A 71600-nucleotide genomic window follows, 5' to 3' on the forward strand; every position below is an offset into this window, starting at 1 on the left:
TTATTAAAATGAACCTGTCTTTTAACAAGTTAGAAGACAGTGCTAGGATGGGGGAAAAAATATAAGTGGGCATGCATAGGGTTACAAACTCTTGTTCGGAAAAAACAACCAAAGGCTGTTTACATGTATTGCTATGCAGATTGTTTACATTTAGTCATGGTTGATACTATGAGCTCTAATACCCTTTCAAAGAATTTTATTGGACTTGTTCAGAACCTGTCTACATTCATCCACATCAGTCATTGCAGCATCGCCTTTAAAAAAAATAGAAAAGGACACCATGACACAGACAGAAGGGACTTCAAGTGTCAGTGGCAATGAATGTGGTGGTAGCGAGAGATCTCGTCAGGCTCTTCACAAGGCACGCTGGCATTCACACTGCCAAGCTTTGCAGGTTATAAATGCAGTTTTCTATTTTTCAGAAACTTTACTCAATATTCTGCAGAATGCCACCACAGTAAGTGTGTCAGCAAAGCAAAGGGGCTTATGACATGTAAGCACAGCTTGATTTCAAATTCACAATCTACCTTTTGGTATTTTTGGATGTTTTAAACTGCATATATTATGCTATCACTTTCCTGCAGTGGGAAAACATTGATTTTGCCTGTGCAGTAAATGTAAGAGAGTTGTTTAAAAGTCTTGCGCAACCTGAGAATGGATGAAAAGTTCCATGAATACTTTGTAAAAGCTGAACAGGGGGCTACTGAACTGAATCTGCAAATGCCAACTTACAGGAAAAGGCGACCAGCAAAAACTCTGGATCATTTTTATGGGAGTCACACAGAATGCTACCATTTTTAATCTTTAGAAAAGAAATATAAATTGGTTTATTTTCCCCTGCACTTGATGCTGCAGTAAGTGAAATGGACAGACGATTGAAGCAGAAAAATACAGTAATACTCAAAGCTGTGTCCTATCTCACTGCAAAAAAATCTGAAAACTGTTAATATACCAAAAGGAAATGAAGCACATGTGCAACCAAATGAAGAATTTCAGTGCAGAGTTCCTGAAATGCAGTACAATTTATTTGTGCACCACCTTGACCCTATTTTAAATGCTCAGGGATCGGAGAGTGCAGTATCTTTTCCGGAACTTATGAAGGTCTGTAAAGATCATGACCTGGAACTTTTGTATCCTGATGTATTTGCCCTAGTGGTGCTTTGGCAACACTACAGTTGCAACTTGAGAAAGATGTTTTAGTGCTAAAAAGCATGGCCTTAGAAGACTTTACAGCAGTCTGACAGAAGCTCACCTTCAGCAACTATTAATTCTTGCAGTAGAGACTAACTTATCCAACAGTGTGAACACAGAAGAGGCTTTGGATACATGTATTCAGATGGCTCCATGGTGCACAGATTTTCATTGAAATGATGAGTGTACTGGTCTTTAGTTCTATGCATATGATGTAGGTGCACATATTGATATGGTTTAAAGTGTATAATGCATGTGTTTAACGTGCCCCTCCAAAAGTAGTCATTTAAATTCCTATGTACGCCCTCGTCTATAAGAAAGCATATTCTTACAAAAAACAAAGATAACTCTATCTTTATCCCTTATACTTGAGCTCACATAAAATCTCTTATTGACTGAATAAACTTGTTTTATTTTTAATCTATACCAACCCAGTGCTTTGATTGAACTGAAGTGATTATCTCCAGTCAAGATAACAAGCTGCTGTTTTTGTCTCTTTGAAGGAGCAATGAACTTTACTTCTGCATGGAAGAGAGGGCTGAACATTTCAGGGAGACAGTTTTGGGGAAAATCAGGATTGGGAGGGTGTTGGGGTCACTCTGCAAACAGTAACTGGGCGGTGGAAGCCAGGGCATGACCTGTAGGCTGCCTGTGGGGGTAAGGGCTGCAAGCCATGGCTGCATTGCATTTAAGGCACCCAGAGCTGCAAGGCAGGAGGTAACAAACCCTAACTGGTCAGGTTTGAACCCCAAACTGTCACACTGGCCTAGTTGGACAGGATTTATACACCACTTCCTACTTTGCCTGAGGTTTATATTTCAAGCACTAATAGAATAGTTTTAAGTGATAAGGCTGGGAATAGTTAAAGAAAGACTCATTCTGTTTATTTTGAGCAAGGGAAATAGAGCAAAGGAAGTTTAAAATGAATGACAGTGAAACAACAGCTAAGCTAGGGCTTGCTAAATTGGAAAAGGAGCAAAAATGGGAAGCAGAACGAGAGAGAGATCATAAATACCAAAAACGGGAAGTGGACAGAAGAGCCAAAGAGCAAGCAGCAGCACACTGGCAGGCCCTGGAAGCAGAAGCAGCTGCCCCCCAAAGAGTCATGGAGCAGAAAGACAAAGAAGCCCTAGAAAAAGAGAAAGAGAGGCTGTATAACCTGTACATAATGGAAGGACATGCATAGATCTCACAACCCACAGCTACTCTCACCCCACGGGACACCCAGCCGGGACAAACTGTGTCCCATGTACAGAGAATTGGACTGCATCAAAGAATATTTATGCAATTCACAAATCTTTTGAAAGGTGGTAAAGTCCCCCCCGCCCCCCACGATTGCAAAACTTGAATGTATTTAATGAAATATGAATTTTGAAAAGACTGTATTGCAAAGGTTTCAAATTATCTCTAATGCGTACATGTTGAAATTCAGAAACCTCAGGAAAAGTGCTAATCTGAGTCATGGGGAATATGTTTATAAAACATGTGACCTGAAGAGGAAATGGGCAAAGGGGGAAAAGGCTGACAATTATGACCAATTATTTGATCTCTTTGCTCAAGAACATTTCCCGAGCACATGCTCTGAGGAGATCAGAGATGTAATCCGGCCTAAATCTTGTTTAACGTGCCCCTGTGCAGGAAGTAGCAGATCTGGCTGATTTCTTTGTGCAGGCCAAAGTGTCTACTGAGTGCAAGATAAAGAAAGAAGGGCAGAAGCACAGGGTAAAGGGGGAACCCATTTCATCTCTGGGGAAAAGGAGGATAGTTGGGAGCACAGGCACAAGACAACAGTGCAAGAAGGTGTTACCTGTGTGATTCCACTGAGCACATAAGAAATAATTGCCCTAAACCAGTGGTTCTCATCCAGGAGTGTGCATCTCTGGGGTACATCAACTCCTCTAGACATTTACCTACTTTTACAACAGGCTACATAAAAAGCACTAGCAAAGTCAGTACAAACTACAATTTCATACAATGAAATGTTTATACTGCTCTATATACTATACACTGAAATGTCACTACAATATTTATATTCCAATCAATTTATAATTATATGGTAAAAATGAGTAAGTCAGCAGTTTTTCAGTAATAGTGTGCTGTGACACTTTTGTATTCTTATGTCTGATTTTGTAAGGAAGTAGTTTTTAAGTGAGGTGAAACTTGAGGTATACAAGGTACACTTGGGGTGCACAAGACAAAATAGAAAGTACTCCTGAAAGGGATACAGTAGTCTGTAAAGGTGGAGAGAGACTGCCCTAAACTAAAAATATAAATGCTCATCCCATCCAACCCAGTTTAACACACCTTTCATTAACTCTACAGGTGCCTGCAGGGCCCCTGATTAAGTTTGAGAGATCTGACCCAGAGGAGGTGGATGTGGAATTTATTAAAGTTGCCACAGTGAATAGCAAAGAATGCATAGGAAGGAGGGACACTGATGCCCAAATTTCTCTGGTCACAGAAAGCATGGCCAAAGAAACAGTGATGTTACCTGGCCAGGAAGTAGAACTCCTGGCACTGGGAAGATATAAAATGCCTGTGCCTTTGGTGAAGGTGCATTTGGAGTGGAAAGGTTCAGAGGTATCTTAAAAGTTGAGGTGCTGGGTTGTATTCCAACAGAAATGCTGTTGGGAAATGTCGTCTTAACTATGTCTAAGGCAGTTAATATTGTAACCTGTAGTAAAATGAAATATTGCTCTTTAATCCCAGAAGGGAGCAGCAAAGACACAGAAAATATGGGAGAGAACACACTTATGTTCACACCCTATACACTACTGTAATAATCTTTGCATAAGATATGCCTTATGAGCAGTGTTCTAATTTTTCCCACACGTGCGGAATGAATTTTGTTATGTGCATCAATATGGAGGTGGTGTGTGACATCTAAGGCCAAAATAAACAGAGCTCCTGTAAATTTCCCAACCCCTAATGGTGTGAATCTCACCATGTGCAGGTCTGTGCACCACAGTCACAGCCCCCAGGATTGGATGGATTGCATTTGGAATCCTTCCGGTCTATGTCGAGAGTCTCATTAAAAATTTATTTTCTTACATTCAAAACCACATCTCAGCCTGTCTTTTTGACATCTCCTCAGGGATGTCCAGCTGTCAACTTAAACATGGCCAAAACTGAGTTTGTGATCACTGTTATCCTCACTCACTCATTTTCACTGGGCTCGCTCAGGGAGCTGGAGTGCAAGAGAGAGTAAGGGCTCCAGCTGGGGCTGTGGGCTCTGGGCTGAGGGGTTTGGAGTGCAGGAGGGGATTGGGGGCTCTGGGCTGGGAAGTGAGGGCCCCAGATAGGGGTGCAGGCTCTGGGGTGGGGCTGAGGAGTTTGGGGTTCAGGAAGGTGCTCCACGCTGAGATCAATGGGTTTGGAGGGCAAGAGGAGGATCAAGGCTGGGGCAGCTCCCGAAAGCAGCACCATGTCCAGCCAATGGGAGCTGTGGGGGCAGCACTCTGGGAAGGCCACTGTGCTGAGCCCCCTGGCTGCCCCTATGCATAGGACCCAGAGGGAGGACATGCCGGCTGCTTCCCAGGAGCTGCACAGCATGGGGTTATCAGGAAGCCTGCGCGTCCCGCTGCGTGGTGCTGCAAACTGGACAGTCAATGGCCCGGTCAGCAGTGCTGACCATAGCCACCAGGATCCCTTTTCAACTGGGTGTTATGGTTGAAAACCAGACACCTGGTCACCTTAGCTAGGGCTGTCGGAGGGGAGGGGGCTACTTTGGGCAGCTGACTGGGGATTGTCTGGTAGGGTGGCAGGAAGAGGCTGCCTGTGGGAAAGAGCTGGGAGTTGTTTGGTGAGGTGATAGGAAGAGGCTACCTGAAGCAGCTGGCTGAGGGTGGTGTGGTAAGAAGCGACTGCCTGGAGGTTTGGTGATGCAGTAGGAAGGTGGCTGCAGCAGCTGTTTAGGGGTGTGGTAGGTTAGGTGGGTTGGTGGCATGGGGGTGCCCAAGACAGCTGGCTGGGGTCAAGGTAAGTTTGGCTCCATCAAGACCAGGTACAAATGCTCTCTCCCCTCCTCTTGCTTCTATCATCTCCTCCCAACTCTCCCCAACTGCCCTAGGCTAGGAGTCCTCGGGGGAAGCAGGGAGCAGTCACAGAGGAGGCAGCAAGGCAACCTGCAGTGCAGGCACTACAGGGGCCCCTAGCGGACAAGAGGAATTGCTGATCAGGTGAGAGCCGTAGAAGAGCTGTGTAGCTCGGACTCGTTTATTTCACCAACAGACGCCGGTCCAGTAAAAGACACGCCCTCACCCACCTTGTTTCTCTTCTGAGTGACATTCCTATGGAGCAGCAGGGACATGAGGAGGCTGTGAAATGTGTATTATACTTGGCTGCCCTACCAGGAGAGCAGGGTAGGGCCCTAAATCAGCAGCTGGCCAATAAAGGGCACTGCAAGATCCACTGTTATCAGTGGATCTTGACAGAAGGCACTGAGCAGCAGACAGGATATGGCACATAAAAAAAAATTGAGGTAGCAGGGCCTGATGTGTGGCCACAGGATAGCACAGAAGCACTGGCGTCAGAAGCAACCCCAAAGAGCTGGGGGAAGTGGCCAGTAGCTGTCTCAGAGCAAGACTGAGAAAAGGGAAGCACACCCGAAGGAAGGCAGTACAAGCAGTCAGATAATGCTGGTTAGTGCTGGGGAAGGACTAGCTGTAACAGTTGGGTGGGGAGCTGAGCAATCAACAAATGAGGGAGAGCAGGAAAATAAAGTGGATAGGAGGGGAATCAAAAACACACTGGGCAAGGAGACAGAAATATAGTCTGCTACCCACAGCAGCAATGATGGTCCATGTCTCCAACACACAGACTCCCACACTGACCACCAAGTGACACCCACAACACCAGAGGCAGTACTGCCAATACCATGCATTCAAAAAAACACAACCACCCCTCCCCCAAATCATGACCAGCTTTAAAAGAAAAATCACAAAATTAAAATAAGCTGTAAGTAGTGTTATTTGCCTTCTGGTCACATTCCCTGTTTTTCCCCACAATCCTGAGGGCTAAAAAAAAAAAACTTACTTTACAAAAAAATAAAATTAAGATTCTCCTGTAGTCACATGAATCCAGGAACTGGAGCTTTAAGAAAAATACCAAATATCATAAGACTTGTGATAAAATCGTAAGAGTTAGCAACCTTTAAGAGGTGGCACCAAGCCCAGCCCTGTGAGTCTGAGAGACTAAAATTGCCTTCTCGCCCAAGAGGTTTAGACTGAAGGGGCATACTGAGTATCTGATGAACTCTGGAAAGCAGATACCTTTGCGCCCTCTTGCTGGACTGCTCTCCTAGGGGCTTGGGCTTTTTCTAACTAAACCACTAAGACTTGTACCTAGGGTATTTCCACACTTTCCTCCCTGCCAGTTCTAGTAAAGATTATTAGGAAGTAGCTAAAGATACAGCACTTGTATATCAAGGAGATAAATGCCTGCTTAAAAAGAGAAAGATTCCTCAATTAGAAGGTGTGTGTATGTTGGAAACCCAACTAGGGTTTGAGCCTAGAGGGGCTAGTGTTTGAAAACGTGCTGTGGACACTCCAAAGTCAGGGTACACCATAGTGCACAAATATCTGAAAGCCCTTAGTTACCACAACCTACATATTTTACTAATGCACTGTTTATCCCCCTCAAGTTACTCTGAAACTGCTTTTACCCACATGACAACACACTGATCTCAGGGAGCAGGTCCTAAACATTAGAATGAGGAACTAGGAGTCAGACTTACTAAGTTGTATTCCCAGCTCTGCCACAGGCTTATTATATGACCTTAGACAAGTCATTTCCCCTCTCTGTACCTTGGTGTCCCCTGTTAGAATGGGATCGGAATCTTCACCTACTTCACAGGGCTTAGGGAGGCCTATCAAATCAAGTACAAGGTGTTGGTGCTTATCTTTAAGGTGCTCAATGGCCTAGGGCCAGCATATCTAAAAGATGCCTCTAAAGTTCTGAGATGAAAACCATGGCCAACAACTCCACTCCTCTGACACAATGAAACTCTCTACAATAAGGGTGAAGCTTGTCTGTGCACGAGGCAGCTTTGTCAGGGGCCAGGCCAAGACTGTGGAATAAACTCCCACAGAAAGTAAGGACCACCACAGACCTCATCACCTTCTGCTTGACATGCAAAGCACGTCTTTGACCTGCCTTCTCTAACATACATGTTGCAACATTTATTTTAAAAAACAACAAAAACAAAACAACACTCCACTGCACACCCTGGGCAGAGGATGAAAGAACAAACCACATAATTGATGTTAGTCAGGTCACTTAACAGTGTTTCCTAAATGGTGGGCTCTGGAACTAGTGTGGGGAAGGAGTTGGCAGGAGAGCAAGCCCGCCCTGCACTCATGCTGCAGCAGTGGCTCCTGTCATATGAGGCTAGGCCAGCTTCCTGCTCCAAGTATTGCCAGAGATGGATTAAGGTTTCGGGGGGCATGGGCTAGAGCAAGTGGGGGGGGCCTCTCCACCCCTTCCGCCTGCGATCCCACCCACGTTCCACCCCTTCCACCTATGGCCCCACCCCTGTTCCATCCACGGTCCCACTCCATTCCATCCCACCCCACCCACTGCAACCAGTTTGCTCCTTTCTCCCCACCCCTACAGCCCCAAGACCAGAAGCTCTGTCCCCCACACCATGCCCTGGCACCACAGCTGGGACTGAGAGCTCCCCCAGCCCAGAGGCTGCGGCAGAGAGCAAGAACTCCTCCAGTCCCAGGGCTGCAGCCAGGGTCACCCAGCTCTTCTGCCAGGGCTTCGGGCTTCCGCTCCCCGCAATGGATGTCTGTTGGGGCACCCATTTTTCTGGGGCCCCTGGGCACAGACCCCATTGGCCAATATGCCACTGCGTGTTGTGGCCTGGCACATGTTGGCAGCATCAGAGGGCAACTGGGCCAAACCTGAGTGGCCCTGCAGCCCCATATGCTAAGGTACAACGGCGATCACTCAAATTTGGCCCAGCCACCCTTCTCAGGAATTCCATGAGTTTGGACCCTAGGTGGGTTGCAAAGGAAAAAAAAAAGTGGTTGGACCACCTTAATAAAAAGTTTGAGAACTACTGATTAATGCACTACTGAAAGGTGCTCAGACTGTTTGTCCTTCGAGTTTGACTATGACCATGACATCACTGGTTGGTTTGGTTTCTGTGAACATGCGAGTGGCTGATCAAGCCAATTTGAGCTTTGAACTGTCTGTGGGACACTGAACAAGAGATGTCGCTATGGGTCACTTGATTAATAGTGACATGCTGCTGTTGTGAGATTCACACTGCTTGTGCTTCTGCTCTGCCTCAGCAGGTCTCCTCCACTCACAGACTAGCTTCAGTATGGATGAGGCTTTGCCAGGTAGAACAATCATGAGCGAGATCTTCCCAAAGCTCTGGGTCAATGTTGAAATGCCCCAAGGATAACTTGAGGGAGTCCCTGAAATGTTTCTTCTTGCCTCCCTGAAAGCGATTTCCCTCCTTTAGCTTGCTGTAAAAGATCTTTGGCAGTCACTCATCTGACATTCTGGTAACATGATCTCACCATCTCATCTGTGATTTCATCAGAGTATGGATGCTTGGAATGCCTGTCCGCATGAGAACCTCCGTATCTAGAGCTTTGTCTTGCTGTCTTATCCTCAGTTTCTTCAGACCATGTGAAAGTGATTCAGCTTCACAGACTGGCATATGTACACCATCCAGGTTTTACATCAGAGTTGGCAATGCAAGGTCTTTGTAGACTTTCAGATTTGTTTGTTGACTATTGCCTCTACGCTCCCACACAATTGCACATAGTCTGCCAAAGGCCACACTTGAAACCAATGCCAGAATTGCCAGAGCATCATTGTTGTGAACTGCACATGATCGTGTACTGCTGAGATAGACAGTGGACAAGTTCACCTGAAGGGTTTGGCCAGTCACCTTGATAGTAGGCTCTACATAAGGCTTTCCTGGTGCAGGCCAATACATCACTTCTGGCTTCCTGATAATTGTGAGACCAAACTTGTCACAAGCTGAAGAGAAATAGTCCATACTCCACTGCAGGTCGGACTCAGATTTGGCATTCAGGAAACAGTCATCAGCAAACAGAAGTTCACAAACAGTCACTTCCTCTACATTTGTCTTTGCCTGTAGTCTCCTCAAATTGAATAGCTTGCCATTAGTCTGGTATCTGATGCCAATCTTAGTGTCACAGTCATGAAAGGCATCTGTAAGCAATGGCAGAAAGCATCATACTGAAAACAGCTGAGGCCAACATGCAGCCCTACTTGACTGCATTGATGACTGGGAATGGTTCAGATGACTCACCGTCGTCCACAATGCGAGTGAGAATGCCATCACTGAACTGCCGAACCATTGCAATGAATCTCTGGGCAACCAAGTTTTGCCATGATCTTCCAAAGGCCCTCCCAACTGACTGTATCAAATGCTTTTGTCAGGTCAATGAAAGTCATGTACAGGTTGGAGTTCTGTTCCTGGCATCTCTCCTGAAGTTGACGAGCTAAAAATACCGTATCTATAGTCCTGCATCCTTTCCTGAAGCCATGCTGACTTTCAGGCAGGAGCGCTTGTTCAATGTATTGCACAAGGCAATTCAGCAGAATTCTGATGAGAATTTTGCTGGCTACTAACAGTGAGATGCCCCAATAGTAGTTGTATAAACAGAAAGACAACAGACAATCCTACAAGTGGATGATGGATGCATCCTTGTACTCCTGGGATAAAGTTCTTTGAGTCTACATTGATTGGAAAAAATCAGTCAATTTCAGAGTCATGTGTAAGCCTCTGGCTTTTTAGACTTATGCTGGAATAGCATCTGCTCAAATCACTTTCACAGTTTCAATCGGCACTGGGAGATGAGCAAGAGATATGTTGATACTGATCTGGGGCAGTCGATCAATTGCCTCCTCACTAATATATTATTCTTTATTGAGGATGTGGTTAAAGTGTTCTGCCCACCTTTGCAGTATCTTTTCTTTACCAGTGAGTAGTGTGGTGCCATCAGCTCTCAGTATTGGAGATGTTCCTGATGACCATGGCCTGTAGATTGTCCTCAGAGCACCACAGAAGTATTTCATGTCATTCCTGTCTGTGTAGGATTGAATCTGATCTGCCTTGTTGCTCAGCATGAGTTTTACATCTCTAAGTTTACGTTGGACAGTCCTCTTGATGTTGTTGAAGGCTACCTTCTTAGATGTTAAAGTGCATCTCCTAAACAGGCCTTACGGAGCCAAATGTTTCTCATTCAACAGTCTCACTACATCAGTATCATTTTTATCAAGCCAAGCTTGATGTTTACATGTGATGGAATCAAAGGTATTGGATGCAGCCAAGTACACAGAATCTCTAAAGGATGCCCAATTTTCCTTATTAGTTTGCATCAGTTGTTACAAGTTGTTTGCACAGTTCAAGGAAAGCCTGTTTCACATTCTCCTGTTTCAGTCTGGACGAGACATTAAGCTTTTCGGATGCCTTTTTACCTTGTGGTTGCCTACTAGGATGTAGCTGGATATTCAGCTTGGAGACTATAAGCCTGTGATCAGCCCAGCATTCTGCACTTCTCATGACCTTTGTCACTCAAATATCCTGTCTGTCTCTTCTCCTGATGATAATGTAGTCAATGAGATGCCAGAAGTTGGAGCACAGATGCCTTCAAGATGTCTTGTTACAGGGTGCTCAGATGCTATGGTGATGAACTCAGTGTAAGAACCTGTATAGAACAGAATAGACGCTTAATTCATTAATGTCTGTGAAGGACTCCGTCTCAAATAGAAAGCATGAGACAAGTACTTATTTTAAATTCATATGATTATTTCAATGTATGATATGGTTTTAAAAAGCAAATACAAAGCTGTTAATAGTCAGAGCTGATCATCACCATATTTCTGAGGACATGCAAGATTGCTTAAAGGGCACCATTTGAAATCAAACTAACCAGTAATTACACTATATTTATGACAAGATTGAAGGCTACAAAGGATCTCCTTGTGCAACCACATGCCACAAGGGACTAAAATTAGCTGTTAATTGTTGTCACATGCATGTGACAGTTCAGGCCTCTAGCAACAGAGAATGTCATGGGTTACAGCAACAAGTGAGAATGTAGACTGGGAGGATGGCAGAACATGGAATCTGGTGATACGGGAGGAAGGTAGATCAGAGTTTTCTTGGGTTTTGACTGACTGAGTGGTTGTGCTGGGCTGCAACTTTGTGACAGTCTAAGGCTGAAAGTGTTGTCTCTAGCAATGCAGGATTGGCTGTTGTATCCCTATTCCCTTCCATTCCCCAATCTATTTCTCAAGCTTTGTGCACAATTCTTATATTGTGAGTCAGTGGTGAATGACATCAGCTCATCTTCATTAGATTCCTTTGTAGCCTGTGTGGTACAGGTGAGCACAAGATCATTAGGTTACATTTCTTCTTAACTGACCCCCCAAGGCACATGCCTCACCTGTGTAATCACATGAACTTTTTGCTTCTTCCTTACCCCACATCTTCCTACTATTTGATATATGCACTCATTGCATCACTATTCTTAGGAGCAAGGTCTAGGGCTGTTTTCTACAGCAACGTACCCATTACATTTTGCGGCATGATCAAAATGATTATGATAGAACTTTTTATTTAAAAATTCCCCACATTGTAGCCCAATATATTTTTGCCTGTACTGAAGAGTATAGTCTTTGTCTTTATTTTTGTCCTGTACAGTGCTGAGTACGTTGCTAACTTAAAACAAGTAAAAACTATGTTGTGAGAATGTAACACTTCCCCTGAAATAAGGGAAAGGGAAAACAGTCGTTAATAGCTGAAAAATAAATTGTAGTGAGAATTAAAATGAGACTTAGCACTGCAGCTGCTTCTCTCTGCCCAGTGTAAATGGCAGCTACCAGAGACTGTGCTCAGAAAGGTTTGTATAAAAGCAGAGTTCTCAGCTGGTCAGATAACAAGAAAGGAAAGAGCTCTTAGCAAAAAGAGGACCAAATGTCCACCTCTGAGGGCCAGGGATGAAAGGGGGGGGGAGGGGAAGCTTGAAATCTCCAGAACTGGAAACAGTAAAGGTCCCATATACATTAGTTAATTTAATCCTTTTGTTTTACTATGACATTCTGTTGATATAATATCCAGATCCCTCTTGGACATCACTTGCTTACAACCCAAAAGAATGATGAATGAGTGGCACTACTGGTGGTGAAGACAACTGGTAATTCTAGAAAATTTGCCTCTTAACAATTGCTCAGGAACAAGATGACCACTTGAGGGAAAGCCCAGAAGGATGTAGCAGTCCATCTAAAGGTGCCAATCATAGCAGTGATGGAGAACAAATACAGTGCTATTGGTGGCCTACTAATGAAGTTGGCCCAAACTCCATAGGCAGTGAGTATGATAGAGCGGATGCATGCTAACCAAGACCAAAAGATTCCAAAGAAGGCAGGCACTCTAGAAAGAGGAGAGAAGAAACCTAGAGCATAGGAGGAAACTGAGACACTCCACAAGTAGCAATAGGGGGCAGCAGATGAAAAGTCAATGGCGCTTCTTAAGAATGAGACCCTGACCTAGACGACATCATGTTTAAGGACAGGAGCGCTTCATAAGCACCGATATGTCCACTGCACATCTCATTTGTCACTGGCTGGTATGCTATTTGACAGAGATCCAACAGGGCATATAGGGCAACTGAAGAATCTGAGCAATACCATATGGCAAAGGCAATAATTCTTTGGCATCTCCTATCAACTCCATTTCTCTGAAAATCAATATAAAGCAGATAATACCATGAAGTTGTATTGTTCTGCCTTATAAGCAAGAGAGGCCTGAAGGGAAGATCAGTGTAGAAACAGCAGATCACACCTTAAATCAGTATATACACTTCGTCAGAGCCAAAAAGAGAATTGCTGAGGAAGCACAGGGTGGACACTTTAGCCAAAAGCTTCATTGTGGCAGAAAAATGGAAAGAAGTCAGGTTACCAATGAGGCAGCCACAAATGGAATGAGTGGAACCATCCACCAGAGTAAGATGTTTAGATTCACAATCACATTTCTTGTGGCAAGCTAGAAATCTGCAAAAAAGGACCTCTGCTTACTAACACACTCTGATGCTGCAGAGTTAAATTAGAAAACTGATAGTTTTCATTCTCTTAGACAACACTCAATATCATCAGTACCATGATTTACTTTTATATTAAATTCACCTTGTTTTGGTGGAAATTTTCACTGTGACATAAAATGTTGTTCTTCAAATGAAGAAGTGCATTGTACAAGTTTCTAGGGGAAACCTGGAGGTTTGGGATGGGACATTTGGGGATTTACGCTGCCACAAAGGACAGAAAATGGTTTGGGGTTTTTACGCTCAAGACAATTGAGTATTTTTGGACTAGGGAATAGATTCATCTTTATTAAACTAGGTTCAGATCACACCCTCTTTCTATGGGTAGATATGGCATAAACTCCTCAGCTGCAGAATACCCAGGCTGCAGTTTAGTTCCTGCAAAGTTTAGCATATATGGTTCTAGTACCCTTAGAGTTAGAACTTGGCCAGAGATTCTCAGCTACAAGGAACTACTTCCTTATAAAATACAGTAGAATCTCAAAGTTATGAACACCTCAGAAATAGAGATTGTTCGTAACTCTGAACAAAACGTTATGGTTAGTCTTTCAAAAGTCTGCAACTGAACATTGACTTAATACAGTTTTGAAACTTTACTATGCAGTAGTGCTGTCCATGAATCGCAGTTAACTCAAGTGATTAACTCAAAAAAATTAATTGTGATTAACTGTAGTTTTAATCAGTGTTAAACAATAGAATACCAACTGAAATTTATTAAATATTTTGGATGTTTTACTACAATTTTCATATATATTGCATTCTGTGTTGTAACTGAAATCAAGTACTGTCACTGTAAAAATGAAACAAATGAAATATTTTTCAATTCACCTCATACAAGTACTAGCCTGCAATCAGTTGTGAAAGTGCAACTTACAAATGTATATATTTTTTTGTGTTACATAACTGCACTCAAAACCAAAATAATGTAAAACTTTAGAGCCTACAAATCCACTCAGTAATGCTTCGACCATCATTCCAGAGGACATGCTTCCATTCTGATGACACTCGTTAAAAAAAATAATGTGTTAATTAAATTTGTGACTGAACTCCTTGTAGGAAAGTTGTATATCCCCTGCTGTTTTACCCGCATTCTGCCATACATTTCATGTTATAGCAGTCTCAGATAATGACACAACGCATGTTGTTCATTTTAAGAACACTTTCACTGCAGATTTCACAAAACACAAAAAAAGTACCAATGTGAGATTTCTAAAGATAGTTACAGCACTCAACCCAAGGTTTAAGAATTTGAAGTGCCTTCCAAAATCTGAGAGGGACGAGGTGTAGAGAATGCCTTCAGATGTCTTAAAAGAGCAACACTCCAATGCAGAAACTACAGAACCTAGACCACCAAAAAAGAAAATCTGCTGATGGCATCTGACTCAGATAATGAAAATGAACATGCATCGGTCCGCACTGCTTTGGATTGTTATCCATCAGAACCCGTCATCAGCATGAACACATCTCCCCTGGAATGGTGATTGAAGCATGAAGGGACATATGAATCTTTAATGCATCTGACACGTAAAGTCTCGCAATGCCGGCTACAACAGTGTCATGAGAATGCCTGTTCTCACTTTCAGCTGACTGAAACAAGAAACAGGCAGCATTATCTTCTGCAAATGTAAACAAACTTGTTTGTCTGACCAAATGGCTGAACAAGAAGCAGGACTGAGTGGACTTGCAGGCTCTAAAATTTTACACGGTTTTGTTTTTGAGTGTAGTTTATGCAACAACAACAATCTACATTTGTAAGTTGCACTTTCACAACAGATTGCACAACAGTATTATGAGGTGAATTGAAAAATACTTTATTTTTTTTACAGTGCAAATACTTGTAATTAAAAATATTAAGCGAGCACCATACATTTTGTATTCTGTGTTGTAATTGAAATCAATATATTTGAAAATGTAGAAAACATCCAAAAATATTTAAATAGATGGTATTCTATTTTGTTTAACAGTGCAATTAAGCATGATTAATTTTTGTAATCGATTGACAGCTTTACTGAGCAGAAGAAAATGCTTTTAACTATCTCTATTTATATTAAACAAGCACGTATACAATTTCCTTACCTTGTCAATTTTTTAAGTTTTCTTCTAATTTTTTAGTATGTTTAACACAGTAGGGTACTGTATTCCCCTCCCCCCCTTTTTTTTGGCCTCTGCTGCTGCCTGACTGCAGACTTCCGGTTCTAAATGAGGTGTGTGGTTGGTCAGTTTATAACTCTGAGGTTCTACTGTATATCATTCACCTTCACACAATAATGACTAAAACAAATAGAAAAACAAGCCCCCTGGAAGTTTCAAAAGGAACAAGACCAGCCTGATTAAATCACAGGCCTGACCCATGAGGCAGGACAAACGCCTGTGCCAGCTGACTTGAACTAGTGACCCCCAGGCTAAGGCGCTGTTTAATTTTGGGTACAGACCCCCGAGCTCTGGGGCCCTGGCTCCAGCCTGAGCATCTACACCACAATTAAAGCGCCCCTTATCCCCAGCCTGCTGGCACCGGCCAGCCGCAGGCGCCTAACAGCTGTTCAGCTCCACCCTAGGGGGTGTCCACTGCACCCACTCCCCCTCCGGCGCCCCCCCAGCGCCTGCTCCATCGCTCCGCACTCTCCGCAACGCGCACGCCTGCCTGTGGGGCGGCACCGCGAGGCCCACGGATAAAGACTCGGGGACTGCTCGGCGTTCTGCAGGGGCGCGCAGTGCCGCGGGAGTCCCGAGCCGGGAGCGCCGCACAATCGCCGCCACCAGCCCAGGGACGCGCCGCTCGGCGCTCTCCCGCCTGCCGACACGCAGGGGCTGGGCGCCCGCCCGCAGACGAGCTCCCTGGGGCAGCCCCGCCCCGCCCCGCCGGCAGGGGAGCAGGGGTTCCCCCAGTGGGGCATACAAGCCCCGTTGCGGAGTCTCCTCCGGGCAGGGCGGGGCGGGGCGGCTTGCCAGAGAGTACAGCGGGTGTTCCATTCTCAGGGGTGCGGCCGCGTCGCGTCACGCGCCCCGTACGTGCGCCACTCCGTTCTGGAACCTTCCCCTAGGCGAAGAAGGGGAGGAAGGACAAGAAAGGCGCCAGAGCCTCCCATATATGGGCAGCGCCGGAAGCATTTACGTCATGGCGTCGCCCCGTCGCGTCTCTGCGGGCAGCGAGCGGAACGTGACAGCGTTGTACCTTGCACAGCGCCCTGGAAACCAAACAGTAAACAGCTCGCGGGGGGGGGAGGGGCGGCTCAGCGCGCAGGCGCACGGGGAGCTTGCCGCTGAGGGAGAGCTGTGAAGCCAGACGGGTGCCGGCTGGGAGGGGTTCAGGAGGTAGCTGCCAGGCGCGGCACGTGAGGCGGGCCAGGGCCGGGTGAGCTGCGGGGCTCTGGTCAGAAGCGTCCCCAGCAGCGCAGGGCAGGGCAGGCCTGTGCGAACAGCCCCCCGTGTCAGGCAGCAGCGCAGAGGGGCGCGCCCAGGTCTCTAAACCCTTTTGCGGGGCCGCCGCTCCCCGCCGTGACCCGAGGCCAGCGCCAGGGAGCGATCCCTCCGGGCCTAGCGGCCTGTGCCCGCGGGCCCCTGCTGACCCCCTCTGCCTGTGCCCGCCGCACGCACGGATACAGTGCAGGCCGCTGCAGCCAGTGTCCGGCGTGGGCAGAGCAGCTCTCCGGCGGCTGCAGCCGCGCACGCCCCCTGAAAGGAGAGCGGGGTCGCAGCGGCGCTGCCTGGTTACCCTGGGAGGAAAGGTTCCTTAGGAGAAGGAGTGGGGCCGGGCCGCTGCGGCAGGGTATTGTGTGATCAGTGACCCCGTTGCCACTGGGAAAGCTCCCAGTCTCAGACTGACCCTTGGGAGTTTACCTTTGGGCAGTGCTAACTTCTTGTCAGGGCAGTAAAGTTGCTGACACTGAAAAGTGCCTGCTGCTGTTGGTTTCTTCTGTAAGGTAAAGTGGGGTGCAGAGGAAGATTACATCCCTCAAATCCTTCTGTATTTCATAAGCACAAAAGTCGCATGAATTTTTTGATGAATAGACGGTTGCTATGTTTTCCCAATGTTTGGAATTGACTAATACTGGAAACCTCTGTGATTACCTCAAGCTGCTCAGTAATTACACAAAATAAAAACAGACTTATGGATAATGAATTTTCAAAACTGTATTTAGAAATATCTATCATTCTTCTTTGATGGTGAACGATGCTGATGTTTCTACCATCAGAGACTATCATTGTACCCATACTCTAGCACAGAGGTGGGCAAACTGCAGCCTGCAGGCCAGACTTTTGAGCTCCTGGCCCAGGAGTCTAGCCCCCTCCACCTGCTGTCCCACCTCCCCGGCAGCCGGCAGCCTCAGCTTGCTGTGCGGCCCATGCTCTGGGTGGCGGGGCTGTGAGCTCCTGCCGGGCAGCACAGCTGTGAGAGCCAATGGCCTCCCCCAGTGCTCTAGACTGTGCAGCAGTGTGGCTGGCTCCAGCTGGGCAGCGCAGCTGCCAGTTCTGGTGCTCTGAGTGGCATGGTAAGGGGGCGGGGAGCAGGGGGGTTGGATAAGGGGCAGGGGATCCCAGGGAGCAGTCAGGGGTTGGATGGGATGGAGGTTGGGGCGGTCAGGGGATGGGGAACGGGGGTTGGATAGGCATGAGAGTCCCGGGGCCTGTCAGGGGTGGAGGTGTGGATAGGGGTTGGGGCAGTTAGGGGACAGGGAGCAGGGGGTTGGATAGGAGGTGGGGTCCCGGGGTAGTGGTTAGGGGTGGGAGTCCTGGGAGGGGGTGGTCTGGGGACAAGGAGCGGGGGGGGTGTTGGATGGGTCAGAAGTTCTAAGGGGGGAAGTCGGGGGTGGGATGTGGGATGGGCAGATGGGGACAGGAGACAGGCTGTTTGGGGAGACATAGCCTTCGCTACCCAGCCCTCCATACAGTTTCGGAACCACAATGTGGCCCTCAGGCCAAAAAGTTTGCCCACCTGTGCTCTAGCAGCGGGTCTAGTCTGATGATGTAGGATAGGACTAAGGAATTGATCTCATTTAAATGCAAGTCTCAAAATTGTAGTTTCTCCTACATTCAAATAGACTCTGCCTCTGTGCATTCCTAATCTATATACCAGATTGTTAGGATAACTAATTCATATTTGACTGTTAATTATTCTGATTTAAATATATTTAAAACTCTTTGAACTTTTTTTTGTGATTTATTGTTTGTAATTCGATATAGTGATTAGACTTTTTCTTATACTGCTATGCAGTTTCCCCCTAAGAATTAACTAGAAGTATTGCATGCTATAGCACCAATAATTCAAGAGCAAAGAAAGATTCCCGATAGGCCAATAATACTCAGTTTTTCAATAATATTCTGTTTTATTTTTACCAATACCTGTGTAATGTGAGTACCAAAATATGATTGATAATTGAGGAATATGTATTTATTCCAAGTGTAGATTTGTATACTACATTACACCCTCCATGGAAATATTCAAACAGAAATAGTTCTTCCTTGTGCAGCAAGTCACATATGACCATGTAGTCCCATTGAATGGGACAGTAAATGAGATCAGACTATGGCTGTGATCCTGCTGTTGGATCTTTGTGGGCGTACTCTTGTGCCCACATAGATCCCCCACTGTAGTTCAAGGATCCGCTTGCAGATCTAATTGCAAGACAGGCACCTACATCTGTACTATAGACCAGAGAATCAGAACAAACAAATTGCTAGGGAACACTGTCTGGTTTATCTGAATTAGCTACTCATCCTGGGTGAAATCCTGGCTCTACTGAAGTCAATGATAAACCCTTCTCCCCGTTTTGCAGGTAGTACATGGCAGATAAATCAGACCCAGGGTGTGCATTGGGGGAATATTATTTTTATTTATATTGCACAACTAGTATGCATACCTCTATATGTGCATATAAAAAGACAAAGGGTTGATTCTGTGCTTTATTTCTCAGGAAGCAAAATCTAGAGGATCCAGAGCTTTAAGCCCCCTTTGCACCTTCTGAATTCTGGCCTGCCCCTGGCATAAATTAGAGCAGCTGCTGGGGCTGCAATCTAGGGTTAAACATGACCTAGGAACATATTTTGGGGTATTGTCAATCCTACAGTTTACAATCATGTTAGCTAATATGTCATAAATAAAATTCAAGATATTGTCTGCTGTTTCCAGTGTGTTTAGGCAAATGTCATATCCCCAATTCATACTGCTGGGCTTTTCTTTTTCACCACAGTATGAGATAAACACCGACTTCTGTTCCTTTCTACTGTGATCATCAATTATGTGTTGAGAAGTCTGATCAGACTCCACACTTTGATGAGGGCTCCACCTCCTTCCCAATACTGCTCTAAGAACCATGCATCTTGTATAACATCAATGCCAGTAGTTTTCAAACTTATTTGATCGGGTCCCCCTTCTTTGTACCTGTAGTCGTTTACAACCCTCCCAAGTACATATACCACCATCCAGTTCTGAGGCAGAGCGGAGAGCAGCAGCTGCTGGTCGAGCACCCAGCTCTGAAGGCAGTGCCACGCCACACCAGCAATGTGAAATGTGATATTTATCACTATCACCTTTCACAGCAGACGTAGCACCCCATTGCCATCCTTCTGTGCTGCTGCTGCTGCCACCCCAGGGCTGACAGCTGGAGCCCCGCTGCCTCCAGGTGAGGGATGGGGGTGAGGGGAGAGAATCTGAGCCTGGGCTTCCTTCCAGTGAGGGATTCGGGGGTGGGGAAGGAGAGCCCAAACCCAGGTAGGGGCCTGGCTGTCCCCTTTGTCCCTGTCAGGTGTGCATGGCCCTTCTGCACAAGCCCTAGCCACCCAGAGCCAGCAGCCAGAGCTCTTTTTAAAAACAAAAAAAAAAAAAAACCACAGCTTCTGCCTCCCTTGGGAGGCCCGCCCCATAGTTTGAAAACCTCTGTTCTATGCTTTGTTAGGTACTTTGCCAAAATCCAGCACCTCATCTTTTAGGAGAGTTTAGATTGTAAACTCTGATGCATGGACCTCACCTTGATACTTGTTTGTCAAACAGCTAGCACGGTATTAGAGATATATCTATGTGTCACCTCATGGTTTGGTACTGCTGCCCATTACCTTAGTGGTGGGGCACTTTTCACTTAAAATAGATTGGGAATATGAAAGTACCAGTTTCTAAGTGTTTGATGTCTGAGAGTAGGACCTAGGACAGGGGTAGGCAACCTATGGCACGTGTGCCAAAGGTGGCATGCAAGCTAATTTTCAGTGGCACTCACACTGCCCGGGTCCTGGCCACTGCTCTGGGGGGCTCTGCATTTTAATTTAATTTTAAATGAAGCTTCTTAAACATTTTGAAACCTTATTTACTTTACATACAACAATAGTTTAGTTATATATTATAGACATAGAAAGAGACCTTCTAAAAAGGTTAAAATGTATTACTGGCACGTGAAACCTTAAATTCGAGTGAATAAATGAAGACTCGGCACACCACTACTGAAAGGTTGATGACCCCTATGCTATGACATCCTCAGCTCACCACCACACAATCTGTATTAGCATAGCAGTGCCTAGAGGCTCCCCAAATGACATGGTGCCACCACTGTGCTAGGTGCTGTACATACATATAGCAGGAGACAGTCCCTGCCCTAAAGAGCTTACATGGCCACACACTACACAGAAGATTGATGGTAGAACCAACCAGGAGTAGAACACACATATCCTTAGTGCCAGTCCAGTGCCCTGTCCTCTGGACCAAACTGCCTCTTTACACAACTGGGACAACAAACACTTTTGTGCCATCTCTGTGGATGGGGCAACACAACACCAGACTGTCCATGTGGCCAGGCCATCTTTAGCTTGCCCATCATTTACATCTACATTTATACAAAATAAAGGCCCAGAGGCTATAAAAGGTGGAAGCAACCCCCAATGGCAGCCTGCACCATGCACACCCAAAGTGAAGGGCGGGAGAAGTGAGGAGATTAGTGGTTCAAAGGTTTTGCAGGGGAGGATAAGACCAGATCCTACTTTAAACTGCTGCAACTGAATCCCATCTCCTCAGACTACAAAGTGCATCATTTAGCACTGGAACTTTTATTGTGTGGTCTGTTTTCAATCCTTTTCTTTTTTTTAGTTCATATGTGACTTTGTTAAGGACTTAAAGGCCACAGCAGAAAAGCACCTGAGGAATGTAGTACAATGTAATGCACAGTGTAAGTCAGTCTCTGGGGCTGGAGACAGCTAAGCCTAATTTTTGCTGCTCACTGGGAGAAAGTTCACCCCAGTACTGTAGTGTTTCTCCTGGCACCTACAGGAACAGCCCTGGTGCTATTCCTCTGTCAACTAACCACACAGAATGAAACCATGTTTCACTTTCCACATCAATATGGTGACATTAATGCGCCTGTAGCTAAACATGAACTGTTGATTTTGGGGGTGTTCCAGGCTGTCACTGTGTGACAAGGGGACACTTTGCTTGCTGGAACTAAAAATAGATTTTCAGTGGCACTCACAGTGCCCGGGTCCTAGCCACTGCTCTGGGGGTTCTGCATTTTAATTTAACTTTAAATGAAGCTTCTTAAACATTTAAAAAACCTTATTTACTTTACATACAACAATAGTTTAGTTATATATTATAGACTTACAGAAAGAGACCTTCTAAAAACATTAAAATGTATTACTGGCACGCAAAACCTTAAATTAGAGTGAATAAATGAAGACTCTGCACACTGCTTCTGAAAGGTTGCTGACCTCTGACGTAGGATCAGTGCTTGAGATGTGTCATATTCTGATAATGGTAATGTTGTAAAGCAGGAAGTTATGTAAATATTATCTTCACAAAGTGGGGGACCTTTGTGTTGAGAGGCTGTGAAGCTGCAATATGGATACAAAGTATGGTGCACTCAGGGACGGCTCCAGGCACCACACGCCAAGCATGTGCCTGGAGCGGCAAGCCACGGGGGGCGCATGCCTGCGGAGGGTCCGCTGGTCCCGCGGACCTCCCGCAGGCTGCCACCAAATTCACGGGACCAGGGACTTCCCGCAGGCAAGCCGTCGAAGGCAGCCTGCCTGCTGTGCTTGGGGCATCAAAATACCTAGAGCCGCCCCTGGGTGCACTCTCTACATGCCTGCCTTTGTATATCAGTTTGGGGGAAGAGGCAGAGCATACTGTGGAAGCCAGAGAAAATGGGAGTTCAACTAAACCCAGAATGGCTGTAGTAGCTTCCAACATTTAAAGCATTCCTGCAGGTGCTGAGTTCAGTGCATACCGAAAAAAACTCCAGCGTTTTCAGTACAGGTAACCAAATGTTACTGGGTCCAGCAAGACATTCCTGCCTCAGGAGCTTTCCTAGTGCTATATCTAGAACAGTGGTTCCCAGACTTTAACAACCTGTGAACCCCTTTCACTAAAATGTCAAGTCTCACGAACCCCCTCCTCAAAATGAATATTTCCAGGGATTTTCTCCTTTACCTGAGTATAAATTATAAAAGCAGTGATTTTGTAAATATACAATGTGTTTTTTTTATAATATGCTTATTACACGCTGTTTATTATTAGTATTTTTATTACATTATGAAAATGGCAACACTTCCAAAATCTCACTTTCTTAGCTTGTATCACTTTGAATAAGCCTGTTATAAGACAAGGCTCCTATGTTTCATCAAGGAGTATCAGATGTGAAACAGCATGAAGGTATTTAAGAAGCCACTCAAACAGTTCCTCCTACACAAGCATTCAGGCCTTGAGCAGTCCAGGCAAACAACGCACGTTATGACAAAGCTTAAATTTGTTCTTCATAATTTTAAAAACAATACTAGCTGCCTATTTAATTTAAAAAATAGCAAACAATATCTACCTCCCTTTCCATTTCTTATAAGGAGTCTTGAAGTTTAAATCTCCTCAGTGTGGTAGATAGGCTTGCTTTGATCTGCTTAGGTCTTGGAAGTCCAGGGGCTCCGGGCTGCTGGCCCCATGCTGCTGGGGTCCCTAGGGACAGCTCTGTCTGCCATTAGGGATTTTTTTTCTGAGAACCCCCTGTAACATTTCACAAAGCCCCAGGGGTTCATGAACCCTAGTTTGGGAACCACTGCTGTAGAAGAATCACCAGTTACCTTGGGCTGGAAGCTACAGATGATTTAGTTGGTTTCACTCATCACTGCCCAGGACAAATGCAGCATCTGGGGAGCATGTTAGGTTTCTTTCTCTGCAGAATTTCTAGAGTTACCTAAGGGACATGGGTGGCCCCTGATTGGGTTTCACATTCATTTAGAAATAACAATGGTTCATTATGTGAAAGGAACTGCTGGATGAGGGAATGGATTCCTTTAAAAAAAAAAAACTTTAACAGGTGACCCTTCTAGCTAAATCTGTGCCTCTTAAGACATGGTCACAGTTTCTGAGATTAGTCTAGACCAGAGCCTTCTTTGTTGCCCTTGCTCATTCATCATTGCCATCAAGTTTTTACTATCACTGGATTTTAGACATACAGTAGAACAGCCCTCCTGTATCCAAGCCCAGTCAGTGCTGAAATCTGCTTAATCCAAATCACTTTTAATAGGTGGATATTCCCCCTCAGAAGAGGGGAGTTTCTGTGCCCAAGCACAGGGAATGTGGGAGAGGGGGGAGAAAAGAGAAAGGCACCTTAAGGGGGATGTCTATTTTAAGACAGGCTCAAGTGGAGGGAAACAAATCCACACAGTAGTTGGGCTCTCCCACCTGATAGAAAATATATAACCATATCCATCTTAGCAGGGATATAAATAAGGCTAATGGGAAGTGAGGGAGGGAAGAAAGTAAAAGGGAAGTGCCAAAATTGCTTTAATAGACAAATATTTACTGCCATTAGAACTGTGGTATAGGAAACACTTTAGGCACTTAAGAGATGCTCAGATTTTGCTACCCCAGTATTTGTTACAGAAGAGCAGCAGACAGAAGTTATTGGTTTCTGTAGTATTAGATTCTGCAGAACCTAGACTGCCTTGTAAGTGAGTTTCCAGCCCCCCTGCTTGCAAAGGAACTATGGCAAGTGTTACTGAACACAAACCAGAGTGTGTTGTTTCTGACAGCCTCAAAATACTGATCCGAGTGTCAGCTTCCCTCCTCCATCTGTTTGGAATATTTACTCTGACACAGTGATGAGGCCACTGTTAAATACATACTGTGGTATTGCAGATCATTTTTGGTAGATGGAATGGGAAAAGGCCATAGTGGGGGAGAAAGCTGAGGAAAATAGGAAGGAGAAAGTTGCTGCATAGGGAAGAACAATGTCCTTCCAGACAGACAAGATGAAAGTCTGTGGGGGTAGAAAGCAGTGCCCTAGAAAGTGATACCAGATTCAACATTTTGGGGGGAGGGAATGTATCATTTAAATTCAGCTAGTCCATAATCAATCTAGCCTTGACCTTGCTTCCCTCTGAAATTGGTTGGCTGCTGCTAGCCATCTTAGATTCTCATTGATCTAGACCAAGTTGAAGGCTAGCAGAATTTATGCCTGCCTGCAAAAGAGGAGACTGGCAGCATGAGAGGGAGATTGAAGTGGTGTTTGTATATGAAAATTAGGAAGTAGCACATTTGAACCCCAGGGTAACTAGTATCTTCACTATTAAGTAGTGAGTGTCACACTTCACAGCATTTGGCTGTTACAGAAGTTCCATTAAAGACCCCAAAGCAGGTATAGCATTCAACTTAAATGCTTTTATTGACAATGTCTCTGAACAATAATAAGCAAACAATGCTTAAGTTTCATCCAAATTCACTTTCCACATGTCAAAAAGACCTTAAGGTAGAAAAAAATAAAATAAAAATATAAATATCTGAGAATCCATCTTAATAAATAAATTAAAGACACAATAAAAACGTTTTCATGGAAAACTTATGTCAGAACATTCAGATCACCTTGACAACGCATGATCAGTACAGTTACAATGAACATTGATGTAGGAGAACTACAGTACATGGATATAGCTATTTATCTCTATCTACTAGAAAATAAGATATAGTCTCTTTTCCCAGTTAAGATGGGTCATTGCTAAAGTCATCAGAACACGATATTGCCAGGAACACAGTAGTTATTGTTAAATCAGCTGCACTAGATACAGTTGGAGATACCCAGCACCAGGTTAAATTCCAATCATTAAACCAAGAGATTAATTAATGCTAGTGAATACTAAGTAGGGAAGGGGAGTCACCAACCCAGCCATGTTGGACATGCTACAGACTACCAGCTCTCATGGATGGGTCACTGAGGACAAGACAAACTCCATGCTATTTGCTACATCTCTGGAAGAGGTCTGAGGCCTGGCTGCGGATCGCTCCGCAGGGTCCTTTAACGGCGGACCGGCCTACGCTCGCCCAGGGGGAGAAGGACGCTTTGCCCTCCCCAGGTCTGGGGTATAGCACTCGGGGAACCCCCCGACCCCAGGAAGAAGGTGGATCTTTTGGTGAAAGGCCCCCCCACACACACAGAGCAGCAGATGGGAGGCTCGCGATCCGCCGTGTTCGTCCCTCGCCCTGCAATCAGTGCCCTGGAGCTGCGGCCCCTCACAAGGCCAGCAGGGTCGGGGAGCTGAGCGAGTCGGAGGAGGGCTCGTTGCTGCTACTGCCCTTCCTGTGCGCGGCTGCACAGCTGGGGAAGGAGTCGGCCTCCGGGTAGGTGAAGACGAAAGTAGAGGTGTAAGTGCTGGGGCACGGGGTGCAGGTCACCACCGGGGTGCAGAGAGGCTCCAGCTCCCCGCACGCCCCGGCCGCCAGGGGCTCCCAGTCCTCAGTGTAGAAGGAGGAGGAGCCGGACAGGTCCATGTCGGGCACGGAGCGGGCAGTCTCCCGGGACGAGTGGGGGAAGAGGAATTCAAAGGGCTCGGGCTTCAGCTCCAGGCTGCTGCTCGCTTTGGGAGGCTCCGGGAGGGGCTCGGGTTGAGCGGCCTCCTGCAGCATGGGCAGGGCGAAGGCTGCCTCCTCGGACTCCGGGGGGCTGGGCACAGGCGCTTCCCCCAGGCCGCTGAGGTCCAGCGAGGAGACAGCGAGCTCCTCGGAGAACTGCAGCTCCTCGGGGATCTTGCAGGCTGGCCGGTGCGCAGCCAGGATGAACTCGAGCTTCTCCTTCTCCTTCAGCAGGTTAGCGATCTCGGTCTGCAGCGTGGACTTCTCCTCCTCCAGCTGATCGGTCTCCTGCGGGCACAGCGAGAGGGGAGTGAGACAGAGCATCAGCCGTGCCCAGTGCCCCTAGGGGCGGACAGCTACTCCGTGCCTGGCTTGGGGTAGGGGTCTGAAGGGGGTGGGGGAGAACTTACCGCTTGCAGAGTGTCTGTCAGTTCTCGCCTCCGGTTGCGGCACTTAGCTGCTGCCATCTTGTTCCTTTCCCTCCTGATCCTTCTCTTTTCCTCTTCCTCTGGGGACAGCTGCGGAGAAAGAACGAGCACCGTTAGTATCCACTGCCACCCCTCGCCGGTGATCCCTGGCAGCCCCACCACCACCCCCAGACCGAGCTCCCTCTCCTCTCCGGGTCTCCGCCGCCGGAGCCATATTGAACGCGCTCACAGACTGCGTGTGACTTGCATGTCAAGTTAGGTCCTGAGCAGGAGAACAAAGTGAACTCCGGTCCCTCGGACAGTCCTATGGGAGCTGAGCCGGGTTATCCCTGGCTGTCACTGTCCCCTCCCAATTCAATGCAACTGCCGGGGCAGTGTCTTGACAGCTCTCCCAGAGCCACTACGCAGAACTAGCCCCGCCTCTTTCCCCCCTGCCCAGATGCTTCTTTGGGGTGATCGCAGAGAGCTGTGTATTCACCTGTTCGATTTTTCCCCTTCTTCCAATGCTTTGCCCTCTGCCTCCTGTACTTTTGACAATTCCAGCCCTCGAATAGGCGCTGGCTGGAGGAGTAGAGACCCCGTAGGGATGGGCCCGGTTCTGGGACGGTGCCACTGAAGAGATTAAGGTGGGCTGCACCAGCCATTGCAGATCTGGACTTGTGGAGATCGCAGTCACTGTCGGTACGAAGTTGGCACTTGAGACAGCGAGGTCCGTGCAAAAATCCTGAAAACACAAGGAACTGATATTAGGGAGAGAAATACAGAACTAGGTGAGGGGGAACCCCCTGCCCTGCACCCCCTCAGCAGGCTGTATCCGACACAGTGCCCCAGAGGCTTAGTTATGTGCTATTTTAAGCCAGGCCTGCAGCCCCCGGAGCCAGGCTAGCTCAGGCGCTGCGCTACCATCATCAGACTCCACATGAAAAGGGGGTTTGTTATAAATATCCCTGACGTCTGCACTGACGCAGGCGCCGCTCCGGAGTCTCCTCAATGAACTCCCGTTTTATCAATGAAACTGCTTTACACACCCGCTGCAGAGCTGAATCCGGGCCACAATCCCATCTTCCCTGAGTAGGGCCCGTGGCCACACTGCGACTTCCCCCACATCCCAGGGTAGCCCACCCCCACTAACTCCCCAGGACAGGGGGCTAGATTGCTGTCTCCTCCTCCCCCCCCCATATCCCATGGACAGGTAGCCGGGAGAAGAGGTGCACCCCGTGCAGGGCAGACCCTTCCTGACGTGGGGGGTCATCTCTGCAGCTGAGCTGCCTCGTCTATCAGTGTGCGATGGTTGGAGGCGCAGACAATTCCCCTCTGCGACTCTCCCACCCCTCAGGCGTCCCGGTCCCTCACCTGCTGGTTGACAGGCGAGCCCATGCTGGAAAAGGAGTCGGCCGGGGAAGTGTAGTAGGTGAGGCTATCCCCGGCCGGAGAAGCACTGCTGCAACGGGAGGAAGACGCGTCATAGTCGGTGGTGAAGCCCTGGTACATCATGTCGGCTAGGCTAGGATTGTCCAAATCCGGTCTGGGCGGTGAGGCTGTCCCGGTTGATTGTCTGTGTGTCTGTCCGGGCTGACTGTCCCTCTGTCCGTGCAGACGGGTTAGCTCTGTCCCCAGCCGTAGCTCTCGCCTCTTTCCCGTCTGTCACTCAGATTAGCTCTGCTGTTAGAGTAAAGTGCGGCGCCCCCGCCTTTTAAACTCTCCTTTCCTGAGTGTCGTCACTGGCAGAGCTAAAGCCTGTGGGGGGGACGGCGGGGATACGCCTCTTCTAAGCTTTCCCCACGACTCCCGCCTCCCTCTCCCATCTTTTACGTACCCTATTGCCCCACACGCCATGTCAAGGTGGTTACACTGAGGGTCTTCAGGGGGTCTGGGCCGCTCAGGGACAGGGGAGGCTGTTGGTGTCCCCCCTTCCACAATGGTACAGTCCCAGCTCGGGAACCCACTGACGCAGATATCCTTATATGGGATACATCCTGTGCAAGGGGGTGTGACTGACGGGAAGCGCTCCAGGCTGCAGCCAAGTGCGGCGCGCGCGGTCCCGCGAGCATGTGTGTGTGTGTGTGTGTGTGTGAGAGAGAGAGAGAGAGAGAGAGGGTAGATTGTTTGGCACTGAATACACTGCAGCAACAGGTCCTCTTGCTGAGGCAGCGGGCCACGCATAAATTCAAGTCCTTGCTGCAATAGCGCCCCTCCCTCCCACAAGGAGAATCGTGTTAGGTTAGTTACAGAAGCCTCCGCAGAGTTCATTCACCTTTCCAGAGGTGACTTTTACAGACCAGCTCCTGCCATCTACACCTGCTTCCTCACACCCCCATTCAAATATTTCTAATCAAGTTCGGCTGTTGCTATGATCACATGGTATTAAACTTGCTTGTCACTTTACAGACAAGTCTGAAGACAAGGTCCCTGCCCCGAGGGACTCAGCTGTCTTAATAGACAAAATACAGGGGAAGGCTGGGAAAGGGGAAATGCAGCATGAAAACAATGTGAGTGAGCAGGGATATAAGGCCAGTCTTGTTAGTTCCATTATCTTTATTTTATTGTTAATGTTTGTTTTAATATCACAGGGTAAGCTAGGTAGCTTTCTTGATGCTTTTTGAAGGTGGATGGAAAACAACAATTGTCTTTACTATTATTTAGGGAAGAAGGTTTGTTGTGTTTTGCTGCTTGTTAGGGGAACTTTTAAATTATAGTTTAGAGGTTAAAGAGTTGTTGATGAAGAAAGGAATAGTTGAGTTGGGAGGGTTGTTTTGTTTTTGAGGTGACAAGCCCATATTTTGTGTTGTATTTTTATCCAGCATATTTAAGGATCTGGTGTTGTCTTAGTTACAATTTATCTAACATTTCATTTTGGAGTCCGAGTTTGAGTTTCTAAGTTAATATGTGCATTCCATATAATAAGTCTGTTAATAGTATACAAAAAGTGTCATAAATTAAGTAGATTTCTTCACATCTGTGTAACAATTTTCTTTGTTGTGTGGTACTGCCATTACAGGGAGCCTGATACTGTGCCTTTCACTTTTATAACATTTTAAAGTATTTGGAAAAAAGTTATCACATTTTTTGTTCACCTTTAAAATGTATTTATATAACAAAACTTGCAACTGGAGGAACTATGTTTAATAAATATCTCACACATTTTCTGCATTTAGTTTTATGAGCACTATAAAAAGAGTTAAGTGACATGCATCTGACGAAGTGGGTATTCACCCACGAAAGCTCATGCTCCCAAACGTCTGTTAGTCTATAAGGTGCCACAGGACTTTTTGCTGCTTTTATAAAAAGAGTTATCTAGTGATTGTGCAGTGGGCCTTATCCAAAACCTACTGAAGTCAATAGTAAGACTCACATTGACTTTACTGGGCTTTGAATCCAACCTATACCATGGTCCAGGTTTCTAATCCATCCAGGAAAATATCATATATCTTGCAAAGATTTGAATAGCAATTCTACATCTGTTTGTATCCAAGCAGACAATGGTGCAAGTTATACCTGCTATGTGAACATAGAATACTTTAGATCATATCCCTATTAAATTCTTTCTTAAAAACAATATTTATTATACAACAAAACCCAACAAACTTAGCTACAAAGTAAATCAAAGCGATGCTGTGTACCCCAGTTGGTGTTATGGAGCAGTTACTCACTAAAAGAACACACACATTTCATTGTAAATAAATCTCTATCCCTGGCTCAGAATTATTTCTGTCTATACTTTGGGATTGGAATATTACAGAATGTACATGTGGAAAATATAACCTCCTCCACTTCCTGCAGTGAGGAAAATGTTACACTCGTGTAATTATGTTGTTGTTAAATATGCAGAATACAAACTGAGAATAGGGTTAATACTGAGCACAGGTAGGAGTGGTTAGTTAAAGTCTATCCAGTGCTATGAAGGAGTAAAGTGCTACCCTGGAGGTTATTGTTATTTATTGTACATTGAACTTCCCAGAAAAGCTACATACAAACAAAAGGGTGAGGGAGTTGCTGGGATGTGCCCTGTGCCATGGTGTGCAGACAGGGGGCTGCCGGCCTGGGAGACTGCCAAACAGCGGCGGTGTTAGACAGAGGAGGTTTCTCCTTTCCCAGAGTTTGGGTCTGATATAATCTTTGTGGCAGTGAAGTTCAGAGACACCCACCCACGGCGGGGATGTCAGGCAGCCCTGGCTCAGGTCAGGCCAAGCCGGGAGCCAGACCGCAGACTCGCCTTGCACGGGAGCCAAGAGATCGCGGCTATACATAGTAACAGGGAAGCTGCAGCGCAGAGTGTGTTTACAGCAACAAACAGAGCCTCGGGCGCAGTCTCCAAGCAGGGAGCGTCACAGTCAGGCTGGGATGATCCTGCTGGCAGCAGCTCCTGCTGCCTGAGCTCATGGGCTAAAAGCAGCGCCTGATGCTGCGGCGCGGTCACCTCCATTCTTAGAGATCTGGGCCACGGGGGCGGGGGAAACAGAGCAGCAGTACTGGCGGCCCCGTTACATCGATTCTTCCCGCGCATGGAGGGGAGCTGCTCTGACCTCTTCTGCAACCCCTGCCCCTGGATAATCTTGCTCTGTCCCTGGGGGCTGGGCTCCTCCAATCGTGCCCCAGCGACAGGGAAGCCAGAGACCTGATGCGACCCCGGATTACTACCCCAGCAGTGTTCGCAGCTGACCTGGCTTCTTTCAGGCAGAGGGCAAAGCTGGAAAAGCCCCTTAGTTTTAGTCCCACTCCCATCTAGTGTATGACAGGGGCTTTGGGCAGAACTGGGTCCAGCAAAGTGGGGCTGAACATTGCTGCAGACTGAGCTCTGCGGGGCAAGGAGCTTGATCTTCATTCTTGTCTGTAAAACAGCTGTAGAAACAACAGGCCAGTGAAAAATCATCACACCCAAACCTTGGCTTCATTAGCACAAAACTGAGCAGCCAGGGTAAATATTTGCTGCTGGGTCCTTCCTCTACTGGGTTCCCAGCCTGACTCCCTGTCTTTTGCCAAGGAGAATTGTATTCTATTCTGATGTTTATATCAGACCAATCCCCATGGTAGCTGAATGCCTCTAATGTAGATACTTTGAAATCCAAGTTCAGCTTCTGTGTATTTAGAGGAGTCTTTATCAGCCAACTACTTTCTGAGATGTATCCTTGCTGTAAAGTACCAAGAGATGCTCACTAGACAAAACAAACCATCAAAGAAGGGCCTAGAAGGGGGGAAAGGGAAGAGGGTTCACTTAGCTGAGATCACAAAATATTTGTTGATATGTGTTTGGTGGCTGCAGATGGAAGCTGGGTGTTCCCACCTCCAACAGCTACTGTGTGTACTCTGTTTGTATCAAATGGAAAGTACTCAGACGCTGCACATATCTAGCATGTGTCTATGAAGACAAGGAAACCGAAAACACATGACGTGGGTTTGTTGTTTCCTCCAAGCGTGGTGCGCATACATTTATACCGCAGCATGTGCGAGGCAAAGGAGAAAGGCAACTCATGTCAACAAGCACAACCATGGAGACAAAATATAGTCATAGCATAAAACCACACTGCCCACATGGCTGGGGCTGAGCTCACTCCTTGCATGGCCAAGATTGTTCTTTCTGCTATGTCAAGGGTAGGCAACCTATGGCATGGGTGCCGAAGGCGGCACATGAGCTGGTTTTCAGTGGCACTCACAGTGCCCGGGTCCTGGCCACTGCTCTGGGGGCTCTGCATTTTAATTTAATTTTAAATGAAGCTTCTTAAACATTTTGAAACCTTATTTACTTTACATACAACAATAGTTTAGTTATATATTATAGACATAGAAAGAGACCTTCTAAAAAGGTTAAAATGTATTACTGGCACGTGAAACCATACATTAGAGTGAATAAATGAAGACTCAGCACACCACTTCTGAAAGGTTGCTGACCCCTGTGCTATGACATCCTCAGCTCACCACCACACAATCTGTATTAGCATAGCAGTGCCCAGAGGCTCCCCAAATGACATGGTACCACCTCTGTGCTAGGTGCTGTACATACATATAGCAGGAGACAGTCCCTGCCCTAAAGAGCTTACATGGCCACACACTACACAGAAGATTGATGGTAGAACCAACCAGGAGTAGAACACACATATCCTTAGTGCCAGTCCAGTGCCCTGTCCTCTGGACCAAACTGCCTCTTTACACAACTGGGACAACAAACACTTTTGTGCCATTTCTGTGGATGGGGCAACACAACACCAGACTGTCCATGTGGCCAGGCCATCTTTAGCTTGCCCATCATTTACATCTACATTTATACAAAATAAAGGCCCAGAGGCTATAAAAGGTGGAAGCAACCCCCAATGGCAGCCTGCACCATGCACACCCAAAGTGAAGGGCGGGAGAAGTGAGGAGATTAGTGGTTCAAAGGTTTTGCAGGGGAGGATAAGACCAGATCCTACTTTAAACTGCTGCAACTGAATCCCATCTCCTCAGACTACAAAGTGCATCATTTAGCACTGGAACTTTTATTGTGTGGTCTGTTTTCAATCCTTTTCTTTTTTTTAGTTCATATGTGACTTTGTTAAGGACTTAAAGGCCACAGCAGAAAAGCACCTGAGGAATGTAGTACAATGTAATGCACAGTGTAAGTCAGCCTCTGGGGCTGGAGACAGTTAAGCCTAGTTTTTGCTGCTCACTGGGGGAAAGTTCACCCCAGTACTGTAGTGTTTCTCCTGGCACCTGACAGGAACAGCCCTGGTGCTATTCCCCTGTCAACTAACCACACAGAATGAAACCATGTTTCAGTTTCCACATCAATATGATGACACTAATGTGCCTGTAGCTAAACATGAGCTGTTGATTTTGGGGGTGTTCCAGGCTGTCACTGTGTGACAAGGGGACACTTTGCTTGCTGGAACTAAATAAGACTGCCAGATTTAAAATGCTCTGCAGGACTGAAACATGCTGACTGAGAAACCAGTTACTGAATTACCAAGCTCCCTCCCTGTCTGATTGGAAGATCCTATGGTGCTACAGATTGTAACAGTGGTAACCTACACTGAAAGCTTATCAGGGCTGGGACTATGTCTTTTATTTTTCTTTCAAATACTGGGCACACCTATGGCACTGTCTACATAATAATTAATAATAATAGCAGCTGCATGTGATTGATTCTCTAAGGAGTAAAATGCTGCACATGGACACAGCTTGGCATCTTTTGATTAAACATTTAAATGGCACTAGTCAATTACCCAACAATTACACTGTGTAAACCTCCCTCCCATTCCCACCTTCCCCTTTGCCTGTCATCCTCCTCTGTGCCATACTGTATCTTAACTAACTTAGAATTGAAGCTCTTGGGGCAGGCATCATGGACCCAATTCTCCATTCTTGCAAAGCTGTGCTTGGCAGAGGCATGTCAGGGAGCAAGTCCTTTTGGGTGCTGGGAAGTGGTCAGGCAGTTTAACCTACTGTGGAGATTCCTATATTCTCTAGCCTGCTGTGGGCTCATCTAGCCTTAGACCTCTAAGCTACACTTAGCTACCATGACCCCTGGGTGCTGTTCTACAGCCAATGGCCGCTGGAACACAGTGTGCTCTAACCATACCTCCTTCTTCCCCTGACACATCCCCTCCCATGGGGGCTGCAATGTAGAGACATTCTGATGGCTCTACTCCATCTGGTTAGCTCCTTGTGCAGGGGACTTCCACAGGGGTTTTTTTTCTGCTAGATCTTTGGCCCTTTTATACCACCAGTGGTGATGCAAGGCAGCTGGAGCAGAATGGACAATCTAGCCTCATATCTTTTATTTGTCTCTAGCGTGACATGCACACTCGTGGTGCTGCAGATAATAACCACACAAAGCCCTAGGGAATTAGAATCAATCCACCAGTGAGACAGGCCTAAAATATCCAAAATAACATCTCCCAAAACTTATAAAATCAGTCAGCACCAGAGAGATTAGACGGAGAAAGAAAGAAGGTGCTTATGTACTCCAGTGACAGGCAGCAGTATAAAACCCTAAGCTAGCTAGATAACTTTCTCTTCACCTAAACAAGGTAGTGATCCAAAGGTGGGAAACTACAGATGCACCCTCTTCTCTGGAACCACAAGAGGAGCACACAGCAAAACCCTGTGGACTCAAATAGTAAGACTCAACCTTTATTTCATCCAAGGGTCTCAAAGCACTTTATGGCACTGGCTACGAGGTGATGGGACTGGAAGTTCCCAGTGCCACTGCATTTGCTCACCAGAAGATCTTCACACTGTGAGCTTTTCTTTAAACCCTCAATCAGGACATCTTAGAAGACCAGCCAAAGCTCTGCCTATGCACTTCTATAATGAAGTCCCATAGCTGCCGTGATCTTTAGGCAGCAGTACGGTGCTTGTGCAGTAGGGCCAGGCTACTAGAATAATGCTACATTGTATGCTGAACTCTGTACTCTCAGGAAGTCATCCATCTATATTAGATATGAGGGAAGCAACACCCTTCTTTATTTGTTGCCAGTTAGGTGTGGCCCTCTAGCAACAGTATGGCAAAATGTACTTAAGCTATATAAAGGTAAGAAATCTTGAAATCAAGAAGAAACTGAGGCAACTCAGCTTGGTTGAGGGGATCTTCCTGCAAGAGGGTAACAAAGTGGGAGAAGCCAAAGAAAGGGACAGGATGTCAAAGATTGTTGACACTTTTGTTTGGCACTTTTGTTTTGTTTGGGGGGGGGCATCTTTTGTTTTGCCTCATCCAAAACTATCTCTTCAGCAATATCAAAATCCAGAAAAGCCATTTACTGATACAAAGGGGCAACTGGAACCCAATCGACCTAACCCTAGACTATGGCTACTGATCCTCCCCAAACTTAAATTGCCCAGAGGGGTTGAGGCTCTGATCCTTCCAATGGAACATGAAAAAAGAAATCCTGAATGCTGAGACTACAAAGTGCCCTGGAGAACTGCTCTAGAGGAGAGTCATAGTCCTTTCAGGAGGCACAAAGGGCCACAAAGCTGAAGATCTTTTGGGGGGGAAATTCCAAGGCTTTGGCCCTGACTAGGGAAACAACCCTACTACACTTGAACAAGCCCCAAACCCTTTCCTCTCCTCCTTTCTATGCAGTATTATATTTAGATACCAAGTTACTGAACTGGCTGCACAGGAGGAAGAATTGAGTGTTTAATCCAGACAGAAAACTCTTTTTTGAATTCTGCCATCACTCAGCTCACATGGTAGTGACCAAGCCATAAAACTTGGAGAGATTCAATCTTATTCATTCCATATTACAGTACAGACCTTCAGTGGAGATTACACAAATTTGTTGGAGCTAAAAAGAAATGGGGAGATTTGATGTTTGCTGCTTGTTCCAGATGAACTGCAGATCACACTGGACAGCAAGACTGAACATTATACAGACCCAGAGGCAGTCGTCAGCTGTGTGGAAAGATGCTGCCACTGCAGTAATAACGGCCTCAGCAAAGCAACAAGAGAATAAAGGATGAGACACAGACGCAGCTAGAGTGAGTGTCCCTCCTCTAGGAACAAACAGTGGAAAATCACCCTGAGGAAACTGAAATTTGTTAAAAACTATTTATGAACTGAAATAAATATGGATGAAACTTTTAAATAGTTTATGGCTAACTGTATTGTGAAGAAATATACTTGCGCAAGAGACACTGAGTGATACAGCCATCCCAGGCCCATGCACACAATAAAAAAACAAAGAGCACAGACCTAGACACTTAAGATACTGCACAACCTGCCCCCACAACCCAGACACAGAGGCTAATCTCCTGACAGCAAACCAAGGATTAGACTTATTTGACATCATGGTCTGTAAAAAAATATGTCCTCGATGATCCCACAGCCTTTGTGATGGGAGAGAGGGAATTAACGGGGTGTAAAACATGGCCTCAAATCCGCAAACTACTTACTACACTAAAGTGCCAATACAATGACAAAAACAAGCAGATGTGTGTGCCTGCTCCACTGCAAGGAATCGCCCAAAGTACAAGTCTCTCAGACTGCACCAGATCTAGACCCCACCACCATTGTAGAGCTAAGTACAGTTGCAACTCTAAGGACTTTTCTGTCACAAAGGACCAATTTCTTCTGTGTTCCTGATACCCAAGCTGCATCCAGTTCTGTCAGTGTTCAGTTCCCTGCCTGCAGTGTCTCTATGAACCCCTTCAGCTTTGCAGTTAGTATAGCGAAGAATAAAAATGTATGAAAAAAGAAAAATCCTATTGTAAAAGGCCTGGGTGGCATAAGGGACCAGGACAGGGACAACAGGGCCTTTCTAGTCTACTTCATCATTTCCAAGCCAGTCTCTTGTTGGGTAGACAGAATGGCTGGATTAGTTGGTAGGGATTTAAATTCTTTACTATTTCATGGCTACTTGGTAGCTCATCTGAATGTGAAACGATTAGGGGATTGACTCCTGTTTCTAGCTGACAGCTGTTCATCTCACCCACAAACTCCTCCACTTAGGGTGACCAGTCAGCAAGTGTGAAAAACCGGGACAGGAGTGGCGGGGTAATAGGCACCTATATAAGACAAAGCCCCAAAAAATCAGGACTGGCCCTATAAAATTGGGGCATCTGGTCACCCTACACTAACTGGCCCCTTTTTGGAAAGTCTCAGCAGAGGGCCAAGGACTGAATGGGCATGGGCCCTAGAGGCCAGAGGCGGCTCCAGACACCAGTGAAGCAAGCGCGTGCCTGGGGCGGCAAGCCATGGGGGGCGGCCTGCCTGTCGCTGTGCGGGCGGGAGTCAGGCAGCCTTCGGCGGCGGTTCTGCAGGAGGTCCGCCGGGCCCGCGGCTTTGGTGGCAATTCGGCAGCGGGTACGCTGAAGGCACGGGACTGGCGGGCCTCCCGCAGAACCCGCCACCGAATCCGCTTGACCGGGGCGGATCTCCCGCAGAAACGCTGCTGAAGGCTGCCTGACTGCCATGCTTGGGGCGGCAAAAAACATACAGCCGCCCCTGCTAGAGGCTGAACTCCTCTCTCACTTCGGAGGTGGCCCCTCCAGGGCCAGGGTGAGGCACAGTGCTAGGGCAATGTATAGGAAAGTTTGCCTTTTCACTGCTGCAGGGCTGCCAACAAGGGTGACCAGAAGTCCCGATTTTATAGGGACAGTCCCGATTTTTGGGTCTTTTTCTTATATAGGCTCCTATTATCCCCCACCCCCTGTCCCGATTTTTCACATTTGCTGTCTGGTCACCCTACTACTGCCAGCGCTCCAGATTCTTTTGTGAGTGACAGGTTCTTGGGTGGGCAGGACCCTACTCTTGCAATGATGACAGAAGATCCAGCCCAGGAGCAGCGTCAGAGTTTCTGGCGCCCTAGTGAATTTGAGTTGTCTGCCCGCATCCTGAGGCTGAACAACTAATCTGAACTGCTGCAGGCAGCGTTCTTTGTCTTCTCCTCAGCAACCCCAAGCCATTCTCATGGGGGTGGGGGGGAGGAGAAAGTTGAAGAGCCCAGTAACTTGGGGGGCTCTGCTTGCTCCTTCCCTGTGAGCAATGGGCACAGGACAGTTCTTCTGCTCCTCCCCCTCCCTGCAGCACTTGGCCTGGGAAGGGGCAGAGGGCAGCTCAAGAGCCCCTGGAACTGCCTCCTCTCCAGCCTGGAAGAGTATGAGGGGATCCCCACTGCAGCCTTCCCCTAGGCCTGGAAGAGGGGAGTGAAGAGCCCCAGGAGGAGCAGACGTGAGGTTGGGGACCAAAACTGTGATGGGGCTGAACAGCTGGGAGTTTGGGGGGCTGTACTGATGGAGGCTGATGGCAGGCTAGGCACGTGTGGGAACAGGGGGATGGGCAGAACAAATGTGGGGCCAGAATTCATGACAGGGCTGGAGGGGCTGAGGGGGCAGAACTGATATGGGGTATGGGGGTGCGGGATTTATTTGAAGGTTGGGGGGCATAATAAATTGCTGGGCAGGGGATGGAGAGGTGTGGGGGTGAGAGCTCCTTCAGCAGGTGCCAAAATCACCTTACCCAATACATTTTGGAGAGTGGATGACACTAATTTTCACACCCACACTGGGGATGGGCAGGGGGAGTTCAAAAATCAAAACATAGACCAAAACCACAATATAATCTTTACAAAAAATCAGGATTTCTGGGGTCTGAGTCAACATTTTTGGTCTCCTGAGGTTGGCAATACTGCTGCCTAGTTTGGGGATAAACAGCCCATCAGATTCCAGGGTTGTGAATCTGCTACCTAATACACCATCATGAAGTACACCGTCATCCTGCCAACTTCTGTGGGGAGATAAAAGCCTAAACTTTCTGTGCTTTGTGACTAAACAGACACTGGCCTGGAGCAGCTAGGAAAACTGGAGGGCACCCCACAGCTACCTACTGTGACGCAGACATACCCAGGCAGGTATGTTACCCTTGTGTCTGAGCATCTTCTTAATACTTCACCAAAGGGATTGTGTGTAATTTCTACTGCAAATTAAGATCATCATGGTTATTGCAAGATGTTTGTATAGAAACTAGTTTAAGAGAGCTGTAAAATGTAGACTACAGTATTATGTTGCAAAACTGTTGAAGTGAGACTTGTCACCTGAAGTGAGGTGGGGTCATAGGCCTAACTCAATAAGTGCTGAAAACAATGGACATTTGTGGAGATAGCACTTTATTACGTCTCGCCAGGTGGAGATTTGAGCATTTGCAAAGATAAATGAACGCCAGCAGAGCTCTCCAGAGAGTGGGGCCCACTGAGTTAAGACAACAGTCTGAACCTATAAAAGCAGAAGAAATGGCACAAGTTGTTATCCATTGCTCGGAGAGACTCTGGCAGCAAGGGTGTCTCATGAAAGGTGGATCCCAGCTTTCTGAACTGAACAAGCACAGTAAGAATTTACCATTTTGTGAGAAATACCTTATTAGATGGGAAAGTAATTGCTTAATAAGTATAAGCTATAGATTGCATTTTATGTTTTTCTTTTCCCTGTAACCTTATATTACCAAACCCTGTTACTTGCTTTTGTTTGAATCTCAGTCTCAAACTTGGTTAAATAAACTTCACTTTGGTTTTACCATAGACACATCTAACTGCCTTGTGCTCAGGAGAGTGTTAAACTGAAGTGAAAGCAGTAAACTGGGGCACACTACTTGCATGGAGATAGCAGAATGGTGTACATTGCAGGAATCCAGAAGATAAGAGAGTGGGCACTCAAATCTAACAAAGTAGGGCGTAAACTGCTAGCCTGACGGAAGAATGAGTGGGGCTCACAGAGCCCAGAGCAGAGTCTGTGTTGCCAATAGCAGGGAGCGTTTCCCCTGCTGAGCTCACACAGGGCTCCCTCATGCAGCAAAATAGTGATTCACTCCAGACACCTCTCAGGTAACCCCCCAAAGTGTCACACCTACCATCTTAAACTGTTTGCTGTGGTGATTTTCTGTAAATAGAGATTCTGCAATTATTTTCAGTATAAAAATCTTGCTTCTACCAGATATCCCACAGCCAATGCTGTGGAGTGTCCAATGCAGGTTGAAAGTCGGGGCAGAGGGATATGAACTGGGGATTGGAATCAAGAGACTGGAAGATAAAGCCAAGAGGGAAGAAGAGGGGTCCTCACCCAACTGCCTGGCAAAACCAACTTCCTGTGTGCGTGCATTGTCTAAATATACATCCCCTGCCTGCTGACTGCACCCTGAGGTGGGAACTACTAGGATTCACACACGTGTTGTTCTCTGGTTCTCCCATGTGCTGGGTGTTCCTAGTGATTTAATTTCAGGTGAAGGATATTTGCATGTAAAAATCAAGGCCAAGTCTTGTGCATGGTGTGCCAAATTAAACCTGCTCTGCCACTCCGCCCTCTAGTTGGGAGCTCACCCAGTGGAGCAGATGCCAGCTTATTCCTTCCCACCTCTGCTGGCTGCCGTCCAACCTGAATCAAACACAGGTCAGTGCCCATCCCTGAGCCTGGCTGGAAATATTTAGGCTCCCGCTTTCTACAGAGTGGGGGAGACACAGACAAGGAACAGGAAACACAACCACCCCCCAAAACTGACCTGTCCCCATAAATGGTATTAGTCCCTCAGGGCTGGGGTATTATCTGCACGTGCCTCCTGCTGGAGTCTATACTGATTATTGTTATTACGTGAGGGGCAAAGGAAATAATGAAAGGCTGCTGAGGCTGAGAGGAAGTATGGACTGAGTCAGAAAAAAAAGGAGTGTGAATGGCAGGTTAGGAGAAGGCAACTGGGAGAAAGAGAAAAGCCTCTGCTGTACTAGACAGCTCCAGTACCTACAATTCAAGAGGAAAATGGTATTGCTTCCTTACTAGGGAATGAGCATGTGTATGGCCACACATTAACCCATTGGTCAGGCACACACACAAGGCACATGTACAGGAGCATGAACATTCACATGGATGTGCACTCATGCACACATACAGGTACAGGTAAGACAACCACTTAGCACACAGGTGCACAGCCAACCACACTGAAGCACACACACAGGTACATGGCCAACCCCACTCAGCACACAGGTGCATGGCCAACCACAATCAAAGCACATGAGCCCACATACACCCAGACAGGTGCATGGCTAGCAACGCTCAGAGCACAGGCACACACACCAATACATACACACCCCGAGGGGATGTGGGGCACGGGCGCCTACGAGCAGGAGACCATGGAGTCTCCGAGGGGACCCCTGGAGGCCCACAGCTGATGGAGGCCGGGGGGAGGCGGGAGAGGCTGTCTCGTTCTTTGCTCCTAGAAGAGGAAAGGCCAGGGCGGGGCCCAGCCTCCTCTCCCTCCAGGACCCCGGTCAGGGCCGGGTAAGGCATCCCCGGAGTCCACCACCCTCTGCACACGCGGCCCAGACACTTGAGGTTCCCGGAGCAAACTCCACAGCACCCGCCCGAGCTGCTAGGACCCCGACCTTCCAGAGGGAGTGCCCCGCGCAGGCCTGGCGCCTCCTGGCCAATCCTCGCGTTGTTGCTGGGGCCAGGCCGGCCGCCTGACGTTGCCCTGGAGACGACGGAACGTTAAAAAACATACAAAGATGTTGACGTGAGTGCGTGATTCCCATGGCAACTGGCCGGGAGACGTCATCGCCCTTTCCCTCCTCCTTCAGCCCTCGCGGGCGACGCAGACGCAGCGTCACCTGTCGCGGGGAGGGGAGGAGATAGAGCCCGGTCCCTGTGGGAACAGGAGAGGGTGGAGCCTGGTTACCATAGCAGCGCGAGGGTAGGGCCTAGTCACTATGGCAGCGGGAGTGGCTGTTTGTTTGTTTGTAGCTGTGATTAGACGGGCGAGGAGCTGCAGGTGTATCTGTTCCGCAACAGCGGACTCTGGTGCGTGCTAGTCAGTTCCCAGGCCCATTGGGCCCCTGCTATAGTGTCAAATCTGCTCGCCATCCCCTCCCCTCCCCCCTGCCTCCCTTTTCCAGGGCTGGGAGATCCCCTGGCCATAGGGGAAACCCATCCACCACCCACAGCCAATGCCAAACCAGGGGTCCCCGATCCTGAGATGTCTAAAAAGACCCAAGCACTGGGAAATGTAACCTAAAAATTAATAAATAAATAAATTTGTTAGTCTCTAAGGTGCCACAAGTGCTCCTGTTCTTTTTGCGGATACAGACTAACACGCCTGCTACTCTGAAACCTAAAAATTCCAGACCTTTCTGGGCTTTTTCTTCACCAAGAAGAAGCCAAAAGGTCCATCTCACTCTTGGCTTTTAAGTCCCTTGAGAAGGGCCTGACCCTTGTAGAATATCTGGGGTAGGCCCTGTTCCCTGTGATAATCTCTGATAGCCCTCTGCCCCCGCAGAGGGGAGACAACACTGAAGGGCCAGAGCTGGCTAGCTGGGATCGTCAAGTACCTGAGCTGTTCCTGCACAGCTTTTGTCCATAAGCCACCCCCTACCCGGGGAGATTTTCCTGTCTGATAAGGCTGGGGAGACCCACCTACCGGTAGTTCTTCATATGATGCCCAGGGCCAAGGAGTGGCGGGGGAAGCCGGTACAAATTACCGGGACCCAGCAGTCTGGAAGGGGTCCCGGGGCCCAGCTTCGTCGGCCCTGTTTAGCCAGTCCGCCCTTGCTGTGGGGGCCTGAAAAATTTCATCAGGACTCTCAGCAGCCCTGATGGTGCCATCAGGTGGGTGGGTCACACAGGCCAGGAGGTTTCCTAAAAACTAAAATACTGTATTGGCATGACAAGCTGTGCACGTACAGCTGATAGATGAGAAAGGACAAAACCTAGGGACTCTTGTCTAGAGGCACATATGGTACATCAGACACCTGCAGGGTGGGAATACCCAGCACCTCATCCTGCTGAGGCCAGCAGACTAGAAGTCAGCTTCTTTCCCACCCTTCTCCAACAGCCAGGCTGTTATTATCATAAGTTGTTTTACGTCAGCACTGTTTGACTTGGCAGACAAAGGGCAGCAGGTTCAGTTCACACTGGTTTTTAAGGGCTGGTTCTGCACCACACCCATGAACAGAGCTTACGTCTGGGGATACCCTCACCCCAGAGCCCTGGGCAGGCAAAGGGCGGGATGGGAATTACCATTTACTTTTCAGACAAGCCACAAGCTGTCTGCATGTCATAGGTAATGAATGAATGTATGCCAGAAAGCATTCTGCAGCTCCCTGTGTGCCTCAGGGATAGCAACACGTGGGAAGGTGTGCAGTCACCATGGCATATGACTACCTGCAAGCAAGGAAGGTGCTTAGAGGAGGCTAGAGTGCCAGAAGCAGGAATCACACTCTGACTCTGACCAGTTGAACTATAGAGAACGTTTGAAGTCCTCTGCCAGGAGTGTGATGAAGGCAAAGATAATTTCCTCTTCTCTCCACAGTGCCCCCAAGGTCTTGGCTTTTCCAGTTACTTTGCTGATAAGTCTGCACTCAGATTCAAACTAATTTGGCTGCATCTGCAGCATCAAATCTATGTCAGAAGAGTATGAGGAGGGGGTTGTGGAGTGTATTTTCCCAATGTACATTGGAAAACATAATCCCAATTATACATATAATATGATGGGGCCTAAATTAGCTGTTACCATTCAAGAGAGAGAACGTGGAGTCATTGTGGATAGGTCTCTGAAAACATCCACTCCATGTGCAGCGGCAGTCAAAAAAGCAAACAGAATGGTGGGAATCATTAAGAAAGGGATAGATAATAAGACAGAAAATATCATATTGCCTCTATATAAATCCATGGTATGCTTACATCTTGAATATTGCGTGCAGATGTGACAGCCCTATCTCAAAAAAGATATACATCTCTACCTCGATATAACACGACCCGATATAATATGAATTCGGATATAACATGGTAAAGCAGCACTCCGGGGGGGGGCAGGACTGCGCACTCCGGCAGATCAAAGCAAGTTCAATATAACACAGTTTCACCTATGATGCAGTAAGATTTTTTGGCTCCTGCGGACAGCTTTATATCAAGGTAGAGGTTTACTGAAATTGGAGAAGGTTCAGAAAAGGGCAACAAACATGATTAGGGGTATGGAACGGCTTCTGTATGAGGAGAGATTAATAAGATTGGGACTTTTCAGCTTGGAAAAGAGATGACTAAGAAGGTCTATAAAATCATGGCTGGTATGGAGAAAGTAAATAAGGAAGTATTATTTACTCCTTCTCATAACACAAGAACTAGGGGTCACCAAATGAAATTAATAGGCAGCTGGTTTAAAACAAACAAAAATAAGTATTTTTTTACACAACACACAGTCAACCTGTGGAACTCTTTGCCAGAGGATGTTGTGAAGACTATAATAGGGTTCAAAAAAGAACTAGATAAGTTCATGGAGGATAGGTCCATCAATGACTATTAGCCAGGATGGGCAGGGATGCTGTCCCTAGCCTCTGTTTGCCAAAAGCTAGGAATGGGCGACGGGATGGATCACTTGACGATTACCTGTTCTGTGCATACCCTCTGGGGCACCCGGCATTGGCCACTGTCAGAAGACAGGATACTGAGCTAGATGGACCTTTGTTCTGACCCAGTATGGCCATTCTTATGTTTAGTAGAAGGGGGAACATTTCACCCCATGTGTAAGGGGGTACTTTTCTCTTGGGGGCTGGGGATTGGCTGCCTCCAGAGTGTCAGATCCATGTTGGAGTTGGGGAGATAAACACAGTCTTCTCTAGCTGAGGCTTATGTCTCTCTAGCATGGGCCCTGCCCTATGCGATTTTGGCAATTTTTGACCCCTAAAGTAATGGAGGAGCATTGAGTTACAACCTGTGAGATGGACCTTATCCCTCTCATCTCATATATCCTAGTGAGGGAGCTGAGTCCACTGGTGACTCTGTTCTCTCCTTTCAGCATTTCTCTCTGAAGTAACAAACCATCTTGGTGGTGGGAATCTTGCCATTTATCCCCAGGCTCCCCTCCTTTCTTTCAAGGCAGGTTGTAGGGAAGGTTACGGCTGTTCTGGCAATAGTCTGAATCCTCAGGTTTGCTACTGCTGGCCGTGAGATGATATTCCTGTTGACAGACACAGGCAAGGGTGGATGGAGCTGAGTTTGTGTGGCTCCACACTTTTCTCCCTCAGGGATCCCTGAGAGTGATGTTGAGTAATTGCTTATCTGCCCCAACTGCTTTCTCATTCAGTATACCACAAGACTCTGTCATGTTGCCCTTTCTAATTGCTGTGTATATTAGGCTGATGGACATAGTGCTGAGAAATGGCTAGGGCAGCTGTGTGTCTCCTTTGCAACCCATCTGGGCAGTCTGTCCCTAGACTTTTCCCTGTGTTTGGCTGAGATTGGAATGTGGACCACAACAAGCTGACTGGGGCTCAGTCCACACAAGATGCTACTAGTTGGTTCACGAGTGATGTCTGCTTAGCGTCAAGATGCTAATGGGTTTTTTTCCAAATGAAGTTATTTGTCCAAACTCACACAAGGGTTGTGGACCTTTGAAAAGTCCCAAGATTAATTGTTTTTTATGTGCAAAGGGTCAGCCTCTGACAGAGGAGGAAGGGGTGAACTGAGGTCAGTCGGAGTTGGCCAAGCAGAAGGAGTGAGTCGGAGGTGTAAGAAGAGACAGTGGGGGCAAGGTGCGGTTTCCAGATGAAAGAATTATTGTTATGGGGTTTAGAGAACAGAGGGTACACTGGGCATTCAGACCATAAGGAGAAGCAGGAAGTGGGAGGGAGGCTCTCAGAATGAATATGCCTGGAGGAGAATGCATGTACCCAGAGGAAGTGGGAGGGAGGCTCTGAGAATGCATGTACCCAGAGGAGGATCTGAGAATGCATGTGCCTTTCTTGGAGATGAACCACAGACTGTGTGCCAGCTCTTTCAGAAGGAGTGTGTCTTCTTCTGCACCTAGAAATCCAAGTGCTATATGTGGTGATGAAGGTCAGGAGGTGGGAGCCCTGTCAGGAATTGTGTGTGTGTATGCGAGAGGGAATGTGATTGTGTTTGTGTGTGGTGGGGGGAGATGATGATCTGAGCAGACTGGGATTGGGTTGTGAGCCTTCTAGGGAGCTACACTGTAGGAAGCTACAGTGGTGAAGCAGCAGATTCAGGGAGTAGGCTCAAGGAAGACTTGGCGAGGAGAAAGGGAGCTCAGATATGAGAGAAGAGAGACACAGAACTCAGAGCTTTGCTCCTGCCAAGGAAGAAGCTACCAATCCTGAGGATGGAGGCAAGTGCTGGAGTGTTTGAGATGAGAGATGGCATCAGAGTAGGGACAGGGCTGGATTTAATGTGGGGAAGGGAGAGGGGAGAGTGGGGGGATATGCCCCACTATTTGAAAATCGTCACTTCCTGCCAGGAGCCAGCAGATCAGAAGCTGGTGGGAGCCACCTGGCCCACTCAGGCCCCTGGCTCTCCGCATTGTGGGAGCCAGGGCACTGGCTGGCTGCCCAGCAACCCTCCTTGCCCTGTTCCCTGAGCTGAACCGCCTCTGCATGGCCGAGCACTCCCCAGGCAGGCTCTGAGCTGTGCCCCTAACGCGCTCTTGCCTCTTCCCCGAAGGACCCCCGTATCCTGGAGCTGGCCCCTGGCCATAGAGCCCGGCTGCCATGAGACACTCCCCGAGGCACTTGCTCACCGCTGCCCTGGAGCTTCTGGCTGGGAAGTCTCCAGGAATTAAAGATTAATCTTTAATTAAAGATTATGTCATGTGATGAAATCTCCAGGAATACATCCAACCAAAATTGACAACCCTAACTACAACTTTGCTAAGGGGATGTATTGGGGGCTTCCAACCCAGCAAGAGAGCACCCTGCCCTGCTCCCATCTCGCTGCTCTTCCTCCTTTCTCCTTACTCTGATCCCCATCTTCCTTTCCCCATTCCCTGATCTGCTGCCATCACTTTTTCCTTCATCTCCCCTTCCTGCTCCCCTCATCTCATCTCTTCTTTCCCCACCTGCCATTTTTCTTATAGAATTTTGGTCTCCAATAGTCTCTGTTCCCTCTGTCTCTCATAAAGGGGTGATAACCTAAGTGCTTTCTCTCTTCAAAATTTCCCTTTGATTTGTAGGAGAGAGGGGAAGGTGATTCTGTGGGTACTGTCCCTTTAAGAGGAGTCAGGCCACATTGTGCTGCCTCATGCACCTTTAAATATCTTGTGAAGGAACAGATGGTTCTTCCAGGGAACTTACTGGAACCCTGGCTAGGACAGGATTGGATTGTGCCAGGGATGGAACCTGAGCAGTACCCATACTCATATATAGTTGAGGAACAGGATCCAAGCTTCATGAGCATATGCATACAGATGCACTTGTAAAGTATATGTCTCATTTTCGTATAGCAGATAGTCCACACAGAGGATAACAGCCTGCTACTGCTGCCAGTTAATGGAGTTACTCCTTTAGCTTAAGTGGTAGTGTAGAGGTCTGTGCTTTGGTGCTTGAGGTCCTGGATTCAAACCCTGCTGACAATCTGTGGGAGGTGCTGTTATACATGCACGCATTTATGGCTGGCACATGGGCCCACACTCCCATATGGTGGTGTTAGAAGATCTAAAGCTCCACAAACACATGCTACACACACATACAAACAGCAGCGGCTCCAGGCACCAGAGCACCAAGCGCATGCCTGGGGCGGCAACCTGCGGGGGGCGGCCTGCTGGTCCCTGCAAGGGTGGCAGTCAGGCAGCCTTCGGCAGCTTGCCTGCGGGAGGTCCACCGGTCCCACAGATTTGGCGGCAATTCAGCAGCGGGTACGACGAAGCCGCGGGACCGGCGGACCTCCCGCAGGCAAGCCACCGAATCCGCGGGACTGGGGAACCTCCCGCAGGCAAGCCGCCGAAGGCAGCCTGGCCACCATGCTTGGGGCAGCAAAAAAGCTAGAGCTGCCCCTGCATACAAAACACACATGCAAGAAACGGACAGGACTCAGAGTCCCTCTGCAAATGCTCATGTGCTTTCCACACAACAGCTGATGACATCCAAGCCCCATGTGCACATACATACAACGCACCTGCATGACACAGGCTCCACGAATGCACACATACCTTAGCCTCCAGAAACTAAGGGTGTAAAAATCTGAGCTGATGACATGCTGCGTCTGAGAGAGAGAGAGTGAGAGAGCTCCAAAGCAATGCAGGTCATGGCAGAATGCTTTATATAACCCAGAGCCACAGAGAAAACCAAAATAGCTGCCTCCCTGCTGCTCAGTTAGTCTCCTCCATCAAACATGGATAAAATTAGAGCAGGCAGTGACGTTCACCTACGTCTGCACAGGGACTCCAGGGAGACAGAGGGAGCCAGGCTCAGGACTCTGCCATCAGCTGCACAGGCTGCCAGAGCTTTCAAATAGAATCTGTCACTAGGGATAGTATGTGAGCTGAGGGGCAGGGAGGGGAAGAGAGTGAGGGGAGGGGGCTGGGAGCTCTGCTGTTAGATGCTCATAGAGAATGTTCCAAACAGAGCCCCTGCCTCCTGGAAAAGAAGCCTGCATATTCACACACAAGCTGGCATTTCCCAGCTAATCACCCACTGCTCTGAACTCCAGCGAGCCTGCTTTGGAGACACCTGGTGAGCCTTGGAGCAGGTGAAGCTCAGAGGGTGATCTCTTGAGCAGATGAGCCTCAGAGCAGGCATGCTTCAGAGGGATGACCTGTAGAGCAGTTGTGCTGCAGTGAGGTGATCCTTGCAGTAGTTGTGTCTTGGAGAGATGCTCCATAGAGCTGGTGGTGACCCCCCCAGATCCTTGCAACTTTGTGGGGACACAAATTACATGTTACTTTGAAAGTGGCAGAAAAACAGAATCAGAAAATGCTGTGTGTGGAGACTGAACCTCCTCAAACAGAGCTGAAGGCCAATGGTCACACTCACAGTCCAACGATAGGCACCTACATCCATACTGAGGCACCTCAGAGAGCTTTGGCTCAGTTTTCAGAGGTGCTTGAACACAACTTGCAATGGGAGCTAGAAATGCTCAGTATATCTAAAAATCAGGTCAAATCTTATTTTAGGTGCCTAAACCTGATATAGGTATAATAATAAATATATACACCTATCTCATAGAACCAGAAGGGACCCTGAAAGGTCATTGGGTCCAGCCCCCTGCCTTTACTAGCAGAACCAAGTACTGATTTTTGCCCTGGATTCCTAAGTGGCCCCCTCAAGGATTGAACTCATAATCCTAGGTTTAAGCAGACTAATGCAGAAACCACTGAGCTATCCCTCCCCCCTAACATAGCTAATGTCAGGTTCCAAGTCTGAACATTTTGGCCTCAGCTTTAGTTGTCAGGTCTAAGCACAGGATAGGAAGCCAGGCAATGGGTTATAATCCCAGCTCTGATGCTTACTTGCTCTGTGACCTTGGGCAAGTCCTTTCCCCAGTGTGTGTCTTAGTTTCCCTTTCCTTTACCTGAGAATAATGCTCTTCACCCATGTTCTGGTGCTGGGACGGGAGTTTGTGAAAACTGATGGAGTTAATATTTGTAAAGCACTTTGAAAAGGACAAAAGCCCTAGGGAAAATCTAAGTGCTAATTATTAGCTACAGAGACACAAAAAAGGGACATAAGGTTTAAAAATGCTTTTCTGGTCTGATATCCATTAATGAAAATAATTTATGCCTCCATCCGCGGGGGTTCTGCCTTCCTCTCACACCTTGCGACAGTGCTGGAAGACTCTGGCCTTGGAGAGATGGCTCAGAACTCAGCTGGTTGCTCGGCAGGAATCAGAGGTATAAATAGCAGCACAGCAAGAATAAAGCTAGGCAATCACAGCAGCAGCTTCTCACTCTGGACTTGAAAAGTCAAAGAGAAGAAAAGAAATCTCTGTTCATTTCCCCCATGAGTCCCTGAGGCTTAGTGGCCCAGAAAAGGAAAGGTGAGAAATAGCCAAGTGAGGTTTGACTGGTGGGTGCTCCACATTCATCAGGGCTCAACCCTGTCCTGAAACCACCCTGACTGGCTGGAAATGGGAGAGAAGAAAATGTTTCCACTTTGCCAAGGGCAGAGGGAGTCACACACTTCCTCTGGGGGCCAGTCATTAGTGAGGATCCATCTCTCCCTATCATGTCCTTAACCAACCTATCTATGGTATTTTAAGGCACCATCCCCTTGGAATCCAAGTGTCAAAGAATGATGAAGATGAATCATTAGTTCAATTTGCAAATAAGCACCTTCATGCTTTCCCTCATGCTGCCCCTCACAGAGGAGCTCCCTGTAAACTCCCACAAAGCTACCTCATTATCCACCTTCAAATCCCTCCTTATAACTCCCCTTTGCCGTGATACCTACAAAATACTTGACAATGGTTAGGGCGCTGGTGTTCTGACACCACTGCCCGCCATACTGATTAATATTGTCTCATTGTTTCCTTGTACTCCTCTGTTGGTCTATTTGTATCCATCTGTTGTCTCTTGTTTCATACTTAGATTGTGAGCTCTCTGGGGCAGGGATGGTCTTTCTGTTCTGTGTTTGTAAAACACCTAGCTCAGTGGGGTCCTGGTTCATGACTAGGTCTCCTAGGCTCTATGGCAGTGGTGGGCAACCTGCGGGACGCAGCCTGCTAGGGTAATCCGCTGGCGGACTGCCAGACAGTCTGTTTACATTTGCATGGCTGCCCACAGCTCCATGGTTCTCTGTTCCCGGCCAATAGGAGCTGCAGGAAGCAGCATGGGCTGCAGGTACATGCTGGCCACCGCTTCCCACAGCTCCCATTGGCCGGGAACAGTGAACCGCGGCCACTGGGAGCTGTGGGTGGCCGTGCAAATGTAAACAAACTGTCTGGTGGCCCACCAGTGGATTATTCTGATGGGCTGCTTGCGGCCGATGGGCCACAGGTTGCCCACCACTGCTCTATGGTAATACAAATAATAAATAATACTAATAGTAATAATAAGCATGTAACAGTATCAGCTGTTACTTCCCTCTGTTCTCTCCTGTGTACAGGTTGGCTGTTCAGCAGTATGTATGTGAAGTTGAATATGTTGTTGTTATGTGTTCCCAGGGGCCATACTCATGGGAAGCTTTCTCCAAAAGTTGTGTCTGGGAATCAAAGGACTTTAAATAATTTCACTCTGAGGTCCAGATCTTTCTGTTGTTGTGGGAACCTATGTGCTGCCCTGAGGCAACGTAACTGCTGCCACCTACAGTAACTAGACTTGCTGTATTTTAACATAATGTGATTCCATTAACAATGAGCCCAGTGCAGGGCATCTGCCTGAATGCTACCTGCACTACCTGCATTTGAATACAGGCTAAGTTAAAGGAATCAGCAGACTGGGAAGGGAGGGTTTTGAACCATCCAGTTACCCAGGTTACTCAAGTTACCATGCTGTTAGGGACTCGTATACTGCATTTCCCCATTTTATTAAAATCTCCACTTCCATTACTGGGGGGAAAATCCTTTAAGAAGGAGGGTAACGGTTCCTCACATCCCAGCTGTGCACCATCCCCATCATATCTCTTGTGTCCTATCCACACCACTTGGTTATACGGCGTCCTCACCATGCAGCGCCATCATTGCTTTATATGGGGGGGGGCAGCTAGTCAAGGGAAGCTGAAAGCAGGTAAGAAGCTTTGAACTACCTGCTGTAACTGAGGTGAGGGTAGCACAGCTCCAAAGACATGTAACCTTTGTGCCTCCAGCAGCAAGCCTGAGAGGACCAGAAAACATCCTGCACTCCCAGATCCTCTGCTCCTTGATCCGTCTCCTGGGGGATTAACTGCACAACAGTTAGTGCTGGAAGAAGTAATAATTGAATGGAGACTCTTATGAACACTTATTATGGAGATCAGCATAATTACTATCTATTCCTAGTGGGAATTAAATTTCGGGCTGGGATTCCCCTGGGATTGTCCAAGGGGGTTGTGCACACCAATGTATCTGTGCTAGTTAGATAGACAGGGGGCAGAGATAATCTGCAACCTCTGCTACAGTTTAGTGGCTGGGATTCTCCTGAGAATGCCCTTGGGGAGCAGGGTACACATATGAGCTTTGCACTGGAGCCAGGCTCCCACAGGATATTTAATTCATTAGGAAGATCTCGGGAATGAATACTCTTCCCTTGAACAGTAGCAAGGAGCCCTGGCACTCGTGTGGTCTAATGGGGATTTTGGCAACAAGAGTGCCTCAAACGTTGCTCATTCACAATTGTCCCTAAACCCAGAAATAACCTGCACTTGCAGCTGGAGCTCCCTGCACAAAGAGGAAGAAGATGCTCCCACTGAGGTCAGAGGGAAGAGCACCCTGTCTAGTCTGACATCCCAGGGGATTTCAGCCTTGACAGCCCCCTGGAAATCCCCCAGCCCCAAAGCTGCCTTCCTGACTCAGAGCTGACTCAGGTACAAAGCTGGCACTGGAATGAACTTCATCACCTTCCTCAGTACGAAGGCACCTGGCACCTGTTCCCCATGCCCAGCTGACATTAAGGAGGGTCTCTGGAGCCTTTCCATTCCCACTGCAGGGAAAACTATCTTCCATGCTGCTCCTATCTCTTCAGACTTAATCAGCTCCTCTTAGTCCCATGGCAGGGCAAACGTGCCTCCGTTGCTTCACCTGCTTATCCATCCCTGCACCCTTGTTTCCATCCTTACTGCAGCTACAAGACTATTGCTGCTTTTGTCTCTGCATCCATATCAGACATTAATGAGTGTGAAACTGTTAACCACATTCTTCTCAACGCCGCTTTAGACTTCACCATGGCCATTTGTCTTTGATGGCTACAATTAGGGATGCCTTTTTGCCACTGACTGACATGGATAAAATCAGTGTCTCTGAGACTTCTGTTTCTCTCTTCCAGGTCCTAAACCCAGCCCAGTTGCTGAGCTTGTCCCTGCCTACGGAACTCCAGAATGCAGAAGTTGCACATTTGCACAGTCGCAACATCTGTTGTGGTCTGGATGAGACACCAAGCCCGGGAGAAGTCTCTCTTTAGAAAGGTTATTAATACTCCCTGTCTCCACGTGCCATGCAGACTTTCTGCCAGGGACAAGTGCACCCCTCATGTGCCTATGGAGAAAAGGGACTTCCCAGTGCTCATTCACTGCTTCCCATTCCTGCCTTCTTGCACATTGATCTCTGTAGAGGGTATGAATGTGCCCTGCTGATTCAGTCCTCACTAGGCTAACTTCCCCTTTTCCTAAGGGGGAATATTGATAATCTAACACTCAAGTCACCACAGAGTGCAGCTTGTGGATGACATCCAACAAACATGCCATTTAATTGCCTCGTCTACTTCCAAGCATCCTATAGCTGTGTAGTATGCAACTGCCCTGCTGTTAAATGTACTGGGAATTTTTTGCAGCCCACCAGTTAGATGCTGCCCACTCTTAGGAGGCTGCTAGAGAGCTGTGCCTAATATAGGTCTGCAAATAACCAGCAAGGCATTTTTGAGTAGCACAGATGTGGCTGCAATCTGGATAGATCCATTCAGCGTGGCCTTCTATGTAAAGCTCAGCTTGGTACTATTTACTGCATCTGTGTTTGTCCCTGGCATGCAGATTCCTTTGAAATACACGGTGTCCTTGCACTCCATATACAGTAAGTTTAATACAACTTGTTCCCAGAGTGATATGGGGATATTATTATGAAGGCATCAGTAGTGATTCCATATTTACAAAGTTTTGCATTTAAAGTAGGGATTCAACTTCTTTAGTATATATGAAAAATAGCATGTACCCTCCCCAAAATTACAGCATTCACTCTTTGGGCTGGTCTACACTGTGGGGTGGGGGGATCGATCTAAGATACGCAACTTTAGCTACGTGAATAGCGTAGCTGAAGTCGAAGTATCTTAGATCGATTTACCTCTCGTCCTCATGGCGCGGGATCAACATCCATGGCTCCCCCTGTCAACTCCGCTACCGCCGTTCGCGCTGGTGGAGTTCCGGAGTCGACAGGAGCGCTTTCGGGGATCGATATATCGCGTCTAGATGAGACGCGATATATCAATCCCCGAGAAATCGATCGCTACCTGCCGATACAGCGGAAGTCTAGACGTACCCTTTGGGTACAGAATGAAGTTTCTGAGAATTGATAAAGTGCCTCTGTTAATTAGCAGAGGAATTAAAAATAGGTCCTTTAAGAAATATGGACAATAAAGTGACACCCCTGTTCCAAGCTAAAGCATTGGGGACTCTGGATATTTTATTTAGTATTCTGTAATTTGGTGGATTTTTCCTTTACCTTTTGTGCATATTCCTGCAATCAGTGCCTTTCTCTGCATCATTCTAGGAGCATGGCAATACTGTACATAAATAGAGAGGGTAGCTGCCCTGAGAAATGATGAAAGCCAACTGTCTGGGTGTGACTGGGCTAGTCAAACGCAAGCATTGTTCCAACACAATGGCATTAAATGCACTTGCTGTAGTCTTTCAGGCTGTGATCCTAAAAACAAAACTGAAGGGGTTTCCTGCCTCCTTGGTCAACTCCTGGTGAAAAAAATAAAAATCTAATGTGCCTTTAAAAATCAATTTAGTCTAATCTGGCTCCACAAACACTATCGTAACTTAATCAATTGCATGGTATCATTACATAGCATAAGGTTTCTCCTGAAGAAGAAACTTTCAGCTATGTAGAATAATGGAAAAAAATATTAATCCTAAAAACAAATGTAAAAAGACAGTGTAGTCCAGCCACAAGATTTCAGTGAGTTTTAACTATAAAGGAAGTTGGAAGAGCCTGTGACAAGGCAAAGTTAAGGTTGTATTGACTCATCTGCAATCCCATAGTGAACAAACTGTGTTTTACAATATGTTACATCGTTACTTAATATGGTATGCAACAGATAATTAAAAAAAAAAAGACCACTAATAAGAACTAATCTTTCCTGCTCCAACCTCAGACTAAAGACAATCAAGGAATTTCATGCAGTTCTTTTGCATTGGTATCTGTTTTTATTGTTGTAGATCTCATTTGAGATACCTTATCTTAGATTGTTGCATTCATGCCTGGCTAGAATACACCACCTCAGGCTTCGTTTTTACATTTCTCATTTTGGGTTATGTTTAGTGTTCTCATCACCCATGCTGTGCGGTATTATAACATAATGTCTTTTGTACAGAATCTCATCATATGCAGCAATTACATCTCTATAGTCCCAAAAGGACTCTGAGATTGGAGGTGCCTGGACTTTTTCTATTGGCCATCCATCTAGAATTATTGTCTCGGACTTTTACAATATTGGATGATTTTGTGTTTCTTGTTTGAGCTTGTCAAATTTTGTCTAAAAAATGGATAGTACTTGAGTTATGTTTACTTCAAACTCTTCTTCCTACAGCATCTTGCTTTCAGTATTTATACGTTCTCATGAAAGCAGATCCACTATAATTATATTTGAAAGAATTATATTTATATTGGTAAATGTCAGTAAACGTCAATTTCAGCATACACAAACAAAACCATGAAAAAATGCTTCCATCAATAACAACAGAAATTTACAGAGAGGCAAAGTAAGACAAATGCTGCTTGAGAACATGGAGTTTGATTTATGGATATTTACTTGGTATATTTTGATGTGATGTTGACAATTTGTGTTTTAATAGTTATAAAGCTTCAACTTTTTGAGTCTCAACATTTACTGTCATTAAATAATTATTGTCTGCACCCCTCCATGATTTCTTGGACATATGAAAATTTAAAAAGACATTGAAAAAATGCTAAAACCCCATAATTTTGTGCAACTGTGAACATTTAAATTCATAATAAAGAAGCTTAAAAAGAAATGCTGATATTATGTCAAAATTATAAAAAAATAAAAATCTGATTCTGCCAAGCTCAACTATAATGCCCTCAACAAGCCTGAATTCCACATTTAACAAGTACTTTTGGAATTTCATTATCATTTGCTGAAGCAATGGTTTATGTTCTGTTTCTGTCTCAGCTGTAAACCCTTCTAACTACCAGAAATAATTGCTAGCATTTATTCTTCAACCTGAACATAGATCTGTTGTGTTTTAGTCATCTGTCATTGAACAATTTGTTGCAGGACAGCATCCAACCCACATGCATGTGCATCAATTTCAGTCTTAGGTTCTTTGCTAATCTCAAAATATCTCACTATAGGTGCTTCAGTGACAACTTTTTTTAACTCCTAAAAGCTCTTGTCAATCATCCCAGTGCCATGCTGTAATGTCCTCAAGCAGCATTTTGAGTGGACCACTCATTTGTTACCTCTGTAAGGACTTATTTTGGGGGACTTCTTTGTCACTGACCCTACATCCTGCGGAACAAATTTCATTCAGTCCAAACTAGCACTTCATCTTGTTCAATTTTCTTTTCAAATTTCTGTTTAAGGGCCTTTTCTTTGGCAGACTGCATATGCAGTTTCACATTGTGGTGTTGATCATTTTCATCCCATAGTAAATTAAAATTATTTAATTCCATTCCATCCAGCTCCTCAAAGTCATGGGATGTAATGCTTCAGCACACCTCCTATGCTGAGGCAGTCCCCAAAAGAAGTCACTTAAACATGCAGCTAACAAAAGGGAAGGTGGAGGTACAAAATTTTGCACTTTCTGCAGACCTGCCAAAACCCTTAATTTGTATCTGAAAATGTTCTTGCAGTTGTTCTCATGGGATAGCCCCTGCTTTCAATAGCCTATTTCAAATCTTTTGGATCTTTAATCTGTTTGGTTATGTAACAGTGATCATACTGTTAACACAATCAATTTAATGAGGCAGAACAAAGTAGGAAATATTGCCAAAGTATAAAAAACCTCAAACCCTCAGGAATCTGGCAGAGCTAGGTAAGATAAGCTCAGAATTGGGATATGCGCATTGTTCAGCATTTCATGGCTTGTGTCCGTTTGCCAGCAGCGGTCATTCCAGATCCAGTAGCAGGCAGCTATACAGAACAATGCCATCTCTGCCATCTTGGTGGGATAGGTCTCATAACTGGAATATAGGTAGGGGGGGAACAGCTTGGTCAGGAAGCACAGACAGGATAAAAAGGGAGCAGGTGGTACACTATACATCGAGAATGTATACACTTGTTCTGAGGTCCAGAAGAATGTGAGAGGCAGACCAGTCTCTGGGTAATGATAAAAGGGGCAAAAAATAGGGATGACAACATGGTAGAGGTCTACTATAGCTCACCAAATCAGGACGAGGAGGTGGATGAGGCATTTCTAGAACAAATAACAGAAATATCCAAAGCACGAGAGCTAACAGTAATGGAGGACTTTAACTATCCATGTATCCATTAAAAAAGTAAAAAGAACAGGAGTACTTGTGGCACCTTAGAGACTAACAAATTTATTTCAGCATGAGCTTTCGTGAGCTACAGCTCACTTCTTCGGATGCTCACGAAAGCTCATGCTGAAATAAATTTGTTAGTCTCTAAGGTGCCACAAGTACTCCTGTTCTTTTTTGCGGATAGAGACTAACACGGCTGCTACTCTGAAACCATTAAAAAAGTAATATGGCAAAACACAAAATTTCCAGAAAGTTCTTAGAATGTATTGGGGACAATTTTTTGGGTTCTCAATGGCCATGATATGTGGGACAAGTAATGGGCTTCATCTGCAGCAAGGACGATTTAGATTAAATATTAGGAAAAAGTTTCTAACTACAAGGGCAGTTTAAAAGCTCTGGAAGAGGGAGGTCGTGGAACCCATCACTGGAGGTTTTTAAAAAAGGTTGGCCAGACACCGGTCAGGGATGGGCTACGTTGACTTGGTCCTGCCACAGTGCAGGGGTTGGACTTGCTGAGCGCTCCAGGGCTCTTCCAGCCCCACATTTCTCTGATTCTGTCTGTCTCCTAGGGTCAGTCAGTTGTTGTCTGGGGGGGCTCATTGCTTTATTTTATCACCTGGTCAGCTTCAACTTTTAACATTACCACACAGCTAATGCCGCCCTCCACCACAAAGTCTCCAGTCCCCTCCTCTCCCTAATGCCCTGCTTCCTCCCATACCCGCCCCTGCTCTCCCCCGACAAGCCCTCATCCCCCCCGGGTCTCCCTAAAACATTACCCCCCTCCCATTCCTCCTGTGCCATGGTCACCCCCTCCCCCTCACACAGGCGGGCCGGCGGCGGGTCACATGGTGCGGGGGGAGGGAGCGGGGCCTGTGGGACCCGGATCCGCCGCCATGCCGCTGCCTGTACCCGGCTGCCCTCGGCTCGGCCCGGCCCTGGCCCTGCTCCTGCTGCTCCTGGGCCCGGCGCGGCCCATCTCCTTCCAGCTGCCGGGCAAGGCCCGCAAGTGCCTGCGCGAGGAGATCCACCGCGACACGCTGGTCACCGGCGAGTACGAGATCGGGGTCCCGCCGGGGGCGGCCAGCGGCCCGTCCGCCAATCTCAAGGTGCGGGGGACGTCCGGGGGGCAGCCCCGACTTGTCCGCGTGGTGAGGGCCTAGGTCCCCGTGGACAGAGTCCCGGCGGGGGAGCGGTTCCCCGGGTCAGGCCGGGCCTGCTCGTGTCGGGGAGCGGCGTGACTCGGCCCAGAGCTGAGCTCTGCGGGACCCACGGAAGGAAGTGCCCCCCGCCCCTCCGCCACGCCATTGCCACGGCCACGCCGGGAGGGGACCAGGCACAGGGCCCATTGCGGTTCACTCTGTGCACATGACATGTTGGGGGAGGGGGCATGTGTCACAGCCATAGGGCCACGTTGAGGTTCACTTCGTGCACCTGGGGTGGAGGGGTCACAGCCATAGAGCCCCCCAGTGTGCCATGTGCACAGAGTGAACCCCAATGTGGCTCTTTGGCTGTGGTTCAGCCCCCAGTGTGCCATGTGCACAGAGTGAACCCCAGTGTGGATGTGTCACAGCCATGGCACCATGTTGAGGTTCGCTCTGTGCACGTGGCATGTTTGGGGAATGTGTCACAGCCATAGGGCCACATTGAGGTTCACTCAGTGCACATGGCCATAGTGGGGAAATACTGACAGCTTTAGGGCCACATTGGGGTTCGATCTGCACATGGAACACTGGGGGATGGGCCACAGCCATAGAGCCACACTGGGGTTCACTCTGTGCACGTGGCACACTGGGGCATGGGTGACAGCTGTAGGGGCATATCAAGGTTCAGTCTGTGCAAATGGCACACTGGGAGGATTGGTCACTAGCCACAGGGCCACATGCAGCTTGATCTCTATGCACTGGGGGGGAGAGGGACAGTGATGCTGGGGTTCACTCTTCACATTGCACAGTAGGAACACAGATGGGAAGAGGGTTACAGTAACAGGGCCACACCAGGGCTCCCTCTCTGCATGTGGCACAGTGTGGCGGGATTGAGGAGAAGGTCATGGGGATAGCATTATGTGGAGACTATTCCTTTCTTGCTGTTGCCAGGGGTATTAATGGCAGGTTTACTGAGGGGAGGGTGGCAGTTTGGCACACTGGCGCTTGGAGGGCATTCCATATGAGGAAGAAAGCACAGAAGTGGGAGCACAAGGAGGACGCGAGGGGACGTGAAAGGGTTGTTGGAGCTGAGGTTAAGGCTAAGCAGTGTGTGCACGAATAATACACATATACCATCCACATGACAAACTGCCATTCTAATGCAGCTTTGACAGTCTTGCTTGCATCCCACTCAATAACATGTCCTCTCTGGTGGCCACTTCTAACTTCACTGTCACCTCCCACCCACCCGAGCAGTGGTGTCACCTTGTGAATCAGTTTGTCAGAGACATGCTTCTTCTTTCTTTTTAAATGTGGAATTTTCCCCCCAATTGTCCCTGCCTGAGGTCCAGAAGGCTTGAGAATTTGTGATAAACTTAAAGTACAATATCTTATGAATCCTCAGGGCCAGAAAAAGAAGCATTATCCCACTGGAAAGGGAGGATTCCCAGCTTCACAGTGAGGCACACAACATCTGCCTTGAACCCAGGAAGGTCCCAGGATATCAGCCCTTATGCTATTTTTAGATCTAGAAAGGCTCTTTTACATCATTTTTTATTTTATTAAATGTTAGGCTATGTCTAGATTTAAACTGCTGGAACTGCACCGCTCTAGCACTTCAGTGTAGATGCTCACTATAGTGACAGGAGGGGTTCTCAAGTCGCTTTAATTAATCCATCTCCCCGAGAGGTGGTAGCGAGGTCCACAGTTCAGCTTAACTACTTCCCTCAGGGTTTTTCACACTCCTGAGGCTAGGTCTACACCGGGGTCGACCTAAGATATGCAACTTCAGCTATGTGAATAGCGTAGCTGAAGTAGGCGTATCTTAGGTTGATTTACCTGGCCATGAGGACGGCGGCAAATCGACCACTGCTGCTCCCCCGTCGGCTCTGGTTCTGCCTCTCGCCGCAGTGGAGTTCCGGAGTCGATGGCAGAGCGATCGGGGATCGATTTATCGTGTCTAGACACGATAAAAATCTATCTCCGATAGATCAATCACTATCCGCCAATATGACGGGTAGTGTAGATGTACCCTGAGTGACGTAGCTGCCTCAACCTAACTTTTTAGTGTAGATCTGGCCTAAGCTCGCTCACTCTCTCTGCCTCAGCTCTGTACATTCATTGCATTCTGGATTCATTGTAAGAAGGATGGATATACAGTGGCTTAAGAACTCAAATATTTCTGCCGTTGTTTTTCTGATAACACATGGCATATATAAAGCTCATGGTGGTGTGGTGGATTACAGAGCCCCGTACGAGCAGAGTTTGTGCTTTGCAGCCTTTTCAGAACTGTGCTCTCCTCTCTGTTCTCAGTGATCCAGTGTCTCCTGGTTCTTTGCTTGCCTGTCCTTTCTACATCTGATTCCACTTCCTCTTCTGAGACTTCTGTCTGCCACAGAAAGCCAGGTCTCTGATGCAGCATTATTTTTGTACCAGGGTTGTATTCTGGCTTTTCTGCCTTATGGGGCATTGAGGTTAGTATCGCTGGCAGAGGGAAATGTGATTTATTTTATTATAATGTTAAAGAAGCTTGGGTTGAAGGTCGTCCCCACCTCCTTGCAGCACTTCAGGCTTGGTAATAGTTTGTGGCATTTCTTGTCCCCTTCCCTTGTCATGCAGGACTGCTGTGGCCAACACTTGTGTTCTAAGGATGCTAGGTTTGGGCTCCTTTTCTATTGGGTGTGTTTGTGCAGTGGGAGCCAGGGTGGGTTGTTTAGGACAGGATATCTCCAGGTGGCACCTTCCCCACAGCCTGGAAGGTCAGGTTGTCAGAGCAGCCTCTCAGCACTAGGTCACCAGGGTGTAGGAAGTTGGTAGTTACTGTGTGTTGTATTGAAGATGGTTCCTGTCACCGAGCTGGGCCCTGTGTGTTTGTGAAATCCCAACACTAACAGTGGTACCCTCTGTTCCAGAGGAATCTGCACAATGCGCCAGCTGGCTGCAGAGTGGATGCTTTTGGGTGGATGACGTCCCGCTTGGGCCTGGTCACATGCGGCTCTCTCATTGTTTAAGCCGGCAGTGTGGGGAATTGATGGGCTGTTTGTCAAGACAGAGAACAATGCTTTGTCTGTAAGGGATGGCATTACTGTAAATAACGTTTGAACATTAAGAAGAATCCCTTTCAGGTTAGCTTGTCCTTCCATAAGAGTGTTGGCTGGGTTATAAGCTGCTTCCCCCCCACACACACACCCAGCTTGATGGGTAATGTGTCTGGCTGAGTCTGAATAACGGGTATCCAATACCGATGGAAGCACACAACAGAGCTGCCACTGTCTGAAATGCTACTTCTGGGCACTCTACTTCTTCTTAGCGTATTTGCAACGTGCCTCAGGTGGAACATGATCAGGATTCATCACCGAATTTGGTCCACTGGTTGGATCATTAGCTTCCCCGGCCCTGGCTGGGTACTGATGCAGAGAGTGTGGTTTGAATGCTTATCCACCCCACCCCACCCCCCCCCGGCATTCTGCTGCTAGTGTTAGAGACAAGGCAAAAAGGTAAGGCCTGCGTACCACACAACCTCTTCTGTGGAAAGATAGCACTCAGAGCTTCCCCCAGAGTACAGCAGTGAGAATCCCAGTCAACTTTAAAAGGCAGTACTCCAAATACAAGGGACCCTTTAAAGTAGGTCCTTTTCTTTGTTTCCTTCACCGGACTTCAGTGTGCAGACTCAATACAGTATCATCCTGAATAATCTGAATTTGGTTAATCATAGTTGTTCTGTGAATGGTGTGCAGGGTAGGCTAACCAAGAAGCTGACCAAGTGTACCTTGTAGTCTCTCTGCTGCTTGGATTAAGATGAAGCTCTGAATGGGAACTGCAGTACCAAAGCAGTGATTCACCTAGTCCAGCCTCCTGTCTCTGACCCTGACAGATACCACAGAGTTCCAAGGAAGGTGCAAGAAACCCCATAATAGACAATTATGAAATAACCTGCCCACAGAGGAAGTTTCTTCCTAACCTCCTGCCAGTTATGGCTTATACTCTTTAGCATGAGAGTTTACATCCCTTATTTTTAACTTGTCTAATGAACCTGGTTGTTCTCATTATCCATATAAATATCTGAACCTCTTTTAATCCTGCTAAGCTCTTGGCTTCAATGATATCCTCTGGCAGGGAGTTAATTAGGTGTTGTGTTAATAGAAAAAGTATTTCCTTTCAGTTGTAAATATGTTGCCTTTCCATTTCATTGACTGTTTTGTGTGTGTCTGTTGTGTTTTCTTATCTCCTCTGTAAGTAGCCCTGAAGGTCTCAATGTCTTAATTTGGAATACTTTCTAGACTTCTCATCACCTCAGCACCCCTTTATTTCTGCTCTGTCTTTTGAGATGGGGGAATCATCATATCTGAATAGCATTCCACAGAAGGTCATACCATTGATTTATACAGTGGTGTTAAAACCTTCACTATATCAGTTGGCATATTTGTTTGCTGCTTTTTTTTTTTTTAACACTGCTGCACACTGAAAAGAGGTTTTAATTAAGCTATACACAGTGATGTCTTTCCTGAGTGGCACCTACCATTGTGCTGTCAATTAATGTAACTTTGTTAGAACCATCTCTAGAGTTGACTAATCTAAATAATTTTGTGATAGCAACACAAATTAGCAGTTACTCCTTCTACATATATAGTCTGTCTGATCTGCAGTCCTGCCTCTGAGCTGTGCTGTGAAGTGCCACTTCTACAGACCTTGGTACCCAACCGTTGCCCAGCTCAGGGCATATTGGCATTTGGATCTAATGGTGCACATATACCCCTTCTGCAGTTCTGCTACTGGAGAGTCCATTCTGTTTGTTCCTCGTTACCTCTCGCTGTAGGAGCCAGAGAATCTCTGTGCTTTGCTGAGCGTTACTTTGGGAATTTACAATCCTAGCATGTAAGGAGACGCTAAGGCCTGGTCTACACTGGGCGGAGGATCAATATAAGATACGCAACTTCAGCTATGAGAACAGCATACCTGAAGTCGACGTATCTTAGATCGACTTAGATTGACCTACTTTGCGTCCTCGCGGCGCAGGATCGATGGCTGTCGCTCCCCTGTTGACCCCGCTTCCGCCTCTCTCCCTGGTGAAGTTCTGGAGTCGACTGGGAGCGCGTTCGGGGATCGATGTATCGCGCCTAGACCAGACACGATACATTGATCCCCGCTAGATCGATCACTACCTGCCAATCCAGCAGGTAGTGTAGACATACCCTAAGGAGGCAATGAACAAGGATTCAGGGAATTAGACAACTTAAATTAGTCTGTGTCCAGGATGTTTTAACTAAAAATCCAGTGAAATCAGATCCTAGAAGTCTGCTGTTTTTGCCAGCCTGGGGCAGGAGAGGAATTGAAATGGGGCAGATGGAAGCAGAGTGCAGCAAACCCTGAAGAGGGCCAAGGAAGAGCCTGTTAAGTTTGTCCATGTGTCATTGGGGGACTGTGCTCCTGCCTGCAACTGTGCTTGAGCCACTCTTGCTGTCTGTCTCTCCTACAGATAACTGACTCAGCTGGACACATTCTCTACTCCAAGGAGGATGCCACTAAGGGCAAGTTCGCCTTCACCACTGAAGACTATGATATGTTCGAGGCTTGCTTCGAGAGCAAGCTCCCTGTGGGTGAGTGCAGAAAGCTGCTCCCAGCCCTCCCTCTTCCTTACTCTTGGTGGAGTATGTTGAGTGAGGAGTTGAGGTGAAGCAATTTCAATGTCCAGTTTGCAAAGCACTTTGAGATTCTTCATGCCGAGAGGAATGGGATCCTCTGGGATGAGGAGTTTCATGTTACTGGTGCAGAACAGCTGTCACTTGCATTAGGGTTGGGGGTGAAACAATCCTTGTGGCTCACCTGCAGAGCACTATGGGATCCTTCAGGCCCAGGCACAAGAGGAATGGGGTCACCAGCATGGAATTGTGGGCAGCAGGTGGGCATCCCAGAAGTGCTGTTCCCATGCTGCCTCTCCTCACATCTCAATTCTGACAGCACAGAGTAGGCCAATACCTGTTTGTCCTCCCCATTTGCCCACTTCTTCCTCCTCCTCTTTGGTGGTAGAGTGTGGTCCCTTTTTTGAGTGCATCCTGTGGCAGCAGCCCTGTGCTGGGCTGGGAGCCCCTTCCCAGAGGGGTTGCAGCACCCTGCGATAGTTGCCTGTGGTTGCACAGGGTGTCTCTTCCTTTGAGTGATCCTTTGACAGAGGGAAGAGGAAGTGAGCTGGACGTCAGTCCTGTCTTTATGCTGCAGGGACAGTTGCCTAACTAGCACTGGGGCTGCCATTTCCTGTGAGTGTGACGCATTTGCCACTCTCTGCTGAATAGCTGGGATCACGTTCAGAACAAACACCCTGAAAACCGCAAGCATGTGGGTTCCATCCCCAATCTGGGGAAGGCTGATCTGATCCCTGCTGTAGCCTTACTTCGACTTGGGGTGCTCACCTCTTCTCACAGTCTCTGCAATGGTTCCCCTTTTGTGATCCCATTCCTCTTATACCTTATCTTACGGGATCCCAGAGAGCTTTACGGACTGGCCATAGAGATTGCTTCACTCCCACCCCCGACCTAAATGCAGGCACTTTGGTGTAGGATGGAGGAGCCGTTCTGCACCAGGCTTAGGACTAGCTGAAATGGCAGACGCTAACCTGGCTTGAGATTTGGTCAGGCTGTAGGTTGTAACACTCTGATTCTTGTGCAATGCTGAAGATCCTGTGCCATGTTGCATAAGAATCAGGGTGTTATAACCAACATCCTGACCAAATCAGGGCTTTGATTTTACTTCTCATTCAAGAGATGGCTCCTCCAGGAGCACGATCCCCCATCGCTTTGGAGGCTTGAGTCTCTTGGAGTGGAAGGTCCTGGCTCCCCTGGAATGTCAGCTCTCAGGGAATTGATTGAACTTTGCTGAGCTAATTCAGTTGGACAATTCTCCCTGCAGCCCTGTTAAGGGGTTTCCTACTGGACCCCTTTGGCGTCTGTGAGCAGAGCAGCCCCAGTTGGGGCTGCAGCCTGGGAGGAGCTCATCACTAGCAGAGCTGTGGCTTTCCTGGGAGGGCAAGCTGGGCAGCAGGAACTGTTGATGGAGAAAACGCAGAGCCGTTGGGCCAGGTGGGTTCTGAACAACTAGGATTTCTCAACCCCCAGCCACAGAAATGGGGAAGAGGAAGTGAAAGGTGGCAGATCAGCTCCTTGTGCAGGGCCCCAGGATCTGGGACAGGGCAGCTTGCCAGACATGGGGATCTGTCTTAGCAACTCCTCTGAGTGTGGGTGGTGTACATCAGGCTGTGTCCCTCCTCCTTTATCCATTTGCCCTGGTCTGACAATTACTGCATTACAAGGCTCAGGTCAGAATTGCTATTAAGGCCTGTGTGGAGAACTGGCCACAATCTCACCTAGCAATGGAATTGCAGGAGTTGGATTGTCTGGGGGACTGGAGCATCACTTCACCGCCAAAGCCTGGGGCAGCGTCTTCCCTCTCCGCCTGGCACCCCGCATTAGGAGCACAGAGACCCTGTCTGTCTGGAGCAGCCTGTTCTCTTCCTACCTTCCTTTTGGGGAGAACAGACCTTTAACAGCTTCGTCTGAGAGACACAGGTTAACTTGCATGTTTCCCCTTTGAGCTGGCACATGAGTAGTTGTGTGGACCCTGGTGAAGTTGCCCCAGGCCCAGCTACTCTCTCCCCACTTGTGAGTAGCTCCAGCAGCTATTCTGAAGTGGCCTGTGAAAGGCCCCATCTTCACAAAGGGCTTTGCAGGAGCAGGGCAGAGTGAATCAGGACTCCCAGTCTCTAAACCCCCAGGATCATTGATTTTGCTTCATGTCTTGACACCACCAATTCCTCAGCTACAAGAGGGGGCAGGGAGTTTATTGAAGGTCCTTGGAACCCAATGGAAACCACTCTGGGCCCCAAGCCTAGCAGCCTCCCAGGGGATCACCATCTGGAAGCCCCTGAAAATGTTAACCCCTCACAAAGTGCCTGCTCCCCACCCCTATTGCACTTACCAGCTCTCTCACCCTTCCTGCTACATGGTGGCTGTCCCCTCATCTCATGCTTCAAGGTTTGTTGTCCTGTCCACCAGGCTTCTCGCTCTCCTCACCTCAGCCTAAGGGTCCCAAAACCCCACTCAAACTTCTGTAAGTTACATAATATGCAAAAAATCCCCCACTGATCTGCCTGCATTGAAGGCCTTTGTGTGGCTGTTGGCAGTAGCTCCCCTCGTTCCCTCTCAGCCTCCAGATCTGTCTGCATAACATAAACAAAATGTGTGGCAAATTGCTGAAATGTGAAACCACCAGGGTTTGCGGCCTATCATGGTGTCACTGGCAGATTATAATGGTTTTTAATTCAGTTTTAAGGATCTTTCCTCTCTGTGTGAATTATATTGACCAATTTTTTAAACAAGAACTAGACAAAAAAAATTCCACCCTGTGCAATCATAAAGACCTTCCCTCCTCCCCATATTTGAACCCCGGGCTTTCAGATCCATAGCAGAGACATCTCTCGCTTGGGCTAAAGGAATACATTATACTCAGTGTGGAACAGCCGCTAGAAGAAGGTGCAAAACACACACGTTGCCAGTGGGTTATACAACTTTTTGGTAGACAGACGTAGAATGTTGGAGAGTAGGAATCCTGGATTTTGTTCTCAGCTCTGGGAGGGAAGTGTTTGCTAATGGTTAGAGCAGTGGTTGGTTAGAGGCAGGATAGCCAAACATCTAGCTTTGACACCTTCATTCTGAAAGCCTGTGTAGCTGAGGGGAATAAAGCTTGTGCCTGTTATATTAGAGATCTGGGATATTTTCCCAGCTCTGCCTGAAGTGACCTTGTGTAACTCTGCTTTTAACTTATTTGTAAATTGGAGGAATGATACCTGAGTATCTCCTAAGGAATCCTTGACTGTGCTTCCTGATAAGGACTCTGAAGTGCATAATCAGTAGAGGTGAGATTAGAACTGGTGGTGTCCAGGCACCTTCCTTTAAGCTACAGGGTATTTGGATAGGGAAGATCTCTCATCTGCGAACACTTCCTAGTTGGGTGATGTGGTGGAACAGGCAGCTTGATGTAGCTGAAATATGAGATGCTCTGGAAAATCCTGTATACTTGTGATCTTTTTCCCCTGCCCTCTCCCATATGTAGTAGTTGGCTGTAGTCCTGTGCCTGTTGGCTTTAGGCTCCCCTGTTCTCCCCCAGCTTGTTTTTTGGCTGTCACCTTTCATATTTGCAATGACCTGCACCCTGGGGTGGCTGTTGTCTGTAGCTCTTGCTCTACTCGTGTGTATCTCTAGCCTGTCTGCAGAGTGGAGGCGGCTGTGTCTCCTGCCTTGAGAAGCCCTATTCAGAGTCTGGGCACACTTTAACAGTCTTGGTGCCTGGCAGCGGCTTGTGTCCTGTGCGCTTAATGCTCTCAGCTACAGCTTGTTCTCATTATCTCTGGGAGCCCTTCCATCAGCCAGGGTTCATTCAGAAGGTCCTGTGATTTTAAGCAGGACTGTGCTGCCTCTGCAGCTGGCTGGAGACTCGCCGGGGGAGGAGTGTTGTGAATCTCTCTCCAATGGGGGGGTTGGTGAGTTCCTGGCAGCCTGAGAGCTGCACACAATGAATCCTTTCAATGCACTTCCAGGAACGGGGCGGATGCCGGACCAGCTCGTGATCCTGGACATGAAGCATGGAGTGGAAGCAAAGAACTATGAGGAGGTATGTCCCTTGCCTGCTGCCGGTACCTCAGAGCTCCTTCCTAGCAATCACGTGATGCTGTGTTTGGATCTGGGGCTTACGATGGGAAACTGCTTTCCCAGCCCTGATGACAGCCTATCTGCAGCTGGGAGCTTCTATTAGCGTCTCATGTGGTAGAGATCTAAAAAAAAACCGGCTACTCTAATTCTGGGTGGGCCGAGGCCCAAGAGGTAAGTTTCTCAGCCAGCCAGCTGGAGTTTAGGTATTGGAGTCAATAACAGGCTGACACCAGTAGTTTCTGCTGCCCCAACAGCAGGGGGCAATGCAAGGAAAAGGCAAAGCCTCCTAAATGTGAAGCTTTATAATTTCCATTCACAGGCACAAGAGATGCTGATCTGCAGCCTCCCTGGAGGGGCAGCTGCCTTTCCAGGGACAATTTCAGTGTTTCTCACAGTCAAAAGAGCTGCCAATACAAGTCTGCAGGTTGGCTTGAAGTGCTGAGGCATGCTGAGCAGTATGCAGGGAGGAGGATTGGGTCAGGTGGGGCCCTAGTTGTTGGGCCTGGACATGGGGTACCAATTACCTGGGACAGTCACTAGCTGGTTTGGGGAGGGAGAGGGAAGGGAAGTTTGGTAGCTCTCTTTCAAACTGTTAACCAGGTATTTTCTAAGCTTGTATTTTCTGGCTTTTGACCCCTGCAGGGCTGGTGCCTGGGAAGATCAGTCGTAAGCTGGGGAAAGCTCTTGTACATGTTCAGTGGGAATAATAACTGAACGCCACATGAAAGGATGTACCCAGGAAGCAGGAATGGTTCAGGGAGTAGAGTGGGCAGCAAATTAGGCAGGAGTTTGCAGTGTTAGATGGCAGCAAAAAGGGTTAGTGCAGTTCTGAGGTAGGTAGGTAAAGACCTCACATCCTGGAGCAGGGAGGGGACAGGCCCTCTCTGTGCTCTGGTCTGACGGCACTTATAATATATAATTGAAGATATACCCATCTCCTAGATCTGGAAGGCACCCTGAAAGGTCATCAGTCCAGCCCCCTGCCTTCACTAGTAGAACCAAGTACTGATTTTGCCCCAGATTCCTAAGTGGCCCCCTCAAGGATTGAATTTATAACCCTGGGTTTAGCAGGCCAATGCTCAAACCACTGAGCTATCCCTCCTCTTGAGACACTACAGCCAGTTCTGGGCATCTACCATCTGGATATTAACAAATTATACTGAGCTCGGAGAAGAGAAAATAGGGATTGGTGGTAAATGTGTCTAGGTGGGACGATAACAACACTATAATTGTGTGTATGTATTTAAAGATTAAGTATTATCCCCATTTTACAGATGAAGAGTGGAGGCACAGAGGGAGGAAGGGACTTTCCAAAGGTCATTTAGGAAGTCTGTAGCTGAGCCAAGAAAATAATCTTGAGCTCCCAAGTCTCAGCCTATTACCTCGAGTAAAGACCATCCTTTTCCCTGCTGGGAAGTGAGTTAGGCCGTGAACCTGATGCGCACTGCTGGGCCGAGGCAGCACCCACAGAGAAAGCTGAAGGAGTTGCTCTCCAAGAAGCTTTTTGTCAAGTTACCCTACAGGCTCCCCTTCTCCCACAAGCAGAAGTCACTGCTCCTCCTCTCTGTCCACACTGCGGTGGACAGTGCTGACTCGCTTTCTCTACCTACAGGTCAGGTTCTGCTCCCAGAGATTAGGCATTGAGAAATAGACTCAGGCTCAGAGTCTGCCCCAATGTTACCACCCCATGGTGTATGCTAGGCAGAGTGTGGGTGGGCAGGCATTCCTAATCACCCCCACTGGCAAAGCTTAGCATTAAGACGAGAGGGGGCCGTGCAACTGTCCGGTGTTTACTCAGTATACAGAATCCTCCTGCCACTCTGTGTCCCTCACTTGTTTTAGGAGAGTAACCAAAGGAAAAGAGACAAGGAGAGGTGCTAGCAGCTGGAGTGGCAGAGGAGAAGGCTCTTGCTCAGTCCACACAGTCAAGCTGAAATAGAACTTGAGGCAGCATTCCCATAATATTAGTAGGAGTGTTGTAAGCAAGACATGAGAAAAAATTATTCCACGTGACTAGCATTGCTATGGCCTCAGCTGGAGTATTGTATGCAGTTCCGGGCACCACACTTCAGGAAAGATGTGGACGAATTGGAGAAGTCCAGAGAAGAGCAACAAAAATGATTAAAGGTCTATAAACAAGACCTAAGAGGAAAGATTAAAAAATAAATGTTTTTGTTTAGTCTGGAGAAGAGAAGACTGAGGGGGACTTCAAGTACATCAAAGGTTGTTATAAAGAGGAGGGTGATAAATTGTTCTCCTTATCCACTGAGAACAGGACAAGAAATAACGAGTTCAAATTGCAACAAGGGAGATTTTAGATTAGACATTAGGAAAATTCTCTAACTGTAAGAGTAGCTAAACATTGAAACAAATTATTTAGCGATGCTGTGGAATCCCCATCATTGATGGTCTTTAAGAATAGGTTAAACAAACACCTGTCACGGATGATCTAGGTAGCACTTAGTCCTACCATGAGCGCAGGGGACTGGGCTAGAAGACCTGTAGAGGTCCCTTCCAGTCCTACAATTCTAATATGTGAAAAAGGGCCTCCAGACATGGGAAACTCCCTGATTCAGCAGCTCCTATGCCCTATTGACTTTCCTTGGCCCAGAGAAAGGGCCAGTGAAGAAGCTGGGTGTCCAGTACCCGCACACATTTCTGGGGCCCCTTCTGCAGAAGAGGTCTTTCCTTTCTTGGCACTGCACATTACCTCCAAGTATTCACAATATAAGGAGATGAAGGGCTCTGTCATAGCTGGCAGAGGAAGGATTGCCCCCTACTGCACAGTCTGTGAATTACATAGAGCTGGATTCAAAGGACTGTACTACTGCCCCTAATGGTGAAATATGCTGCCAGTTGAGGCCTTCTGCAAAACTTCAGCTTTCAGTATCCCTCTAAGTGTGAATCAAATTAAATTCTTACCCCAAAGACAAGTGGCTGATTAAGTCTTAAGGGGGAGAGAGAAGGATTTATAGATTCATAGACTCTAGGACTGGAAGGGACCTCGAGAGGTCATCGAGTCCAGTCCCCTGCCTTCATGGCAGGACCAAATAATGTCTAATCCATCCCTGATAGACATTTATCTAACCTACTCTTAAATATCTCCAGAGATGGAGATTCCACAACCTCCCTAGGCAATTTATTCCAGTGTTTAACCACCCTGACAGTTAGGAACTTTTTCCTAATGTCCAACCTAAACCTCCCTTGCTGCAGTTTAAGCCCATTGCTTCTTGTTCTATCGTTAGAGGCTAAGGTGAACAAGTTTTCTCCCTCTTCCTGATGACACCCTTTTAGATACCTGAAAACTGCTATCATGTCCCCTCTCAGTCTTCTCTTTTCCAAACTAAACAAACCCAATTCTTTCAGCCTTCCTTCGTAGGTCATGTTCTCAAGACCTTTAATCATTCTTGTTGCTCTTCTCTGGATGGATGGGCAGGTTTTGGGGGGGAGGGGTAGTTCAGACAGATGCAAGTTCCTGTTATAGATGGGTAGCAACAGTGTAAAAAGTGATTGGCATTGGTGTGACTTACCCCAATTTCAAACCAGGTAAGCTGCACCTGTACAAGTCATTTTCACAGCACAACTATGTAGGAGTTTGCACCAGTGTAACTGCACCATTGCAAAAACTCCACTGTAGACAAGCCCTCAGAACATCCATGCTCGTTAATAATGGAATAGTGGTATGATGGCGGACAGGTGGGTGCCCTGGA

The 71600-nt window shown here is 47.3% G+C and overlaps 2 protein-coding genes across 2 annotated transcripts in view; one reads left to right on the forward strand and one right to left on the reverse strand.

Moving 5' to 3' along the window:
- Positions 1 to 24892: 24892 nt before the first annotated feature.
- FOS (Fos proto-oncogene, AP-1 transcription factor subunit) lies at positions 24893 to 28206 on the reverse strand. The gene is made up of 4 exons (XM_039539013.1): positions 27879 to 28206; positions 27004 to 27249; positions 26508 to 26615; positions 24893 to 26385 (listed from the first exon to the last, which is right to left on the reverse strand). The coding sequence occupies exons 1-4, from the start codon at positions 28017 to 28019 to the stop codon at positions 25759 to 25761; spliced, it is 1122 nt and encodes a 373-aa protein (XP_039394947.1). The 5' UTR covers positions 28020 to 28206; the 3' UTR covers positions 24893 to 25758.
- A 29681-nt stretch (positions 28207 to 57887) lies between these two features.
- Positions 57888 to 71600, forward strand: part of TMED10 (transmembrane p24 trafficking protein 10) — a 22262-nt gene continuing 8549 nt past the window's right edge. Inside the window, exons 1-3 of the mRNA XM_039538334.1 lie at positions 57888 to 58156; positions 63669 to 63789; positions 67779 to 67852. Coding sequence (XP_039394268.1) covers positions 57896 to 58156; positions 63669 to 63789; positions 67779 to 67852 — 456 coding nt within the window. The 5' untranslated portion in view covers positions 57888 to 57895. The remainder of the gene's footprint in view (positions 58157 to 63668; positions 63790 to 67778; positions 67853 to 71600) is intronic.

This window comes from Mauremys reevesii, linkage group 4 (genome assembly GCF_016161935.1).
Source record: "Mauremys reevesii isolate NIE-2019 linkage group 4, ASM1616193v1, whole genome shotgun sequence".
Lineage (NCBI taxonomy): Eukaryota > Metazoa > Chordata > Testudines > Geoemydidae > Mauremys > Mauremys reevesii.

Excerpts from the sequence above, each read along its gene's own strand:
- FOS (XM_039539013.1), bottom strand. The coding sequence starts at position 28,019 with ATGATGTACCAGGGCTTCACCACCGACTATGACGCGTCTTCCTCCCGT. Across the intron at positions 27,250-27,878 it reads GCTCGCCTGTCAACCAGCAG|GATTTTTGCACGGACCTCGC; the intron begins GTGAGGGACCGG and ends TTGTGTTTTCAG. Across the intron at positions 26,386-26,507 it reads TGACAGACACTCTGCAAGCG|GAGACCGATCAGCTGGAGGA; the intron begins GTAAGTTCTCCC and ends CTGTGCCCGCAG.